The sequence below is a fragment of the Physella acuta genome, unplaced genomic scaffold (genome assembly GCF_028476545.2).
Source record: "Physella acuta isolate Inbredline_101_S28 unplaced genomic scaffold, ASM2847654v3 ptg000297l, whole genome shotgun sequence".
Taxonomy (NCBI): domain Eukaryota; kingdom Metazoa; phylum Mollusca; class Gastropoda; family Physidae; genus Physella; species Physella acuta.
Window position 1 is genome coordinate 1 of NW_026731816.1, and position 59,752 is coordinate 59,752.

The following is a 59,752-nucleotide window of genomic DNA, read 5'->3' on the forward strand; positions in this document are numbered from 1 at the left end:
CACAGCTCAGCGTGATATGTTAGGAAATGTTTCCCTGCTTAAAGACTCTCATATGAGAGTGAGGTAAAGCACGAAATTTGGAGGCGTATCCTTACAAAGGTAGTGTCCTTGGTAAGTTTTTTGTTAAGATAATTTATTCAATCAATGTTAATTTTTCTTTGCTTTTTTTTTACAGAAGCTGTGGTATGATGATTACGGGCTGGAGATGATTAATGTAGTTAAAACGGCTATCGAGAAGGGAACTCAGTTTGATCGCCTTTAAGGAAAGATGACCATCTATGGCGACGTACGCATCTACCGATGGGCCCTTGCACTACAGGAATTAGCCTGTACTGGGAAACATATCAAGGGAACTGAGAACTTTGTAGCAATCTATCAAGAGTGTTTTTACGACAACTAGTGTATATGATATTGAGAAATTTATTATTGTTGGAGATAGTATGATTATGTTAAGGAATTTACTATTGGGGCATTATAATATGATTATATTGAGAAATGTTTGAGAAGGTATTACTGATGCAGTATAGAATGATTATGCTGATCAATTTTTTTATTGCGGCTTCTCACATGTATCTTTATAGGTTGAGATAGTCCAGACCACGAGCTTGGTGCCCGGCCGGAGAAAAACCATAGTCCACTCTCAGGACCGAATTGTTCAAGCTGGATGCGAGCCACAATCTGGACCAAACTATCCAGGCTGGATACACGCCACACTCTGGACCAAACTGTCCAGGCTGGATACAAGCCACACTCTGGATCAAACTGTCCAGGCTGGATACACGCCACACGGTCAAAACGAGGCTTCCTAAGGACTAAAGAATAAATAGTCAAGCTCGGGCACCAACAGTGGCTAATGGAACAAGAAATATTTGATCTCTTTGAAGAAAAAGAGATCTGAAGGTGGAGGGGAGGGATGTTACGTCCCCTTACATGTCCCCTGCTTGTGTGTGTGTGTGTGTGTTGCGTGCTGGAACGACAGGTACCCTCCCTTTGGTGTATAGTTGTATCCCTTGGTTGAGTGTGTTTACATGGAGCGAGAGGTGTTCACGTGAGGTGTGTCAGGTGACGGGGTGTCAGAGCGTGTGCCAGTGTGTGAATCAGTTAGTTGTAGTGTGGCTGTGGACGTGGAACGTGGAACGTGGTGTTGAGTATTGTATTTATGTTGTAGACCCCTTTTGATCCTTTTATTATTTAGTACTGTATATATTATTAAATATCTTATTATTATTGTTATTATAGAGTGTTAGTGTTATTGTTGTATACGTCGTATTTGTCTGTTATTTATATACCCCCTAGATTCTAGAACCCAACACATGCTGATGGCTTCTGTCTCCGTTGTTGAATACCTAATCTATTATATCTGGCGACGAGGATAAATAATCCACTAGAAAGAGCACCTACTTACGCAAAAAAAAGAGGGTTTGCTAGAGCATTATTGGCTAAGTATTTCTAGAATAATGGCGCTGTATGGCCAAATAAAAGAATTTGATTGGAATGATGAAAGCATTCATGATTACCTAGATAGGTTAAGCTTTTACCTTGAAGCAAAAAACGTGGACGATAGAAGCCAAAAAGAGAGCTGTTTTGTTAACAGTCATAGGGCCTCAACAATTTAGGCTATTAAAGGACTTATGCGCACCAGCTAGTCTAACTACCAAGAGGCTTTAACGAGCTGAGCAAATTGCTAACAGACCACCATGCGCCGACCCCATCAAAGTTTCTATGTAGAGCTAGACTTGACGGTAGGACTCGTCAACCAAACGAGTCAATATCAGAATATGTTGCTGCTTTACGTCATTTAAGTGAATTTTGTGAATTCGGAGACACGCTGTCTGACAGACTATGTGAAAAGTTTGTGACAGGTGTAAACAGCCCTGATATTCAAAGAAAGTTGCTTCTCGAGTCAGATCTAACATTAGAAAAAGCAATACAACTTGCAACTTCATTCCAGCAGTCATCCGATGCGGCGAGATCTCTAGCACCTTCAGAGATCCATGCAGTAAACAGCAGGTTAGTCAATAAACACCAACCCCATCAGAGCATTCCAACTTATGCTAAACAGCCTGCTCGTTCAAATCCTAGATCTAAATCTAGTAATAATTATCAAAAATGTCATCGATGCAAAGGTCCCCATGCATCTCATCGGTGCAAGTTCAAGTCTGCAACTTGTTATAAGTGCAGTAAGCAAGGTCACATTGCCAAGGCCTGCTTTGCAAAGTCTTCGTCTGTTGCTAAATCTAGCCAGTCAAGACAGTACCGCAACCAAAGGCAGCACTATGTTAACTCTCACCAAGACTACCTAACCCAACCAATGAACCACTCTACCTGTAAAAATGCTCAAACTGATTCGCAGCCGGATTTCAACCTGTTCTCTGTGAAATCAATAAGTCATGCTCCCATCAATGTACTAGTTTATATCAACGGTAAGAGCATCAGCTTCCAACTTGACACTGGAGCATCTCTAATAGTCATCACAAAGAAGGACTTTGACGCTGTAACAGGAGGATCAGTGCCTCTACAACCATGTCACAAGTGTCTAACAACATACACTGGTGACAATGTTCCGGTAATAGGAGAGTGTATGGTTCATGTAAGTTATAATGGTCAAAGTGTTAAACTTCCTCTTCTTGTGGTTGAAGGAAATGGACCACCATTACTAGGTAGGAACTGGTTAGTTGATCTTAAGTTAAATTGGGAGAGTATATTGTAACATATTGGGATTTGTGAGGTCAGGGGAACTCACTCTTCTGTATTAGTATTATATTTATATTGTTATCTTGAGTGATGTCCCTTACATGTTTTGTAATTAGTGTCTCGTCACTTCCGCCTCTCTCTCTCTCTCTTGCCTCAAGGTGTGAATAAACTACTGTTAACAATCAAAGCGGCTTCTCGTCAGTGATTCCAATCTATCACATTGGCGACGAAGGATAAATAATCCACTAGAAAGAGCACCTACTTACGCAAAAAAGAGGTTTGCTAGAGCATATTGGCTAAGTATTTCTAGGATAATGGCGCTGTATGGCCAAATAAAAGAATTTGATTCGAATGATGAAATCATTCAGGATTACCTAGATAGGTTAAGCTTTTACCTTGAAGCAAACAACGTGACGATAGAAGCCAAAAAGAGAGCTGTTTTGTTAACAGTCATAGGGCCTCAACAATTTAGGCTATTAAAGGACTTATGCGCACCAGCTAGTCTAACTACCAAGAGCTTTAACGAGCTGAGCAAATTGCTAACAGACCACCATGCGCCTACCCCATCAAAGTTTCTATGTAGAGCTAGATTTGACAGTAGGACTCGTCAACCAAACGAGTCAATATTAGAATATGTTGCTGCTTTACGTCATTTAAGTAAATTTTGTGAATTTGGAGATACGCTGTCTGACAGACTATGTGAAAAGTTTGTGACAGGTGTAAACAGCCCTGATATTCAAAGAAAGTTGCTGCTCGAGTCAGATCTCACATTAGAAAAAGCAATACAACTTGCAACTTCATTCCAGCAGTCATCAGATGCGGCGAAATCTCTTACGCCTTCAGGGATCCATGCAGTAAACAGCAGGTTAGTCAACAAACACCAACCCCATCAGAGCATTTCAACTTATGCTAAACAGCCTGCACGTTCAAATCCTAGATCTAAATCTAGTAATAATTATCAAAAATGTCATCGATGCAAAGGTCCCCATGCATCTCATCGGTGCAAGTTCAAGTCTGCAACTTGTTATAAGTGCGGTAAGCAAGGTCACATTGCCAAGGCCTGCTTTGCAAAGTCTTCGTCTGTTGCTAAATCTAGCCAGTCAAGACAGTACCGCAACCAAAGGCAGCACTATGTTAACTCTCACCAAGACTACCTAACCCAACCAATGAACCACTCTACCTGTGAAAATGCTCAAACTGATTCGCAGCCGGATTTCAACCTGTTCTCTGTGAAATCAATAAGTCATGCTCCCATCAATGTACTAGTTAATATCAACGGTAAGAGCATCAGCTTCCAACTTGACACTGGAGCATCTCTAACAGTCATAACAAAGAAAGATTTTGACGCTGTCACAGGAGGATCAGTGCCTCTACAGCCATGTCACAAGTGTCTAACAACATACACTGGTGACAATGTTCCGGTAATAGGAGAGTGTATGGTTCATGTAAGTTATAATGGTCAAAGTGTTAAACTTCCTCTTCTTGTGGTTGAAGGAAATGGACCACCATTACTAGGTAGGAACTGGTTAAGTGATCTTAAGTTAAATTGGGAGAGTATATGTTCATTGAACAATGGAAAAGAATCTAGTCTTACTTCACTAGATAAAGTAATATCTGAAAATAAAAGTGTTTTTGGCAATTCAGGTTTACTAAATGATAGAACAGTGAAGTTAAGCATTAAAGACACAAATCCAAGATACTGCAAAGCTAGAGTTCCACCTTATGCAATGAGGAATAAGATAGAAAATGAGCTAAGTAGATTGGAATCTAATGGCATCATAAAGAAGGTAGACTATTCCGATTGGGCAACGCCCATTGTGCCAGTGTTAAAGAAGGATGGTTCTGTGAGAATTTGTGGAGAATACAAAGCTACACTGAATAAGCAAATAGAGCTAAATAGATACCCTATTCCCAACATTGAGGAAATTTCTTTGAATTTGGCAGGAGGAGACAAATTCACTGAATTAGACTTTAGTCATGCTTACACTCAACTAGAACTGCATCCAGATTCAAAAGTCTATACGACAATAAACACACATAAAGGACTCTACCAATATGAAAGACTATGTTTTGGCATATCATCCAGCCCTGGAATTTTCCAAGCTGTCATGGACAGTATTTTTAAGGATATTCCAAATGTTTGTGTGTACTTTGACAATGTGTACATAACTGGTAAGAATGACACTGAACATCTTAAAACACTTGATAAAGTCTTGAAAATAGTTGATGAAAAAGGTTTAAAGATAAACAAAGATAAATGTCAATTCATGCTGACAGAAATTAGTTTTCTTGGTTATATATTAAGCAAGCAAGGTATCAGACCTCAACCTGAGAAAACAAAAGCCATTAAAGAAGCACCCAAACCTGAAAATACCCAACAACTAAGAGCTTTTTTGGGCTTGATAAATTACTATGCAAAGTTCATAGGGAATCTGTCTGGTAAACTATCACCACTGTACAAGCTGCTACAGAAAAATGCAACTTGGCACTGGGGTAAACAACAAGATACTGCTTTTAATACAGCAAAAGAGGCTTTGTCTTCTGACACCTTACTAACTCACTATGACCCAGGGAAAAGACTTATATTAACATGTGATGCTTCACCAGATGGTGTAGGAGCAGTCTTGTCCCACATGGATGAGAAGGGTGACAGACCCATTGCTTTTGCCAGTAGATCTTTGAACCAGGCTGAGAAAAATTATTCTCAGTTAGATAGGGAAGGCTTAGGCATCAATTTTGGTGTTAAGAAATTTCATAAGTTTCTGTTTGGTAGGAAGTTCACCATCTTTACAGGTCATAAACCATTGCTAGGTTTATTTGGAGAAAACAAAACCCTACCTGAGCATGCCTCACCAAGAATTCAAAGATGGGCTATCACACTAACTGCATACAATTATGAATTGAAATACAAACCTGGATCTGAGAATAGTGCAGATAGTCTTAGTAGATTACCTTTAAAAAACCAAAGCCTTAATTATGTACCAGAAGATGTATTTGTTCTCTTCACTATCATGGATAACTCCAATATAAATGTGAATGATATTAAAAGAGAAACACAAAAAGATGAGTGCTTAATAAAAGTATATGAGTACTGTAAAAATGGTTGGCCTGAAGAGTCAGTGAATGAGGACTTAAAGCCATATAAAATAAGAAAAACAGAGTTAAGTCTAGAAGATGGATGTATACTATGGGGGTCAAGAGTAATTATCCCCAAAATGTTACAAAAAGAAGTTTTAAGAACTTTACATGATACTCATCTTGGTTCTTCCAAAATGAAGAGTCTAGCAAGATCATGGTTCTGGTGGCCACATATGGATGCTGATATTGAAAAATATGTAAAGCTTTGTTCAAGCTGTGCACAACATTCAAATCAACCAGCTACAGCACCTTTGCAAAACTGGGACTGGCCAATCGAGCCATGGAAACGTATACATATAGATTTCGCAGGACCTTTCATGAACAAAATGTTCTTAATTGTTATTGATTCACATTCTAAATGGTTAGAAGTTAAAATCATGAACACAATCACTGCAAATGATACCATTATAGAACTTAAGGAAATATTTTCAACTCATGGATTACCAGATCAAATTGTTTCAGATAATGGGCCTAGTTTCACAGCTCATGAGTTTAAACTGTTTTGTGTGGCAAATGGTATTGAGCATATAACCACATCCCCCTATCATCCTGCTGGGAATGGTTTAGCTGAAAGAGCGGTAGGCATATTCAAAACCGCTATGGTAAAAATGAGTACCGGTAACAAGTTTTCTCTTAGAGAAAGAGTAAACAGGTTCTTAACCAAATACCGCACAACTCCTCATATAACAACAGGTGTTGCACCATGTGAATTGTTATGTGGTAGGAAAATTAAAACCCACCTTGATCTACTACATCCAACTGTTCAAAGGTCTGTTTCCCAACATCAACATACACAAAAAGTAAATCATGACAAATCATCCATTGAAAGAGAATTTGCAGTTAATGATAATGTGTATCTAAGAAATTATGGGAGAAGTGAAAAATGGATACCAGGTCAAATTGTTCAATGTACAGGACCTGTGTCTTATAAAGTAAAAACAAATGATGGACTTATTGTCCGTAGACATGCAGACCAGTTAAAAATAACTTGTGCAGATAATAAGTGTGAATCTGTCAATCCCACCAAATCTGAACAGTTCACACCAACTCAGTTTGTTCCACAACCAAGTTCTGTTGATATGAGTGAACCAAGTTGTCTAGAGTCAGAAAATGTAAATTCTGGAGTTAATGATTTAAATCCGAGACCTCCTGAGATAGAGAATCCATATGGTCAGAATCTTGAGTCACCAAATCAAAAGCCACTGAGAAGGTCAAGCAGGACAATCAAAGTCCCAAATAAGTTAGACCTATGATTTTAAAGGTCAAAAAGACTTTGACATCATTGTTTTGTATTTTAATTATGTTGTAACATATTGTGCATTGTTTGTAAGGATGTAATCTACCATAGTGTTCATGTTACAATATAATTGGTGATTTTAGGATACTGTAAATTGTTCTATTGAGAGATGTGTTGTGTTTACTAAGGGTAAAGGGATGTAACATATTGGGATTTGTGAGGTCAAGGGAACTCACTCTTCTGTATTAGTATTATATTTATATTGTTATCTTGAGTGATGTCCCTTACATGTTTTGTAATTAGTGTCTCGTCACTTCCGCCTCTCTCTCTTGCCTCAAGGTGTGAATAAACTACTGTTAACAATCAAAGCGGCTTCTCGTCAGTGATTCCAATCTATCACATATATGTTCATTGAACAATGCAAGAGAATCTAGTCTTACTTCAATAGATAAAGTTATATCTGAAAATAAATGTGTTTTTGGTAATCCTGGATTACTAAATGATAGAACAGTGAAGATAAGCATTAAAGACACAAATCCAAGATACTGCAAAGCTAGAGTTCCACCTTATGCAATGAGGAATAAAAGTGAAAATGAGCTAAGTAGATTGGAATCTAATGGCATCATAAAGAAGGTAGACTATTCCGATTGGGAAACGCCCATTGTGCCAGTGTTAAAGAAGGATGGTTCTGTAAGAATTTGTGGAGATTATAAAACTACACTGAATAAGCAAATAGAGCTAATTAGGTACCCTATACCTAACATTGAGGACATTTCTTTGAATTTGGCAGGAGGAGACAAATTCACTGAATTAGACTTTAGTCATGCTTACACTCAACTAGAACTGCATCCAGATTCAAAAGTCTATACGACAATAAACACACATAAAGGACTCTACCAATATGAAAGACTATGTTTTGGTATATCATCTAGCCCTGGAATTTTCCAAGCTGTCATGGACAGTATTTTTAAGGATATTCCAAATGTTTGTGTTTACTTTGACAATGTGTACATAACTGGTAAGAATGACACTGAACATCTTAAAACACTTGATAAAGTATTGAAAGTAGTTGGTGAAAAAGGTTTAAAGATAAACAAAGATAAATGTCAATTCATGTTGACAGAAATTAGTTTTCTTGGTTATATATTGAGCAAACAAGGCATCAGACCTCAACCTGAGAAAACAAAAGCCATTAAAGAAGCACCCAAACCTGAAAATACCCAACAACTAAGAGCTTTTCTGGGCTTGATAAATTACTATGCAAAGTTCATAGGGAATCTGTCTGGTAAACTATCACCACTGTACAAGCTGCTACAGAAAAATGCAACTTGGCACTGGGGTAAACAACAAGAAGCTGCTTTTAATACAGCAAAAGAGGCTTTGTCTTCTGACACCTTACTAACTCACTATGGCCCAGGGAAAAGACTTATATTAACATGTGATGCTTCACCAGATGGTGTAGGAGCAGTCTTGTCCCACATGGATGAGAAGGGTGACAGACCCATTGCTTTTGCCAGTAGATCTTTGAACCAGGCTGAGAAAAATTATTCTCAGTTAGATAGGGAAGGCTTAGGCATCATTTTTGGTGTTAAGAAATTTCATAAGTTTCTGTTTGGTAGGAAGTTCACCATCTTTACAGATCATAAACCATTGCTAGGTTTATTTGGAGAAAACAAAACCCTACCTGAGCATGCCTCACCAAGAATTCAAAGATGGGCTATCACACTAACTGCATACAATTATGAATTGAAATACAAACCTGGATCTGAGAATAGTGCAGATAGTCTTAGTAGATTACCTTTAAAAAACCAAAGCCTTAGCTATGTACCAGAAGATGTATTTGTTCTCTTCACTATCATGGATAACTCCAATATAAATGTGAATGATATTAAAAGAGAAACACAAAAAGATGAGTGCTTAATAAAAGTATATGAGTACTGTAAGAATGGTTGGCCTGAAGAGTCTGTGAATGATGACTTAAGGCCATATAAAATAAGAAAAATGGAGTTAAGTCTAGAAGATGGATGTGTACTATGGGGGTCAAGAGTAATTATCCCCAAAATGTTATGTAAGCCCTGCTAGGGGGGGATACCTAAAATCTACCCTTCTAGGCTTAACTAACTAATCTGTCCGGTCAGTGCAACCGTGGTAGAACCCACAGTGGTTAAACCTAACCTTAGTCTAAATAATAAGCTACTAAAATAAACAAAAACTTTTACAGTTAATAAAATTTATTTATCAAGAATGACTAATATAGATTTATTCAACAAAATATGGAACCAAAAGTTATAAAAAAAGAATAGATAAAACTGACACAAAACAGAACCAAACGAAACAAACTTTTTACATCAAACAAAACAATTCATATATAACAAAACACCCAGCCAAGTTGCACAAGCAACCTCACTGGAAGGGGGGGGGGAAAGAGAAAAAGAAAAGGAAAACATAAGAAAAATGCATGGTAATGGCAGATATATACATAAATATATACACAAGTTCAAAATGCTACCTACTACTACTATCTAGCTAAAGCCTCGAGTAAAACTAATCCTTACTATACAATTCTAAAAGCAATTCTCAAAAACAACTAACCAAGAACTAATAACTTAAAAATAACGTGTAAACAAATTCATTGTAGAACCAATCTTTCCTACACAAGGAGCAGCCCGAAGCCATTGGTCTACATAAACAACATCCATATTGATAACATTAAAGTTAACACACTCCGCTAAGGCCCCAATGAAGGCAGACACAAAGCAAGCGATACTCAACATGACGTTGCACGAAACAGCACACACATTAATTTTAAACAACCTAAAACTCGAGGCAACTAAAATATACTAATCTAATTACTGTCTAAAACAACTGACTATTGACTAATCCAATCCTAGTCAATAACAACACATCATAAAACAATCAAGTAAATGCACACACGCATTCACACTAGTTTAGGAAACACTCCTAAACACACTGGCCTAAACCACGTGGTCCGAAACACACGCCACGGGTTTAGAAAACACCAAAAATACATTTTTAATTCAAAATAACACACCACGTGTATACCAGACATGCCGATGCTCACTATCTCGTTTTAGACGAAAATGAAAGAAAACGAGAAACATCGACAGTCGCATCCATACAAATCACATAAAGATAAAGTATAAAAAAACAAATACCTCCACGCGTGCGGAGCGCCACGCAGAAACCTGACCCGACCTACATCTCGCCGCGGGTCAAAAAAAGGAAGAAAATCACTCCGAGCGGTCAATTTATACTGACCGCTTCGGACGGAAGGGGACCCCGTGCTGTTCCCCATTGGACCACCATGCACTCCCAGATTCGCAACAAATAAAATAATACAAAATAATCCATTCACCCGCTCACATTCACCCCTTTTAAAAATCTTACAGTCCCTGTAAGACAAAAAAATGCATAAAACAATCTTAAAATAAAACATGCACCCATCTCTTACACCAAGCCTATAAGCTTGAATGCAAAAAAACAATTTCCATTAACATTAATCTTGCTCCTGTGCTCCCTAAAAAAACTCAAGGCACCAAGATAGTGCTCCCTTCACTGAAGGCTGATTCGCGCTACTAGTCCTGTCGGTCATTCATCCGGAAGGGCAAGGGGGGAGGGTCAGGCTAGACCCGCCCGCTACTAATGGCACACATTGCCTGTCCATCCCGTCCACCTGGGTCCACTACACAACACACCGTGTTCTGGTTCTGGCCTCAGCGTAAGACCACCGGTAAAACGTCCGCTTGTTTGGTCCGGAGATGATGCAACCGCCTTGACCCACTGGCTCTCCGACTGTTACCCGCCCCCAATGATCGTGCCTCCGCTTCGACACACCTGTGGGGCGGGTGTTCAGTAGCCCTCTTTGTGGGTCAAGGAATTGACGTCACTGGCCTCTCGTTGGTGGGGAGCGTCCGCTTGGTTGGGCCTGGTGGTGACGCAACCGCCTTGCCCCACTGGCTCTCCGACTGTTACCCGCCCCCAATGATCGTGCCTCCGCTTCAACACACCCGTGGGGCGGGTGTCCAGTAGCCCTCTTTGTGGGTCAAGGAATTGACGTCATAGGCCTCTCGTTGTTCACCGGTCTGCCGTACACACCAGATCCGCGCCACGCCCGTGTGTGTTGTCCAGTCTAGACCACACGAGTCCGCCATCTTCATCACACGCCTGGTCCAGTGCCACACACCGTGCCTTGTCCAGCCACGCACACTGAAGGCTCGTCGAGGCACGTCTCTCCGCCAACCTGACTGGGTGTTTAAACAACAAACAATTCCTACACTAAACAAACTAAACACACATGGTTCCAAAAAGGGCCTATCAAGAACAAAAATTTATCTAAGCTACACTAACCCTAACAGAAAAACCAAAATTTACCTAGACTAAAGCACTGACCCCACTCGTGCTACCAATTTGTAAGCCCTGCTAGGGGGGGATACCTAAAATCTACCCTTCTAGGCTTAACTAACTAATCTGTCCGGTCAGTGCAACCGTGGTAGAACCCACAGTGGTTAAACCTAACCTTAGTCTAAATAATAAGCTACTAAAATAAACAAAAACTTTTACAGTTAATAAAATTTATTTATCAAGAATGACTAATATAGATTTATTCAACAAAATATGGAACCAAAAGTTATAAAAAAAGAATAGATAAAACTGACACAAAACAGAACCAAACGAAACAAACTTTTTACATCAAACAAAACAATTCATATATAACAAAACACCCAGCCAAGTTGCACAAGCAACCTCACTGGAAGGGGGGGGGGGGAAGAGAAAAAGAAAAGGAAAACATAAGAAAAATGCATGGTAATGGCAGATATATACATAAATATATACACAAGTTCAAAATGCTACCTACTACTACTATCTAGCTAAAGCCTCGAGTAAAACTAATCCTTACTATACAATTCTAAAAGCAATTCTCAAAAACAACTAACCAAGAACTAATAACTTAAAAATAACGTGTAAACAAATTCATTGTAGAACCAATCTTTCCTACACAAGGAGCAGCCCGAAGCCATTGGTCTACATAAACAACATCCATATTGATAACATTAAAGTTAACACACTCCGCTAAGGCCCCAATGAAGGCAGACACAAAGCAAGCGATACTCAACATGACGTTGCACGAAACAGCACACACATTAATTTTAAACAACCTAAAACTCGAGGCAACTAAAATATACTAATCTAATTACTGTCTAAAACAACTGACTATTGACTAATCCAATCCTAGTCAATAACAACACATCATAAAACAATCAAGTAAATGCACACACGCATTCACACTAGTTTAGGAAACACTCCTAAACACACTGGCCTAAACCACGTGGTCCGAAACACACGCCACGGGTTTAGAAAACACCAAAAATACATTTTTAATTCAAAATAACACACCACGTGTATACCAGACATGCCGATGCTCACTATCTCGTTTTAGACGAAAATGAAAGAAAACGAGAAACATCGACAGTCGCATCCATACAAATCACATAAAGATAAAGTATAAAAAAACAAATACCTCCACGCGTGCGGAGCGCCACGCAGAAACCTGACCCGACCTACATCTCGCCGCGGGTCAAAAAAAGGAAGAAAATCACTCCGAGCGGTCAATTTATACTGACCGCTTCGGACGGAAGGGGACCCCGTGCTGTTCCCCATTGGACCACCATGCACTCCCAGATTCGCAACAAATAAAATAATACAAAATAATCCATTCACCTGCTCACAGTTACAAAAAGAAGTTTTAAGAACTTTACATGATACTCATCTTGGTTCTTCCAAAATGAAGAGTCTAGCAAGATCATGGTTCTGGTGGCCACATATGGATGCTGATATTGAAAAATATGTAAAGCTTTGTTCAAGCTGTGCACAACATTCAAAGCAACCAGCTACAGCACCCTTGCAAAACTGGGACTGGCCAATCGAACCATGGAAACGTATACATATAGATTTCGCAGGACCATTCATGAACAAAATGTTCTTAATTGTTATTGATTCACATTCTAAATGGTTAGAAGTTAAAATCATGAACACAATCACTGCAAATGATACCATTATAGAACTTAAGGAAATATTTTCAACTCATGGATTACCAGATCAAATTGTTTCAGATAATGGGCCTAGTTTCACAGCTCATGAGTTTAAACTGTTTTGTGTGGCAAATGGTATTGAGCATATAACCACATCCCCCTATCATCCTGCTGGGAATGGTTTAGCTGAAAGAGCGGTAGGCATATTCAAAACCGCTATGGTAAAAATGAGTACCGGTAACAAGTTTTCTCTTAGAGAAAGAGTAAACAGGTTCTTAACCAAATACCGCACAACTCCTCATATAACAACAGGTGTTGCACCATGTGAATTGTTATGTGGTAGGAAAATTAAAACCCACCTTGATCTACTACATCCAACTGTTCAAAGGTCTGTTTCCCAACATCAACATACACAAAAAGTAAATCATGACAAATCATCCATTGAAAGAGAATTTGGAGTTAATGATAATGTGTATCTAAGAAATTATGGGAAAAAGGAAAAATGGATACCAGGTCAAATTGTTCAATGTACAGGACCTGTGTCTTATAAAGTAAAAACAAATGATGGACTTATTGTCCGTAGACATGCAGACCAGTTAAAAATAACTTGTGCAGATAATAAGTGTGAATCTATCAATCCCACCAAATCTGATCAGTTCACACCAACTCAGTTTGTTCCACAACCAAGTTCTGTTGATATGAGTGAACCAAGTAGTCTGGAGTCAGAAAATGTAAATTCTGGAGTTAATGACTTAAATCCTAGACCTCCTGAGATAGAGAATCCAAATGGTCAGAATATTGAGTCACCAAATCAAAAGCCACTGAGAAGGTCAAACAGGACAATCAAAGTCCCAAGTAAGTTAGACCTATGATTTTAAAGGTCAAAAGGACTTTGACATCGTTGTTTGTATTTTAATTGTGTTGTAACATATTGTGCATTGTTTGTAAGGATGTAATCTACCATAGTGTTCATGTTACAATATAATTTCTCATTGGTGATTTTAGGATACTGTAAATTGTTCTATTGAGAGAAGTGTTGTGTTTACTAAGGGTAAAGGGATGTAATATAGTGAGACTTGTGAAGTCAAGGGAACTCACTCTTCTGTATTAGTATTATATTTATATTGTTATCTTGAGTGATGTCCCTTACATGTTTATGTATATAAGTGTCTCGTGACTTCCGCCCTCTCTCTCTCTTTCCTCATGGTGTGAATAAACTACTGTTAACAATCAATGTGGCTTCTCGTCAGTGATTCCAATCCATCACAACTACGACAGATCGTCGAAGGTTCGTGAATTGGTTAAATTGTGGTTAAATAGTCAAAGGTTCGTGAGTTGGTTAAATTATGGTTAAATAGTTGGCTCGATGTCTGGGGGACACTGACCACTACGACAAATCGTCGAAGGTTCGTGAATTGGTTAAATTATGGTTAAATGGTCAAAGGTTCGTGAATTGGTTAAATTATGGTTAAATAGTCAAAGGTTCGTAAAATCCATTGGTTAAATTATGGTTAAATCGTCGAAGGTTCGTGAATTGGTTAAATTATGGTTCAATCATCGAAGGCTCGTAAACTCCATTGGTTAAATTATGGTTAGATCGTCAAAGGTTCGTGAACTGCAATGGTTTAAGGTAAATTATGTTTTCAGTTATTCGTCGAAGGTTCACTAACTTCATTAGTTTGATTATTGTTTGATCGTCGGTTTTTTAACTTGTTTTACTTATAGTCGCGGAAGAAACTCCAAACTTGCTCTAGTTCAGTTGCCACATAATTTGGCCAGAAAATAATTGTTTTATCTGTAGAAAACAAGCATATGTCAATTTGGTGGCTTTAGCAATTGGTTAGAATATTTAAACTAAATATTATGTTTCAATGCATCCTATTGTGAGTTTGTGTGGGACGACGTGGTCGAATGGTAGAGCGTTGGAGGCCAGCCCCAAAGTCTCGAGTTCGGTCCTGGTTTTGATTAATCCACCAAGCTCTGATGGGTACCAGACAATACGTTGGGCATAGTGCTGACCACGCCATCCCTTCATATGCCGAAGTCAAGAAACATGAACCCTAGTTCATCTACACAATGGATCGCTATGTCTAAAGAAAGTATTTTTTACTTTCTTTATTGCTAGCTGGTGGCAAATCCCAATGCTGATTCACCTTGCTATGGCTTACATTATTAGGACTAGGACATTGATTCCTTTGTAGAATCTTCCAACTGTGTTTTATTCGTTTCAAGCATTAATTTTCATACTTCGTTTTAGATTCGAACCCGTTACCGTTAAAGCGGCGTAGGTGAAGTAGATTATAACAGAAGTGGTAGGTGAATGATAAATCTAGTTTAAAACAAGTGTTTTTCTAAACTTGACAGGGCCCACTGCCGGTTAGATGGTTGGCACCAGAAAGTTTGATTGACAGAACACACAGCACTAAATCTGATGTCTGGGCCTACGGTATTCTTCTGTGGGAGATTGTTACTGTAATATATTGGGATTTGTGAGGTCAGGGGAACTCACTCTTCTGTATTAGTATTATATTTATATTGTTATTGTGAGTGATGTCCCTTGTGCATTGTACTTCCTCTTCCGCCCTCTTTCCATCATGGCTGTAAATAAAGACTGTTAAGAATCAATGTGGCTTATCGTCAGTGATTACAATCTATCACATTGGCGACGAAGGATAAATAATCCACTAGAAAGAGCACCTAATTACGCAAAAAAGAGGTTTGCTAGAGCTTATTAGCTAAGTATTTCTAGAATAATGGCGCTGTATGGCCAAATAAAAGAATTTGATTCGAATGATGAAATCATTCATGATTATCTAGATAGGTTAAGCTTTTACCTTGAAGCAAACAACGTGACGATAGAAGCCAAAAAGAGAGCTGTTTTGTTAACAGTCATAGGGCCTCAACAATTTAGGCTATTAAAGGACTTATGCGCACCAGCTAGTCTAACTACCAAGAGCTTTAACGAGCTGAGCAAATTGCTAACAGACCACCATGCGCCTACCCCATCAAAGTTTCTATGTCGAGCTAGATTTGACAGTAGGACTCGTCAACCAAACGAGTCAATATCAGAATATGTTGCTGCTTTACGTCATCTAAGTAGATTTTGTGAATTCGGCGATACGCTGTCTGACAGACTATGTGAAAAGTTTGTGACAGGTGTAAACAGCCCTGATATTCAAAGAAAGATGCTGCTCGAGTCAGATCTAACATTAGAAAAAGCAATACAACTTGCAACTTCATTCCAGCAGTCATCTGATGCGGCGAGATCTTTAGCACCTTCAGAGATCCATGCAGTAAACAGCAGGTTAGTCAATAAACATCAACCCTATCAGAGCATTCCAACTTATGCTAAACAGCCTGCTCGTTCAAATCCTAGATCTAAATCTAGTAATAATTATCAAAAATGTCATCGATGCAAAGGTCCCCATGCATCTCATCGGTGCAAGTTCAAGTCTGCAACTTGTTATAAGTGCAGTAAGCAAGGTCACATTGCCAAGGCCTGCTTCGCAAAGTCTTCGTCTGTTGCTAAATCTAGCCAGTCAAGACAGTACCGCAACCAAAGGCAGCACTATGTTAACTCTCACCAAGACTACCTAACCCAACCAATGAACCACTCTACCTGTGAAAATGCTCAAACTGATTCGCAGCCGGATTTCAACCTGTTCTCTGTGAAATCAATAAGTCATGCTCCCATCAATGTACTAGTTAATATCAACGGTAAGAGCATCAGCTTCCAACTTGACACTGGAGCATCTCTAACAGTCATAACAAAGAAAGATTTTGACGCTGTCACAGGAGGATCAGTGCCTCTACAGCCATGTCACAAGTGTCTAACAACATACACTGGTGACAATGTTCCGGTGATAGGAGAGTGTATGGTTCATGTAAGTTATAATGGTCAAAGTGTTAAACTTCCTCTTCTTGTGGTTGAAGGAAATGGACCACCATTACTAGGTAGGAACTGGTTAAGTAATCTTAAATTAGATTGGAAGAGTATATGTTTATTGAACAATGCAAGAGAATCTAGTCTTACTTCAATACATAAAGTTATATCTGAAAATGAAAGTGTTTTTGGTAATCCTGGATTACTAAATGATAGATAAGTGAAGATAAGCATTAATGTGAGCGGGTGAATGGATTTTTTTGTATTATTTTACTTGTTGCGAATCTGGGAGTGCATGGTGGTCCAATTGGGAACAGCACGGGGACCCCCTTCCGCTCGAAGCGGTCAGTATAAATTGACCGCTCGGAGTGATTTTCTTCCTTTTTTTTGACCCGCGGCGAGATGTAGGTCGGGTCAGATTTCTGCGTGGCGCACCGCACGCGTGGAGGTATTTGTTTTTTTATACTTTATCTTTATGTGATTTGTATGAATGCGACTGACGATGTTTCTCGTTTTCTTTCATTTTCGTCTAAAACGAGATAGTGAGCATCGGCATGTCTGGTATGCACGTGGTGTGTTATTCTGTTATTTTGAATTAAAATGTATTTTTGATGTTTTCTAAACCCTTGGCGTGTGTTTCGGACCACGTGGTTTAGGCCAGTGTGTTTAGGAGTGTTTCCTAAACTGGTGTGAATGCGTGTGTGCATTTACCTGATTGTTTTATGATGTTGTTATTGACTAGGATTGGCTTAGTCAATAGTCAGTTGTTTAGACAGTAATTAGATTAGTATATTTTAGTTGCCTCGAGTTTTAGGTTGTTTAAAATTAATGTGTGTGCTGTTTCGTGCAACGTCATGTTGAGTATCGCTTGCTTTGTGTCTGCCTTCATTGGGGCCTTAGCGGAGTGTGTTAACGTCAATGTTATCAATATGGATATTGTTTATGTAGACCAATGGCTTCGGGCTTCCTTGTGTAGGAAAGATTGGTTCTACGATGAATTTGTTTACACGTTATTTTTAAGTTGCTAGTTCTTCTTTAGACAGTGGTTAGTTGTTTTTGAGAATTGCTTTTAGAATTGAATAGTAGGGATTAGTTTTACTCGAGGCTTTAGCTAGATAGTAGTAGTAGGTAGCATTTTGAACTTGTGTATATATTTATGTATATATCTGCCATTACCATGCATTTTTCTTATGTTTTCCTTTTCTTTTTCTCTTCCCCCCCCCCTTCCAGTGAGGTTGCTTGTGCAACTTGGCTGGGTGTTTTGTTATATATAAATTGTTTTGTTTGGTGTAAAAAGTTTGTTGTGTACGTATTGTTTTGTACGTAACGTATTGTAAGTAGTGGTTTTACGTAGTGTTTTGTTTGGTGTGTGACTTTTGGATGTCGAGAATGGATGAAGGGAGGTTTCTGTGTGTCAGGGCCTGGACCATCCTAGACATCATAAGTCGGTGCAACACCAGCAAATGGTCGAACGTAATGTTTTGTTTCGTTGAGTTCTGTTTGTTTTGTATGTCTTGAGTGTTTTATTTTGTCTAGATCTAGATTCTGGTTTTTTTTATAATAACTTTTGGTTCCATATTTATTATTTTGTGAAATAAATTTTATATTATTGTTAAAGTTTTTTTGTTTTTAATTTAGACTAAGGTTAGGTTATTAACCAGCCTGGGTTTAGCCGGGCTTGCACTGACCGGACAGTAGTTAGTTAGATAAGCCTAGGGAAGGGTGAAGGGTAGATAGATTTTAAGGTATCCCCCCCCTAGCAGGGCTTACAAATTGGTAGCACGAGTGGGGTCAGTGCTTTAGTCTAGTTAAATTTTTGTTTTTTTACTAGGGCTAGTGTAGCTTAGTTAAATTTTTTTGTTCTTGATAGGCCCTTTTTGGAACCATACGTGTTTAGTTTGTGTGTAGTGTAGGGATTGTTTGTTGTTTAAACACCCAGTCAGGTTGGCGGAGAGACGTGCCTCGATGAGCCTTCAGTGTGCGTGGCTGGACAAGGCACGGTGTGTGACACTGGACCTGGCGTGTGATGAAGATGGCGGCCTCGTGTGGTCTAGACTGGACAACACACACCGGCGTGGCGCGGATCTGGTGTGTACGGCAGACCGGTGAACAACGAGAGGCCTATGACTTCAATTCCTTGACCCACAAAGAGGGCTACTGGACACCGGCCCCACAGGTGTGTCGAAGCGGAGGCACGATCGTTGGGGGCGGGTAACAGTCGGAGAGCCAGTGGGGCAAGGCGGTTGCGTCACCACTTGGCCCAACCAAGCGGACGCTCCCCACCAACGAGAGGCCAATGAGGTCAATTCCTTGACCCACAAAGAGGGCTACTGGACACCCGCCCCACAGGTGTGTCGAAGCGGAGGCACGATCGTTGGGGCGGGTAACAGTCGGAGAGCCAGTGGTTCAAGGCGGTTGCGTCATCTCCGGACCAACTAAGAGGACGTTTTACCGGTGGTCTTACGATGAGGCCAGAACCAGTACACGGTGTGTTGTGTAGTGGACCCAGGTGGACGGGATGGACAGGCAACGTGTGCCATTAGTAGCGGGCGGGTCTAGGCTGACCCTCCCCCCTTGTCCTTCTGGGTGAACGACCGACAGGACTAGTAGCGCGGATCAGCCCTCAGTGAAGGGAACACTATCTTGGTGCCTTGAGTTTTTTTAGGGAGCACAGACGCAAGATTAATGTTAATGGAAATTGTTTTTTTCTTGCATTCAAGCTGATAGGCTTGGTGTAAGAGATGGGTGCATGTTTTATTTTAAGATTGTTATATGTATTTTTTTTGTCTTACAGGGACTGTAAGATTTTTAAAAGGGGTGAATGTGAGCGGGTGAATGGATTTTTTTGTATTATTTTATTTGTTGCGAATCTGGGAGTGCATGGTGGTCCAATGGGGAACAGCACGGGGTCCCCCTTCCGCTCGAAGCGGTCAGTATAAATTGACCGCTCGGAGTGATTTTCTTCCTTTTTTTTTGACCCGCGGCGAGATGTAGGTCGGGTCAGATTTCTGCGTGGCGCACCGCACGCGTGGAGGTATTTGTTTTTTTATACTTTATCTTTATGTGATTTGTATGAATGCGACTGACGATGTTTCTCGTTTTCTTTCATTTTCGTCTAAAACGAGATAGTGAGCATCGGCATGTCTGGTATGCACGTGGTGTGTTATTCTGTTATTTTGAATTAAAATGTATTTTTGATGTTTTCTAAACCCTTGGCGTGTGTTTCGGACCACGTGGTTTAGGCCAGTGTGTTTAGGAGTGTTTCCTAAACTGGTGTGAATGCGTGTGTGCGTTTACCTGATTGTTTTATGATGTTGTTATTGACTAGGATTGGCTTAATCAATAGTCAGTTGTTTAGACAGTAATTAGATTAGTATATTTTAGTTGCCTCGAGTTTTAGGTTGTTTAAAATTAATGTGTGTGCTGTTTCGTGCAACGTCATGTTGAGTATCGCTTGCTTTGTGTCTGCCTTCATTGGGGCCTTAGCGGAGTGTGTTAACGTCAATGTTATCAATATGGATATTGTTTATGTAGACCAATGGCTTCGGGCTTCCTTGTGTAGGAAAGATTGGTTCTACGATGAATTTGTTTACACGTTATTTTTAAGTTGCTAGTTCTTCTTTAGACAGTGGTTAGTTGTTTTTGAGAATTGCTTTTAGAATTGAATAGTAGGGATTAGTTTTACTCGAGGCTTTAGCTAGATAGTAGTAGTAGGTAGCATTTTGAACTTGTGTATATATTTATGTATATATCTGCCATTACCATGCATTTTTCTTATGTTTTCCTTTTCTTTTTCTCTTCCCCCCCCCCCCTTCCAGTGAGGTTGCTTGTGCAACTTGGCTGGGTGTTTTGTTATATATAAATTGTTTTGTTTGGTGTAAAAAGTTTGTTGTGTACGTATTGTTTTGTACGTAACGTATTGTAAGTAGTGGTTTTACGTAGTGTTTTGTTTGGTGTGTGACTTTTGGATGTCGAGAATGGATGAAGGGAGGTTTCTGTGTGTCAGGGCCTGGACCATCCTAGACATCATAAGTCGGTGCAACACCAGCAAATGGTCGAACGTAATGTTTTGTTTCGTTGAGTTCTGTTTGTTTTGTATGTCTTGAGTGTTTTATTTTGTCTAGATCTAGATTCTGGTTTTTTTTATAATAACTTTTGGTTCCATATTTATTATTTTGTGAAATAAATTTTATATTATTGTTAAAGTTTTTTTGTTTTTAATTTAGACTAAGGTTAGGTTATTAACCAGCCTGGGTTTAGCCGGGCTTGCACTGACCGGACAGTAGTTAGTTAGATAAGCCTAGGGAAGGGTGAAGGGTAGATAGATTTTAAGGTATCCCCCCCTAGCAGGGCTTACAAATTGGTAGCACGAGTGGGGTCAGTGCTTTAGTCTAGTTAAATTTTTGTTTTTTTACTAGGGCTAGTGTAGCTTAGTTAAATTTTTTTGTTCTTGATAGGCCCTTTTTGGAACCATACGTGTTTAGTTTGTGTGTAGTGTAGGGATTGTTTGTTGTTTAAACACCCAGTCAGGTTGGCGGAGAGACGTGCCTCGATGAGCCTTCAGTGTGCGTGGCTGGACAAGGCACGGTGTGTGACACTGGACCTGGCGTGTGATGAAGATGGCGGCCTCGTGTGGTCTAGACTGGACAACACACACGGGCGTGGCGCGGATCTGGTGTGTACGGCAGACCGGTGAACAACGAGAGGCCTATGACTTCAATTCCTTGACCCACAAAGAGGGCTACTGGACACCGGCTCCACAGGTGTGTCGAAGCGGAGGCACGATCGTTGGGGGCGGGTAACAGTCGGAGAGCCAGTGGGGCAAGGCGGTTGCGTCACCACTTGGCCCAACCAAGCGGACGCTCCCCACCAACGAGAGGCCAATGAGGTCAATTCCTTGACCCATAAAGAGGGCTACTGGACACCCGCCCCACAGGTGTGTCGAAGCGGAGGCACGATCGTTGGGGCGGGTAACAGTCGGAGAGCCAGTGGTTCAAGGCGGTTGCGTCATCTCCGGACCAACTAAGAGGACGTTTTACCGGTGGTCTTACGATGAGGCCAGAACCAGTACACGGTGTGTTGTGTAGTGGACCCAGGTGGACGGGATGGACAGGCAACGTGTGCCATTAGTAGCGGGCGGGTCTAGGCTGACCCTCCCCCCTTGTCCTTCTGGGTGAACGACCGACAGGACTAGTAGCGCGGATCAGCCCTCAGTGAAGGGAACACTATCTTGGTGCCTTGAGTTTTTTTAGGGAGCACAGACGCAAGATTAATGTTAATGGAAATTGTTTTTTTCTTGCATTCAAGCTGATAGGCTTGGTGTAAGAGATGGGTGCATGTTTTATTTTAAGATTGTTATATGTATTTTTTTTGTCTTACAGGGACTGTAAGATTTTTAAAAGGGGTGAATGTGAGCGGGTGAATGGATTTTTTTGTATTATTTTATTTGTTGCGAATCTGGGAGTGCATGGTGGTCCAATGGGGAACAGCACGGGGTCCCCCTTCCGCTCGAAGCGGTCAGTATAAATTGACCGCTCGGAGTGATTTTCTTCCTTTTTTTTTGACCCGCGGCGAGATGTAGGTCGGGTCAGATTTCTGCGTGGCGCACCGCACGCGTGGAGGTATTTGTTTTTTTATACTTTATCTTTATGTGATTTGTATGAATGCGACTGACGATGTTTCTCGTTTTCTTTCATTTTCGTCTAAAACGAGATAGTGAGCATCGGCATGTCTGGTATGCACGTGGTGTGTTATTCTGTTATTTTGAATTAAAATGTATTTTTGATGTTTTCTAAACCCTTGGCGTGTGTTTCGGACCACGTGGTTTAGGCCAGTGTGTTTAGGAGTGTTTCCTAAACTGGTGTGAATGCGTGTGTGCGTTTACCTGATTGTTTTATGATGTTGTTATTGACTAGGATTGGCTTAATCAATAGTCAGTTGTTTAGACAGTAATTAGATTAGTATATTTTAGTTGCCTCGAGTTTTAGGTTGTTTAAAATTAATGTGTGTGCTGTTTCGTGCAACGTCATGTTGAGTATCGCTTGCTTTGTGTCTGCCTTCATTGGGGCCTTAGCGGAGTGTGTTAACGTCAATGTTATCAATATGGATATTGTTTATGTAGACCAATGGCTTCGGGCTTCCTTGTGTAGGAAAGATTGGTTCTACGATGAATTTGTTTACACGTTATTTTTAAGTTGCTAGTTCTTCTTTAGACAGTGGTTAGTTGTTTTTGAGAATTGCTTTTAGAATTGAATAGTAGGGATTAGTTTTACTCGAGGCTTTAGCTAGATAGTAGTAGTAGGTAGCATTTTGAACTTGTGTATATATTTATGTATATATCTGCCATTACCATGCATTTTTCTTATGTTTTCCTTTTCTTTTTCTCTTCCCCCCCCCCCCTTCCAGTGAGGTTGCTTGTGCAACTTGGCTGGGTGTTTTGTTATATATAAATTGTTTTGTTTGGTGTAAAAAGTTTGTTGTGTACGTATTGTTTTGTACGTAACGTATTGTAAGTAGTGGTTTTACGTAGTGTTTTGTTTGGTGTGTGACTTTTGGATGTCGAGAATGGATGAAGGGAGGTTTCTGTGTGTCAGGGCCTGGACCATCCTAGACATCATAAGTCGGTGCAACACCAGCAAATGGTCGAACGTAATGTTTTGTTTCGTTGAGTTCTGTTTGTTTTGTATGTCTTGAGTGTTTTATTTTGTCTAGATCTAGATTCTGGTTTTTTTTATAATAACTTTTGGTTCCATATTTATTATTTTGTGAAATAAATTTTATATTATTGTTAAAGTTTTTTTGTTTTTAATTTAGACTAAGGTTAGGTTATTAACCAGCCTGGGTTTAGCCGGGCTTGCACTGACCGGACAGTAGTTAGTTAGATAAGCCTAGGGAAGGGTGAAGGGTAGATAGATTTTAAGGTATCCCCCCCTAGCAGGGCTTACAAATTGGTAGCACGAGTGGGGTCAGTGCTTTAGTCTAGTTAAATTTTTGTTTTTTTACTGGGGCTAGTGTAGCTTAGTTAAATTTTTTTGTTCTTGATAGGCCCTTTTTGGAACCATACGTGTTTAGTTTGTGTGTAGTGTAGGGATTGTTTGTTGTTTAAACACCCAGTCAGGTTGGCGGAGAGACGTGCCTCGATGAGCCTTCAGTGTGCGTGGCTGGACAAGGCACGGTGTGTGACACTGGACCTGGCGTGTGATGAAGATGGCGGCCTCGTGTGGTCTAGACTGGACAACACACACGGGCGTGGCGCGGATCTGGTGTGTACGGCAGACCGGTGAACAACGAGAGGCCTATGACTTCAATTCCTTGACCCACAAAGAGGGCTACTGGACACCGGCCCCACAGGTGTGTCGAAGCGGAGGCACGATCGTTGGGGGCGGGTAACAGTCGGAGAGCCAGTGGGGCAAGGCGGTTGCGTCACCACTTGGCCCAACCAAGCGGACGCTCCCCACCAACGAGAGGCCAATGAGGTCAATTCCTTGACCCACAAAGAGGGCTACTGGACACCCGCCCCACAGGTGTGTCGAAGCGGAGGCACGATCGTTGGGGCGGGTAACAGTCGGAGAGCCAGTGGTTCAAGGCGGTTGCGTCATCTCCGGACCAACTAAGAGGACGTTTTACCGGTGGTCTTACGATGAGGCCAGAACCAGTACACGGTGTGTTGTGTAGTGGACCCAGGTGGACGGGATGGACAGGCAACGTGTGCCATTAGTAGCGGGCGGGTCTAGGCTGACCCTCCCCCCTTGTCCTTCTGGGTGAACGACCGACAGGACTAGTAGCGCGGATCAGCCCTCAGTGAAGGGAACACTATCTTGGTGCCTTGAGTTTTTTTAGGGAGCACAGACGCAAGATTAATGTTAATGGAAATTGTTTTTTTCTTGCATTCAAGCTGATAGGCTTGGTGTAAGAGATGGGTGCATGTTTTATTTTAAGATTGTTATATGTATTTTTTTGTCTTACAGGGACTGTAAGATTTTTAAAAGGGGTGAATGTGAGCGGGTGAATGGATTTTTTTGTATTATTTTATTTGTTGCGAATCTGGGAGTGCATGGTGGTCCAATGGGGAACAGCACGGGGTCCCCCTTCCGCTCGAAGCGGTCAGTATAAATTGACCGCTCGGAGTGATTTTCTTCCTTTTTTTTTGACCCGCGGCGAGATGTAGGTCGGGTCAGATTTCTGCGTGGCGCACCGCACGCGTGGAGGTATTTGTTTTTTTGTACTTTATCTTTATGTGATTTGTATGAATGCGACTGACGATGTTTCTCGTTTTCTTTCATTTTCGTCTAAAACGAGATAGTGAGCATCGGCATGTCTGGTATGCACGTGGTGTGTTATTCTGTTATTTTGAATTAAAATGTATTTTTGATGTTTTCTAAACCCTTGGCGTGTGTTTCGGACCACGTGGTTTAGGCCAGTGTGTTTAGGAGTGTTTCCTAAACTGGTGTGAATGCGTGTGTGCGTTTACCTGATTGTTTTATGATGTTGTTATTGACTAGGATTGGCTTAGTCAATAGTCAGTTGTTTAGACAGTAATTAGATTAGTATATTTTAGTTGCCTCGAGTTTTAGGTTGTTTAAAATTAATGTGTGTGCTGTTTCGTGCAACGTCATGTTGAGTATCGCTTGCTTTGTGTCTGCCTTCATTGGGGCCTTAGCGGAGTGTGTTAACGTCAATGTTATCAATATGGATATTGTTTATGTAGACCAATGGCTTCGGGCTTCCTTGTGTAGGAAAGATTGGTTCTACGATGAATTTGTTTACACGTTATTTTTAAGTTGCTAGTTCTTCTTTAGACAGTGGTTAGTTGTTTTTGAGAATTGCTTTTAGAATTGAATAGTAGGGATTAGTTTTACTCGAGGCTTTAGCTAGATAGTAGTAGTAGGTAGCATTTTGAACTTGTGTATATATTTATGTATATATCTGCCATTACCATGCATTTTTCTTATGTTTTCCTTTTCTTTTTCTCTTCCCCCCCCCCCTTCCAGTGAGGTTGCTTGTGCAACTTGGCTGGGTGTTTTGTTATATATAAATTGTTTTGTTTGGTGTAAAAAGTTTGTTGTGTACGTATTGTTTTGTACGTAACGTATTGTAAGTAGTGGTTTTACGTAGTGTTTTGTTTGGTGTGTGACTTTTGGATGTCGAGAATGGATGAAGGGAGGTTTCTGTGTGTCAGGGCCTGGACCATCCTAGACATCATAAGTCGGTGCAACACCAGCAAATGGTCGAACGTAATGTTTTGTTTCGTTGAGTTCTGTTTGTTTTGTATGTCTTGAGTGTTTTATTTTGTCTAGATCTAGATTCTGGTTTTTTTTATAATAACTTTTGGTTCCATATTTATTATTTTGTGAAATAAATTTTATATTATTGTTAAAGTTTTTTTGTTTTTAATTTAGACTAAGGTTAGGTTATTAACCAGCCTGGGTTTAGCCGGGCTTGCACTGACCGGACAGTAGTTAGTTAGATAAGCCTAGGGAAGGGTGAAGGGTAGATAGATTTTAAGGTATCCCCCCTAGCAGGGCTTACATTAAAGACACAAATCCAAGATACTGCAAAGCTAGAGTTCCACCTTATGCAATGAGGAATAAGATTGAAAATGAGCTAAGTAGATTGGAATCTAATGGCATCATAAAGAAGGTAGACTATTCCAATTGGGCAACGCCCATTGTGCCAGTGTTAAAGAAGGATGGTTCTATAAGAATTTGTGGAGACTATAAAACTACACTGAATAAGCAAATAGAGCTAAATAGATACCCTATTCCTAACATTGAGGAGATTTCTTTGAATTTGGCAGGAGGAGACAAATTCACTGAATTAGACTTTAGTCATGCTTACACTCAACTAGAACTGCATCCAGATTCAAAAGTCTATACGACAATAAACACACATAAAGGACTCTACCAATATGAAAGACTATGTTTTGGCATATCATCTAGTCCTGGAATTTTCCAAGCTGTCATGGACAGTATTTTTAAGGATATTCCAAATGTTTGTGTCTATTTTGACAATGTGTACATAACTGGTAAGAATGACACTGAACATCTTAAAACACTTGATAAAGTATTGAAAATAGTTGGTGAAAAAGGGTTAAAGATAAACAAAGATAAATGTCAATTCATGCTGACAGAAATTAGTTTTCTTGGTTATATATTGAGCAAACAATGTATCAGACCCCAACCTGAGAAAACAAAAGCCATTAAAGAAGCACCCAAACCTGAAAATACCCAAACAACTAAGAGCTTTTTTTTTTGGGCTTGATAAATTACTATGCAAAGTTCATATGGAATCTGTCTGGTAAACTATCACCACTGTACAAGCTGCTACAGAAAAATGCAACTTGGCACTGGGGTAAACAACAAGATACTGCTTTTAATACAGCAAAAGAGGCTTTGTCTTCTGACACCTTACTAACTCACTATGACCCAGGGAAAAGACTTATATTAACATGTGATGCTTCACCAGATGGTGTAGGAGCAGTCTTGTCCCACATGGATGAGAAGGGTGACAGACCCATTGCTTTTGCCAGTAGATCTTTGAACCAGGCTGAGAAAAATTATTCTCAGTTAGATAGGGAAGGCTTAGGCATCAATTTTGGTGTTAAGAAATTTCATAAGTTTCTGTTTGGTAGGAAGTTCACCATCTTTACAGATCATAAACCATTGCTAGGTTTATTTGGAGAAAACAAAACCCTACCTGAGCATGCCTCACCAAGAATTCAAAGATGGGCTATCACACTAACTGCATACAATTATAAATTGAAATACAAACCTGGATCTGAGAATAGTGCAGATAGTCTTAGTAGATTACCTTTAAAAAACCAAAGCCTTAGCTATGTACCAGAAGATGTATTTGTTCTCTTCACTATCATGGATAACTCCAATATAAATGTGAATGATATTAAAAGAGAAACACAAAAAGATGAGTGCTTAATAAAAGTATATGAGTACTGTAAGAATGGTTGGCCTGAAGAGTCTGTGAATGATGACTTAAGGCCATATAAAATAACAAATAAAAACCTTTGTGAAGATAATATAAAAGATGGAGAAGATGCAGTCCATTATCAGTCAGAGTTGCCTAAATAAAGTATTTGTAACTTAATAAATGATTATGGTGATATGGCAATTTCAAAGGCTTTAAGTAAGAAAGAATGTGATCATCAAACAACTTTGCTAACATCATTAGCACTTACAGAAACTAAAAGAAACTAAAAGGGTAACATCAAAAGTAAATACCAAACAGAAGAAGCTAAATGTGACAATGAAAGAGTAAACAGGTTATTAGCCAAATACCGCACAACTCCTCATATAACAACAGGTGTTGCACCATGTGAATTGTTATGTGGTAGGAAAATTAAAACCCACCTTGATCTACTACATCCAACTGTTCAAAGGTCTGTTTCCCAACATCAACATACACAAAAAGTAAATCATGACAAATCATCCATTGAAAGAGAATTTGCAGTTAATGATAATGTGTATCTAAGAAATTATGGGAGAAAGGAAAAATGGATACCAGGTCAAATTGTTCAATGTACAGGACCTGTGTCTTATAAAGTAAAAACAAATGATGGACTTATTGTCCGTAGACATGCAGACCAGTTAAAAATAACTTGTGCAGATAATAAGTGTGAATCTGTCAATCCCACCAAATCTGAACAGTTCACACCAACTCAGTTTGTTCCACAACCAAGTTCTGTTGATATGAGTGAACCAAGTTGTCTAGAGTCAGAAAATGTAAATTCTGGAGTTAATGATTTAAATCCTAGACCTCCTGAGATAGAGAATCCAAATGGTCAGAATATTGAGTCACCAAATCAAAAGCCACTGAGAAGGTCAAACAGGACAATCAAAGTCCCAAATAAGTTAGACCTATGATTTTAAAGGTCAAAAGGACTTTGACATCATTGTTTTGTATTTAATTATGTTGTAACATATTGTGCATTGTTTGTAAGGATGTAATCTACCATAGTGTTCATGTTACAATATAATTGGTGATTTTAGGATACTATCAATTGTTCTATTGAGAGATGTGTTGTTGTGTTCTAAGGGTAAAGGGATGTAATATATTGGGATTTGTGAGGTCAGGGGAACTCACTCTTCTGTATTAGTATTATATTTATATTGTTATTGTGAGTGATGTCCCTTGTGCATTGTACTTCCTCTTCCGCCCTCTTTCCATCATGGCTGTAAATAAAGACTGTTAACAATCAATGTGGCTTATCGTCAGTGATTACAATCTATCACAGTTACGCTAGGTGAGTTCATAGGTTTACATTAGTAGGGGGGGGGGGCGGGGTTGGGGGGGGGGAGGTTTTATGTAGTGAAGGGGGTGAGTGTTGTTGTTACTTGGTACCCTATCCCGAAGTCCTTGTTCAGTTCTCGTGCTGTGAGTTGTAATACTCCGGTTTGTACCAGTTTATGAAAGGGTATGTAAGGTGTATGAAAACGTGTGTGATGGCCTCAGTTTTGTCCAGGTCTCCAAGGTTAGTACAGGTTAGGTTTATACTAGTTTTTAGCCACTGTATCTTAGTTTACTAGCTTGTGTATTTTCTGTTTAAACTAGACTGTGTTAGGTGTAGATAGTGTATATAAATTCTTTTAGTTTCAACGAGCCTTTGTTTCAGTCTTGTTTTGTAACCCGTTTGTGGTTATTTGTCTTATGTGTTGCGCTACGCATCGGATCTCCCGAATGGCATGTCCGTGTGTTCACAACAGTGTACTTTACGGTGTTGGAGGGGGGGGGGGGACTATCTTTGGATGAGTCTATTGTTTTACTTTAGTTTGGTAGTAGGGGGCTACTGTATGGGTTTGGAGGGGGGAGTGTAGATTGTAAATCTCGGCAAATTCATTAAGCAGGCGCATGTAACCTTCACCTTGAATGTCTTGCAACCAACAGTCTGATTGCAAACTATACACTTTTGTGTTGATAGATGGGGTCGGAGCGAACTTTCTAGATAGCAAACAAATACAACAAAATAGCATTAGCTTCCTACAACATTGTGTCATGAAGAAGGGCTTCACAAAATGTGTACATTAATACTATTATATTAATACACGGGATACCGTGATGGGTCTGAATAGATCCGCCTTCAAGATAAAACAAACAGTACCTGTGATGTAAAAGATACTGGGTGAACCTGGCAATAGGGCTGGTAAGTTGGTCACCAACCAGTTATATGGCTCATGCAGGTTTTATTGAGCCGTAGAACTGGTTGGTGACTACTTACCAGCCCTATTTTGTTCCAAATGTCCACTCTATATTTTATTTTCTTGTACCACACCCACCCCACGCACCCCAGACCAAGTTGACAAAATATCGATCTAAAGAGTTTGATTGATTGATTTCAGGTGCCAGTCCTTACCCCGGGTTGTCTGCCCATGACGCCTTCAAGTTTGTTAGTGCTGGCAAGAAAATGGAGAAACCTCAGCACTGCAGTTCTGACATGTACATAACTTTAATCCTAACCACACAATCGACAACACACACATCCACTTTGACAACTAAAAACCCACTCAGCTAGAGAAATTTTGATCATTCCACATCAATTACGACAGCAACAAAAGAGTTCCACACAATCACACACAAAAAATTCCACACAACCCCCACCCCCCACATAACTCACCCCAATGTATCTTCTTCTTCTTCTTCGTTCTTAATTATTAGTGTTGAAGGGGATCGAGATTTATCTGCCAGTGGGTTTGAACTCGAGACTTTGTTCGAATTTATCAACCATGAGCTTTTTGCCGACTCGACCACGCCTCCAACACAATTAAGCGTTACGTGTCAACTGGTTATGCGCCATTGAGGCCATTGACTCCGATTTCAGCCTGCTTTTCTTTTAGGATTTGCTTCCATAGCCTTTGTCCAACCAAGAACAAACTACAAGGCAGCAGTTGTTTGATTTTGGAGTTGTCTCTCCTAGAAGAGTGGCTGTCCCCAGCTAACGAGCCTCATCTGCCCGAGGGTTCGAACTCGAGACTTTTCGGTGTAGCAACCATGAGCTTTACCGACTCGACCACGCCGACCCCCACCCCAATGTATAATCCCACCCACTCACAACCCCACACAACTCAACTCCAACAATCCTACACAAAATCCCACCCCCATACAAACCCGCACAATTCAACTCCCACACAAAATCCCACCCCACACAATCCCATCAAAACAAACCCACCCCCACAATCCCACACAACTCACCCCCATACATAATCACAACCATTCACAACCCCACACAACTCAACTCCCACAATAAATCCCACCCCCACACAATCTCCCACCCCCACACAATCTCCTACCCCCACACAATCCTACAACTCAACTCCAACAATCCCACACAATCTCCCACCCCCACACAATCCTACAACTCACCTCCCACAATCCCACACAAAACGCCACCCCAACTCCCCCATAACCAACCAACTAACCCTAACCCTCCCTGTCCCCAGATACGAGCTCATGTGCAGCTGCTGGCCCTTCCTCCCAGAGAACCGTCCAACGTTTGATGCCCTGTAACGCAGGTTCGAGACTCTGCTGGAAAAAGAAAAAGATTACATCAATCTGGAACTATTCCAGAGCGAACAGTACGCTTGTCTGGATGCGGACATATTGGATGAGAAGATATAGGACATAAATGAGAAGATATAGGGCATAAAGCTGGTTGGATTAGAAGATATAGGACATAAAGCTGGTTGTATGAGAATATGACATAAATGAGAAGATATAGGGCATAAAGCTGGTTGGATTTGAAGATATAGGACATAAAGCTGGTTGGATTAGAAGATATAGGACATAAATGAGAAGTTATAGGACATAAAGCTGGTTGATTGAGAAGTTATAGGACATAAAGCTGGTTGATTGAAAAGTTATAGGATATAATTTATAAAGCTGGTTGGATGAGAAGTTATATGATATAAAGCTGGTTGATTGAGAAGTTATAGGATATAAAGCTGGTTGATTGAGAAGTTATAGGACATAAAGCTGGTTGGATGAAAAGATATCGGACATAAAGCTGGTTGATTGAGAAGTTATAGGATATAAAGCTGTTTGGATGAGAAGTTGTAGGACATAAAGCTGGTTGGATGAGAAGTTATAGGATATAAAGCTGGTTGCTTGAGAAGAAATAGGATATAAAGTTGGCTGGATGAGAAGAAATAAGATATAATGCTGGCTGAGTGCAGACATAATAGATAAGTTATAGTAGAATGACTGGGTTATATTAACTGACAGTTGAAGTCACCTAAGAGATCCCGGATGTTACATAACTTACTTGGATTTTGCAGATAACTTTTTTTTTTAAAACCCGAGAAAGTCGATTTAAAAACGAATCAAATCATTCTTCGCAGTGATCTCGTGCAAAATGTTTTTGTTGACACAAGTATTAGACATGCTGACAAGTATAGGGCTGGTAAGTAGGTCAATAAATAGTTCTATGGCTCATGCAGGTTTTATTGAGCTGTAGAACTGGTTGGTGACCTACTTACCAGCCCTATAGTAACGATCGTCCAGACGTGTATGTTTCATTACATACCTACAAGACATTTGAAACCTACCCCATACTCCACAGGACGTTACAGAACAAATATGTTCATAACCCCCCCCCCCCCCTCATCACGAACAAAATGTAAACTCAGTGCTTTGCAATTTATGTGACCATATAAATGAATGACAAGAATCCCATTATTTTTTAGGAAATATTTTATTAAAATAAGACTGTTTTGTAATAATATTCATTATACAACTGTCTGTTGATTTAAGCAAAAGAAACAATAACCTACATTAATAATTGTAATGCATTCAATGATAAAAATAGATAATAATAAATGCAATCTTTTGTAGTTTAGATATTAACGTCAATAAAACATTAAAATTTAATAACTATGAATATAAACACACCTAACTTTATATACAAACATCGTATTCAATAAAAACATTGCAACCATCCATTGTTTGCAGTTGTGTTGTCATGTTATAGTGATGCCTTGTATTCTATAGAACTGTTTTCATCGTTACTATGGACTTATAGTAACTACTTTTACAAATGCTGCCGAGTGTATGGCTTGTAAGACATGTTCTCTCTCACTGTTATTTGATATCTCGCTAGCCAGGGAGAGGTGTGAATTTTCGAACTGAATTTTCTCTTGTGATCATGGTTGCCATTATTAACAAAAAAAAAATGGGGTTATTTGTTTCTAGGTCTCGCCTCAAGATTTAAAAATACCAAGAGTGCATAAAAGAAAAAAGAATTGCGCAGCAAGTGAACGGAAAAAAATATTTAAATAATAGTGCGGAAAACTAGTACTTCATTAATTCATATGCGTTTTTTTAGAAATCGGAAATAGCGTAAAGTTTTACTTCCGGTCAATGAAAATTACTCAAAATTTGAAAGAAAGCAGAGAATTAGATCTTTTACGTTTAAGAGAAATTTCGTTTCTCTATGTGAAACAGTAGGCCTACTCAAGTTATGTTTGCGTTTTTGTTTGTGGTTAGGGTTAATTAAAAAGGTAATATATCTATTAAATCCGGGCTATGCCGGGTATATGCTGAACACAACACACAGGTCATAGGGGGGGGGGGGGGGCGGTAGATGCATGGAAAAAATTCTGGTGCCTGGCCGGCTAGTTTATAATTATTTATATATATATATAAATATAAATATATATGTTAGAGGGATTTAGTTGTTCGAGAAAGAGGGATCATCTGCGATCGCACTTCTGACACCAAAATGTAAGGGGAGGGTTGTTTTTGTCCGATTAAAAGAGAGACATGGTAAGATGGTATTGACCATTATTCTCTCAAATCCGTGCACCTTTGCGTGGTGACAAAGGAGTCTAATAGAGCTGAGCAAAACTAATTAACATCTAAACAAATACAACATTAATTTTACACTAAAAATAAAACTTGGTAAACACCCAGTTAATGCATTTATTTAACTTATCCTACTTCACAAAAATGTATTTTACAAGCAAAAAACAAAAGGATACAAATAAGACCTGGCCAGTTTTCATAATCAAGGAAACATCCCTCGAATTCTTAATACATGGTAAGATGGTATTGACCATTATTCTCTCAAATCCGTGCACCTTTGCGTGGTGACAAAGGAGTCTAATAGAGCTGAGAAAAACTAATTAACATCTAAACAAATACAACATTAATTTTACACTAAAAATAAAACCTGGTAAACACCCAGTTAATGCATTTATTTAACTTCATCCTACTTCACAAAAATGTATTTTACAAGCAAAAAACAAAAGGATACAAATAAGACCTGGCCAGTTTTCATAATCAAGGAAACATCCCTCGAATTCTTAATACATGGTAAGATGGTATTGACCATTATTCTCTCAAGTCCGTGCACCTTTGCGTGGTGACAAAGGAGTCTAATAGACCTGAGCAAAACTAATTAACATCTAAACAAATACAACATTAATTTTACACTAAAAATAAAACTTGGTAAACACCCAGTTAATGCATTTATTTTGTCTTGAGCACTTATATCGGGAGCCAATATGTCGGGAGCCGCTTTATTTTAGAAACATATTTATGGCAATCATCACATTCATCTGGCTTATCTCCAGTATGAACTGTTTTATTTTTTCTAGAAACATATTTATGGCAATAATCACATGATTCATGTGGCTTATCTCCAGTATGAACTTTTCTATGTTTCCTTAAATTAGAACTCAGAGAAAACTTTTTATGACAAACATCACATTCAAATAGTTTATCTTCTGAATGAACTCTTTTGTGTCTATATAAACTAGAACTCCAAGAAAACTTTTTATGACAAACATCACATTCAAATTGTTTATCTTCTGAATGAACTTGTTTGTGTGCATATAAATTAGCACCATGTGAAAACTTTTTATGACAAACATCACATTCAAAAGGTTTATCTTCTGAATGAACTCTTTTGTGTGTATATAAACTAGAACTCTGAGAAAACTTTTTATGACAAACATCACATTCAAATGGTTTATCTTCTGAATGAACTTGTTTGTGTTCATATAAATTAGCACTATATGAAAACTTTTTATGACAAACATCACATTCAAATAGTTTATCTTCTGAATGAACTCTTTTGTGTTTATATAAACTAGTACTCCAAGAAAACTTTTTATGACAAACATCACATTCAAATGGTTTATCTTCTGAATGAACTTGTTTGTGTTCATATAAATTAGCACTATATGAAAACTTTTTATGACAAACATCACATTCAAATGGTTTATCTTCTGAATGAACTTGTTTGTGTTCATATAAATTAGCACTATATGAAAACTTTTTATGACAAACATCACATTCAAATGGTTTATCTTCTGAATGAACTCTTTTGTGTGTATATAAACTATAACTCCAAGAAAACTTTTTATGACAAACATCACATTCAAATGGTTTATCTTCTGAATGAACTTGTTTGTGTGCATATAAATTAGTCATCTGAGAAAACTTTTTTTGACAAACATCACATTCAAATGGTTTATCTCCTGAATGAACTCTTTTGTGTATATATAAACTACTACTCCAAGAAAACTTTTTATGACAAACATCACATTTAAATGGTTTATCTCCTGAATGAACTCTTTTGTGTGCATATAAAATAGAACTCTTAGAAAACTTTTTATGACAAACATCACATTCAAATGGTTTATCTTCTGAATGAACTTGTTTGTGTGCATATAAATTAGAACTCTTAGAAAACTTTTTATGACAAACATCACATTCAAATGGTTTATCTTCTGAATGAACTCTTTTGTGTCTATATAAACTAGAAATATATGAAAACTTTTCATGACAAACATCACATTCAAATGGTTTATCTCCTGAATGAACTCTTTTGTGTGTATATAAATTAGAACTATATAAAAACTTTTTATGACAAACATCACATTCAAATTGTTTATCTTCTGAATGAACTCTTTTGTGTTTATATAAACTAGAACTCTGAGAAAACTTTTTATGACAAACATCACATTCAAATTGTTTATCTTCTGAATGAACTCTTTTGTGTTTATATAAACTAGAACTCTGAGAAAACTTTTTATGACAAACATCACATTCAAATTGTTTATCTTCTGCATGAACTCTTTTGTGTTTATATAAACTACAACTCTGAGAAAACTTTTTATGACAAACATCACATTCAAATTGTTTATCTTCTGAATGAACTTGTTTGTGTGCATATAAATTAGCACTATGTGAAAACTTTTTATGACAAACATCACATTCATATGGTTTATCTTCTGAATGAACGCTTTTGTGTTTATATAAAATAGAACTCTGAGAAAACTTTTTATGACAAACATCACATTCAAATGGTTTATCTCCTGAATGAACTCTTTTGTGTTTATATAAACTAGAACTATATGAAAACTTTTTATGACAAACATCACATTCAAATGGTTTATCTCCTGAATGAACTCTTTTGTGTTTATATAAACTAGAACTATATGGAAACCTTTTGTGACAAACATCACATTCATATGGCTTATCTCCTGAATGAACTTTTGTATGTTCATTTAACCTAGAACTATATGAAAACTTTTTATGACAAACATCACATTCATATGGCTTATCTCCTGAATGAACTTTTTTATGTTCATTTAACCTAGAACTATATGAAAACTTTTTATGACAAACATCACATTCATATGGCTTATCTCCTGAATGAACTTTTTTATGTTCATTTAACCTAGAACTATATGAAAACCTTTTATGGCAAGCATCACATTCAAGTGGCCTCTCCCCTACTTGAGCTTGTTTATTCAAGTTTTGAAAAAACTGTTCATGACAATTATGAGGATCAACAGACAGATATGTTTCATCTTCAGGGAGTTTTAGCTTTTCTTCAAGTCCATTTTGTTGTTTGTCCTCAGAATCTAAAAATTTTGTCCATAAATCTGGTTTTAAATCTTTGTTGGTTGATAAAGTTTCTAATTCTGGTATTATATCTTCGCTAGTTGATAAAGTTTCTAATTCTCGTTTTAGATCTTCACTAGTTGATTTATTTTCTAATTCTGGATTTATATCTTCAGTAGTTGATAAAATTTCTAATTCTGTGTTGGTTGATAAAGTTTCTAATTCTGGTTTTATATCTTCAGATCTTGTACATACTGCTGATACAGCAGGTTCCATATCTTTAAAAATTAAAAATCCTGTTGTTTTATCTTGAGATGTTAGAAATGTCATATGGTGTTTTACATCATCAAAAGAGGAAAATGTTGTACATTCTGACTTTGTGTCTGTAGAAGATGAAAAATCTGGCGTAACAACGGTTTTATCATCCTGTGAAGCTATAAATGTCAAGTTTGGTTTGATATCACGGAAAGTTAAAAATGATAATTCTGTTTTTATGTCAGAAGAAGATGAAAATACTGTAGATAGAAGTGGCTTCACATCTTCAGAATTTGAAAATTCTTTAAACTCATCAAACTGTAAATCTAAATCAGCAGTTGCCTCTCCCATGCTGCTTCTTATAAATAAACTGAGGATTAGATATTTAAATGTTAAAGTGGTGATTATATAGATCTAGAAACTATAGTCAAAACAATGATTTTTCAATAAAACTTCTCAGAAGCATATTAAAACATCTTAGAAATGAATTTAGATAGCTTAAAGTTAACACAATCAATAAACAATTTTAAAAATAAAATAATTAATGAATTGTATATGCCTAAGAGTGGCGGATTATGGTAGAAAATAAAATCAAACTTAATTTTTTTTTTGTTTTATACAATATTTGTACAAAATTAACATGCCATGCTTTTTAAATTGACAGAAGGTAAGTATACCATGTTACAAAAACTGCAATCATAACAATTCATATTGAAAAGAAAAAAAAACAATCATCAATGAGGAAAGCACAACGCTTTATGTTTTTAAAATATGGGGCGACATGACAAATAATAAATCTGGCCAAATGATTGGCTTTGGGCGCAGCACACATCTAAACGCGCCTTGTTTTTCACAAGATTATAATAAAATGGCATTAATGGGGAGGGGGGGGGGGGGTATATGACTGGCATAGTGACCACACCTAAGGACATGAGAATTATTCCCTAACCGTTGTTTAATCATACACGGCATAACATTAGAATCATAGTTTAGAGGTTTATTTGATTGTAAGATCATTTTAAAACAAGAATATACAAAGCTACTTTCACTAAAGTGTCGCTTGCGAGATAAATAAATTAGGTCAAAAGTACACCTTACTATTCTTAATTAACAGACTAAGGTAATCTATGGTTTTATGTACATAAAATCTGCAGAGGCTAGTAATGTTAAGAAGCCAGTAGTGATCTCCCCTAAGCTTTCTTGAATTTTCTTATATAACACTACGGGGGATTGGCAACTCGGGATATACAATATATAGACATGATTTTTAAATCCATGTTTAAGTACTTAAACTTTTTAAAATAGAATAGAATCTTGTAGAAAAAAGAATTGCGCACCAAGGAAACGCGAAACAAAATGTGTATAATAGTGCGGAATATTATTAGTACTTTATATATTCACATGCATTTTTGAGAAATTGGAAATAGCCTCCATTACTACTTCTGGTCAACGGAAATTACTCTAAATTTGAAAGAAGGTGGAAAATTAGATCTTTTACTTACATATGAAATTTTATTTGGCTATCTGAAACAAAACTCAAGTTATAGGCTTTTGAAAAATTTAAAGTAGAATAAGTTCCACTTCCGGTTAATCAGAAATCGCTGAAAAGTTGATACAGAACTAGAAATTTGATATACTATTATACTTATATATGAAATTTTATCAACTGTACTCAAGTTATCGTGATCACAGACACACATACACTGAAAGAATTGCAAAGCCCAGTTTTTCAGACTCGATTATGCATAAAACATCAAAAATTTGATAAATGTGGGTTTATAATTTTTGCCAGATTAAAGTAAGTCTTCTAGGTAATCCCTTAGTTTAGCGTCGGTTATTATTCCGGAATCGTATAGCAGTAAAAAACAGTAAAACAATGCCAAAGTCTGTCACACACTTCCGGAATTCACCGGAAGTACTGTAAACCATACTTTATTTGGCGTCATCTTTTATTTTTATACAGAATGTTTAAATTTTGGATAGATTTATTTTTGTAATCATTTTTACATTTTGTAATCATTTTTACTATTTTCGTAATCTAGATTTTTTTTACTTGGTCTAGCAGCTAGATATCTATCTAGATCTAATTAATTAATGGTCGCAAATCCGCTGCAAGCCAAAAACATTAAATTATTACATTTGACTTCATTATTTATATTAATATGTTTTTTTTTAATTTTTAGATCTACTAATTTAAATCTACTATTATATTTATTCTTGTTTCCTTTAGTCGATTAAACTTAAAAAATTAAAACATTAATTTACTACAATCGACTTTCAATTTATTTATATTTCAATGGTCAAATAAACCATGGTTTACCGTAACTCTAATTACCGAAACTCAACAAACATTACCCGATAATTTCCGACGCTAAACTAAGGGATTACCGTCTTCTATACTCCAAATGAAGGACTGAGGTGAAAAACTGATAAAACTAATAATGCTTTACGTTCTCGCTCATTTCTGTACCTACACTGTTGATATTTTTTAAATTCTATTAATTTTAATGAAACCAATTTTTGAATTTAGCCTCCGTTCTCCAAACCAAATTTTAAAATGCTTTTCTGGCATATCTAACCCTGCCTGCCACTTATGGTTTGTTGTTATGACACGGAAATCCCGCCATTTTGCGCGTGGTAAACATTTTTAAATGTAATTAGTTGAAGGTCTCTGGAATTTGGCCGAAAAATCACCGGAAATCAGACGTCCGGTCCGGGCGCCATATTGTTGTTAGCAACCGACCACGCATCCAAGTTAGAGAGAAATACTACTGTATAGTGTATACGAGAAAGAAAAAAAGGGTGACGTATCAAATTTTTGTAATTAGTTGGCATTTTTAGAAGGATTCACATTTTGAAAGCTACAAAAATGTTACAAACTTTTATTGATGTGCGTGTTTTAAAACATCAGTAGTAAAACTTTTCAGTAATAAATAAAGATTAACGATGTTTTTACTTGATGCAACCAAGCACATTTACTAAAGCAGCCATCTTGTTTAAGCTAGAGATTCAAGGGAAACCACCCTAATTTACAGTTGGCCGCTGTTTATATAGCAAATCTTGCTCGCAAAATAGGCTGTTTAAAGTTAATTTCTGGCTTATATTGATAATATATTTGGACACTGATTTTGGTTTATTATTCAATTATCTATTACTATTATATTTGACACAAAACTATTAGTATTAATCGCTACCTTGGAGGTGTGTATCGTTGCTAACATCAATATGATGTCCACACCAGATGCATGACTTTCAAAGATTTTTCATCTTAGCTCCAGTGACCTTCTTACAATTAGTTTTTAAAACGTTTACCAAGAGCAAAAATGTTGGTTTTTCACGGTATACAAACAAGCTATAGGTGGCAGGGCAAAATATGCCAGAAAAACATTTTAAAATTTGCTTTGGAGAAGGAAGGTATATTTAAAAGTTGGTACCATTAAAAATGATAGAACTTTTAAAATATTAGCCCGGGAAGTAGAAAAATGAATTGAAGATTGAAGAACTATTAGGTTTATCAGTCTATTAAAAAATATATCCAATATATATATATATATATATATATATATATATATATATATATATATATATATATATATATATATATATATATATATATCCAATATATAATACAACATAATTAGTTTAAAATGTTAGTACAATCTCTAGGCCTACCCCCATGCATGTAAACCACAATACAAACAACTCTGTAGTGGCAGTGGTCACTTTTTCTACTGTTGGTAATACAGAAATGTGTAGAAATATCTAAGAATTTTTTTTAGCAGGCCTGAACTATAACAAGTGGTAGGCGTACAACACAAATGTACACTGTCGTATGCCTGCTTTTACAACATACCCAGGTATATGGCTAATTTCCACATCAAAATCTAAAACCTTATGTTGCACCATTTCACCACCAATGTCCCCCACCTTGATATGCGCGATGACGTAAAAAAAATATTGTGGAAATTCGTAAGTAACATCGCAGGATTACAGAAACGTTATTTTTACTAAGAAATCACTTCAGAAGTGGGGTTGGTGTGGTCGAGTCGGTAAAGTTCATGGTTGCTAAACCGATATGTCTCGAGTTTGAACACTCGGGCAGATGAGGCTCGTTAGCAGAGGACAGCCACTCTTCTCGAGTACAAACCCACTGGCAGATAAATCTCGATCCCCTTCAACACTAATAATTAAGGACGAAGAAGAAGAAAAATGTGTTATAGCTTAATTAATTTTTGTTAATTCTTATTGATTTCATAGATTTTAATTAGTGTAAGTTTAATATAATATTATTCTCACTGTTCTTTGTTGATATACTTTTATTAGGCTAAATAATGTTTATATTATTAAGATTTAAGAGGTCTGAAAAATTAAATGATTTTAGTGTTGGGTCTAGGCTTACATTACTAATTAGTACTTAGTAATTAGAATTATTAATTAGAACTTGGGCTAACAAAGTACTTGGACTAGATTTGGAACACGCTCATACTGTGCTTTGAGTTTTCTCTCACCAGTTTACAAAAGAACTCAGGTGGGCTGCAATGTTTGTAATTTGCCTATATCTTTCGGTCACAGGCGATCATTTTAATGTGATAGGCCTCTTAATTTTATAGGCCTGATGAATTGTATTTGATAGGTTAACTTTTCTAGTTGACAAAACTACTTGAGTGAGCATCTGTCTGTCACTACGCAAGCGAGATGCATGTCATGGGCACTGCCAGTGATGCTGTTTAGAATGCGTTTCTCGATAACTTGATCAATTTTAATGTGATTACAGTTAAAAAAAATAGATAAAAATCTTAACAATATTTTAAACTCAGCATGGACAAAGCTTTGTGAATAACACACAGGTTTCAAGTCGAGTAAGGGAGGAGGGATAGATTCATTTTACAATGACATAGCTATCATTTATAAATTGCCCTGATTAAACATTACTAAAACACACTAATTAAGCCTAATCAAAACTGAAATAAACATGCATATGAATATCTTTTAAAAGTTTAGATCTAGATCTATATTATATATTCTTAAACATTTAAAACGTGATTATTTTTGGATCATTCATTAGCCTATATTAAAAAAATAGTAAATATGTTACATGACAAAACCAAGTTACGAGCATCCTTTCAATTATGTTTTATTGACACATACCGACACTCCACCCTCCCCTCACTTGATCCTTACTAACTTCCAAGGTCCCTCTCCTGTCAATTTTGTGGACCAGATCTAAGAATGATTGTCACGGGAAAAGCTGTCCCAGCTAAGCTAAAAAGCACCAATAATTAAAATCCTGTATTTTAGCCCCAAATTTACAAATTAGCTAAAACCATCAAATGTAGTTAGTAGTTAGAGATAGGGTAAAGGAGGGCGTTAAGAGCCGTGTGGTATTAAGCCCCAAACAACACCCCACCCCCACAAAACCCCCAATCACACTGCTAATCTACTTCTGAGGTAACAACCACTGCTGTTCTTTGATAACAGAGAAGCAGAGGATTCATTTTATGTAATTTATGACCCACTTGGTCCAATAGGGAGAGGATGAGACAGGATTTAATCCCACTGCTCTTTCCCTAAAATTTCTCATCTCCATAAAACCATTTTGTGAACTTTTTTTTTCCAAATAGACATAACTTGGGAAACTTCACTTTGTAATAAACCAAATGAATTTTTCAAGCCCATTTTTTGTTCCTGTATTAGAGCATTGGTTGTTGTACATTTTAACACTATTTTTATAGCTATGGCTAGAATAGTTTTATTTTGGTGAATTTTTTTTGCACAGTGATTATTGGTGCCAAAACAAAATGGCCGACATTTGTCCCATTTTACCATGCTATAAAGTTTTTATCATTATCAGAGTAAAACTTGACTGATCATTACCATAATGGTTTTATTTGTTAGATAATAACTAAATCTACATGAATACATTAATTTTGTCCACTAGCTTGCCTGTTCAGAAAAGTTATAACAGATACTGTTATGTGGCTCTTGATACCCTATGTGCAAGTTTCTCATTGATTAGACCACTGAATAAGACACTGGTTTAGGACCACGCCTCCAACACAATTAAGCGTTACGTGTCAACTGGTTATGCGCCATTGAGTAGGTAGTCCAAACTGGCGAAAAAGTGCGTTTTAGGGTCAGTTTTTGCGGTTTTCAAAAAAAAAAAATTCACTACTTCTAGTTGTCCTATAAGAATAAAAATTATATGTCAATAAAGTTTAAGTCTTTATCTGTCGTAATCTGGTATTTTTATATCTGTAACACATGTCTGAATGTGTTTTATATTTGTTTGAAAAGTATCAGTTACGTCAACAAATTTCACCGTTTTGCGTGTACCGATCGACCCCACACTGTTTTATTTGGTCGCGGCTTCGCGACGAAGCATCGTAGAAGCATAATCTTAATGTCATTTTAAAGATCGAATTCTAGGCTATCGTTTGATGTATAAATTGAAAAAATAACTTGTTTATTTCATTTAAAAAATACAGATTTTAAACTTTAAATGACGATATATACACGGAAACAAACTAATTCTGTTTCAATTTTTACACCGATGTAAAGTTCAGTTTTATAACTACTTTGTGTTGTAAATTCAAGTATTTCTGATTTACGGTCGCGAAGCCGTACCCCCAATAAACATATAACCCTCGAGTCGACTTTCAGCCCCGAGTAAGTTGCTCGCCGAACGGTTTTAAAGGTTGACGACCGATGATGCTAAACGGATTTTACCCTTGCTAGAGCCTTCAAACAAGTTGTAAGTATCATTTTTAAAGTTTCATTTCCATTTTAATAAATGAATTTTAAGTTTGAATGTCAGTTTGGTTTAATTAGTACACGTTATTAATGTAAATTTGAACGCTTCAAGTCCACGGTTTTAGCGTGTGAACTACGCTTGTACACAGGGTGTGTTTAGACGTGAAGCTATTTAATTCAGGACATTCTAGGGACTTAAAATATGGATGCACTTAACTATTAGATGCTAGTGTTTACTAATTCTTTAAAATCTATTGACTGGGATCAATGATAGGGTAGTATTACTACAGTTTATCTGGACTATCACGTCAAAACTATGAATCGACAAATTCAAAATGGCCACCAGACTATCCTGGTTACTATGTGGACGAACTCAATTATTTACAGGGAACGAAGGTTAAATACTTATAAAATATTAATGAAACACAAAAGAAATGTATAATTATAATAACTATACATTTTTATCGATTTATTTAAAACAAAAGACACTAAATTTTAAGGACTAATGTGATTAATTTTTTTTTATTTTCTGTTGTGTGCTCTGATTCTGATTCCCCTGCTAAATAATGTGAAATGGTCTGCGCCAGTCTCCGTAATAAAATGTACCAGATCAATTTTTAGATGGTGGTGCAATTTATTAAGATTCTACATGTTGTGACTTAGTTTTAAATGTTATATTAGTTGTAAGTGTAAGTAGTACTAGTAGTATTTCTCATTATTTATTTATTTTATATGCATATAATAGTAACAATGAAGGACAGTTAAGTTGTCCTATAGGATGTTGAGAACCACAGTATGGCATCTTCATTATTGGATATCTCAACCAGTGTGGCACAAGCAACGAATATTTCAAATTTCATTCAGTAGAATTACTCTTAAAAATATATATAAAGTATAAAGTTCTTTTAACAAAAAGGTGTTTTCAGGCTTTTTCATATGTTTCCAGTTATAGTCATAGGACAAATAGTAGGCCTACACAATAGGCTGGTAGTAAATTTAATTCTATTTTATTAATCACTAAATCAATTGTTTATTCTATAGCTGGAGACATTTACAGTGGCCTATCCAGAACTTTCCTTACAAGGGAAGGGAAGAAGGCCAAGACCCCACTCCCCCCTACAATTCCCAAAACATATTACTTACTCTTGATGCTCCACAAGATCAAGGTTGAGGGAAACAAGACGTACAAAGATGTGGAGTTGTAGTTTTAAAAACTGTTCCCCCAAAGCAGTTATCAACCGTATAGGTTTGAAAAGAAACCAAAGCATGTGGCATCAACTGCTGCATCACTTGTAGGCATCACGTCTTTATTAAACTACATTACATTACATTTACTCTACTAAATTTTGATTCTGTTTCTCCTGCACTAGATAACTGTGGTATTTTTTAAAATAATATTTTAACTCATGTGATTTTTGAAAATAATTAACACATTTTTCCACGTCGATGTTACCAACACAATAGTTTTAGAGTTATTCCAAAGCAAAAAAAAAAAAAATTGAATTTTTTTTTTTAAATGAAAATAAAAGTGACCAAAACGCATTTTTGTCATTTTCAATTATTTTTTTACCTTAGAAAGACTCATTTTAGATGACTGAAAAAAATTGGGCATATATATTACAAACTTTGCAGCAACTTTACCAATTTCTACACTTCTATGTTATTTAGTTTAAAAAATATGGGTTCTCAAAAATGGCACTTTTTGAAAATCAGTTTTTTACCAAATTTTACTTTTTTAAAAATCGCATAACTTTTTTATTTATTGAGATATTTTTATAAAATTTGTGGCATAGACCTTACAATTAAAAGTTCTTTCATGACATACTCACTCCAGAAGTCTGCAATCAATAGTTAATTTCAGTTTGGACTACCTACATTGAGGCCATTGACTCCAATTTCAGCCTGCTTTTGTTTTTGGATTTGCTTCCATAGCCTTTGTCCAACCAAGAACAAACTACAAGGCAGCAGTTGTTTAATTTTGGAGTTGTCTCTCCTAGAAGAGTGGCTGTCCCCAGCTAACGAGCCTCATCTGCCCGGGGGTTCGAACTAGACCATTTGTACATGTTTTTTGGGGTTAGGATGAATAGGATGGTCTATCTATAGAATGTGCACTTGCAATCGCGGATTTTTCGAGTTCGCTATTCGGCACCCTGGACCGAACTGCCGCTCATAACGAACCAGGTGCATCTGAGAAGTAGGCAAAAGACTGGCAAAACCCACGGACCATGCGGGTTACAATACAAGATACGAGATTCTTCAAAGTTTTTCCAGACTGCCTAGCTTAAGAATGATGCAGGAGTAGGCGATGGCCGTGCTAGAAATAGATAATTTGTCGTGAAAGCGAGATGGCTAGTTGAAGATACTTTTTTTCTAAAATGGTGAAATAGCTTATTTATTTTTTAATTTAATTTTTTTTGTAAAAATTGCCTTGAGCTTTAACCGTCTTAAGATATTTGAATTGATACTATGAAAAACAATAACTTTTTTTCTTGATAAAAAAAATATGCTGCGTTCCCTTCAAAATACAAGTAAAATGAATTGTTCTTATGTTATTACTTTTTAAATAAACCGAGAGTGATCTCCCCTAAACTTTCTCGAATATTCTTATGTAAAATAAACCGGGAGTGATCTCCCCTAAACTTTCTCGAATATTCTTATATAAAAAACAAGGGATGGGAACTCGGGATATAGACATGAATTTTAATCCATTTTAAAAATTAAAACTTTTTAAAAATAGAATAAAATCTCGTAGAAAAAAGAATTGCACACCAGTGAACGCCAAATAAAATGTGCTTAATATGCGGAATATTATTAGTACTTTATAAATTTACATTAATTTTTGAGAAATCGGAGATATCGCAAATTAGTACTTCCGGTCAACGGAAATTACTCAAGATTTGACAGAAGGTAGAGAATTAGATCTTTTACTTACATGTTTAATTTCATTTATCTATCTAAAATAGTACTCAAGTTATAGGCTTTTGAAAAATTCAAAGTAAAAAAAGTACCACTTCCTGTTATCGGAAATCGCTCAAAAGTTGATACGGATCTACGATTTTGATAACATACTTATATATGAAATTTCATCAATCTAGCTGTAACGGTTCTCAAGTTATCGTGTTTACAGACACACAGACACACATACACACGAACAAGATTGCAAAATTATGTTTTTCCGTATCAGTGAGGTGTAAAATGTCGAGATTTTTGCACGATTACAAGCCAATCTTTTATTTAATGAATTCAGCTGCCCTACGCCGTCGCCGGTAAAACAACAGCGGAAACAGTCTTACGTCACTTCAGACAGGAAACCGGCCTACGTCACATCCGACACGATTTCTCTGAGCAGCCGATCGAGGCAGACGGCGCGGCGGGGCAGCATGTCCAGCCAGTGCAGCAGTGTGGCCACGGAGAGCTGCTTTGGTCGCATCACCAGCATAGACGAGGTGGAGGAGGAGCGGATCTCGTCCAGCGATCTCTTCGCTTTCTGCCTACAGGTGGCGCGGGGTATGGGGCATCTGGCTGAGAACAAGGTGATAACAGGTGGGGACAGGTACAGGTGGTGGTGGTGGGGACAGGTGGTGGTGGGGACAGGTACAGGTGGTGGAGGGGCTAGGGGTGGGTGGTAAATACAGGTGGCGCGGGGTATGGGGCATCTGGCTGAGAACAAGGTGATAACAGGTGGGGACAGGTACAGGTGGGGACAGGTGGTGGTGGGGACAGGTACAGGTGGTGGTGGGGCTAGGGGTGGGTTGGTAGATACAAGTGGGGCGGGGTATGGGGCATCTGGCTGAGAACAGGTGGGTACAGGTACAGGTGGTGGTGGGGACAGGTACAGGTGGTGGTGGGGCTAGGGGTGGGTTGGTAGATACAAGTGGGGCGGGGTATGGGGCATCTGGCTGAGAACAAGGTGAGAACAGGTGGGGACAAGTGGTGGTGGTGGGGACAGGTACAGGTGGTGGTGGTGGGGACAGGTGGTGGTGGGGACAGGTGGGGCAAGGGGTGGGGAGATAGGTACAGTTGGGGATAGGGGTGGGGACAGATGAGGCAAGGGGTGCGATGGTACATGGGGACAGGTGGGGGCTGGCGGTTGTGTGGTTCGTAGGGGTATAGGAGCATTCAGCGTAGACCATTTAATAGGGCATCTAGGCTAGACATTAAAACGATAATACGTAGGGATCGAAAAGGACATTGATGGAATTTATTTAAGACGCAAAAGGACAATTAGTTGTGAAAAAAATGGAAATTTTATTAAGACAGTAAAAGGACAATTATTTGCGTCTAAGAAACCAAATCAAGACAACAAAAGGACAAATATTTTTGAGAAAAACTGTTTATAAAAATGGGAAATAACTCCAGTTGACTTTTTTCTTTGACCAGATTGTCCACAGAGATCTGGCAGCTCGCAATGTGTTGGTCACTGACAGGGGCGTGTGCAAGATCACAGACTTCGGGCTGGCTCGATGTCTGGGGGACACTGACCACTACGACAGGTCGTCGAAGGTTCGTGAATTGGTTAAATTATGGTTAAATAGTCAAAGGTTCGTGAGTTGGTTAAATTATGGTTAAATAGTCAAAGGTTCGTGAGTTGGTTAAATTATGGTTAAATAGTCAAAGGTTCGTGAGTTGGTTAAATTATGGTTAAATAGTTGGCTCGATGTCTGGGGGACACTGACCACTACGACAAATCGTCGAAGGTTCGTGAATTGGTTAAATTATGGTTAAATGGTCAAAGGTTCGTGAATTGGTTAAATTATGGTTAAATAGTCAAAGGTTCGTGAGTTGGTTAAATTATGGTTAAATAGTCAAAGGTTCGTGAGTTGGTTAAATTATGGTTAAATAGTTGGCTTGATGTCTGGGGGACACTGACCACTACGACAGATCGCCGAAGGTTCGTGAATTGGTTAAATTATGGTTAAATAGTCAAAGGTTCGTGAGTTGGTTAAATTATGGTTAAATAGTTGGCTCGATGTCTGGGGGACACTGACCACTACGACAGATCGTCGAAGGTTCGTGAATTGGTTAAATTATGGTTAAATGGTCAAAGGTTCGTGAATTGGTTAAATTATGGTTAAATAGTCAAAGGTTCGTAAAATCCATTGGTTAAATTATGGTTAAATCGTCGAAGGTTCGTGAATTGGTTAAATTATGGTTCAATCGTCGAAGGCTCGTAAACTCCATTGGTTAAATTATGGTTAGATCGTCAAAGGTTCGTGAACTGCAATGGTTTAAGGTAAATTATGTTTTCAGTTATTCGTCGAAGGTTCACTAACTTCATTAGTTTGATTATTGTTTGATCGTCGGTTTTTTAACTTGTTTTACTTATAGTCGCGGAAGAAACTCCAAACTTGCTCTAGTTCAGTTGCCACATAATTTGGCCAGAAAATAATTGTTTTATCTGTAGAAAACAAGCATATGTCAATTTGGTGGCTTTAGCATTTGGTTAGAATATTTAAACTAAATATTATGTTTCAATGCATCCTATTGTGAGTTTGTGTGGCGACGTGGTCGAATGGTAGAGCGTTGGAGGCCAGCCCCAAAGTCTCGAGTTCGGTCCTGGTTTTGATTAATCCACCAAGCTCTGATGGGTACCAGACAATACGTTGGGCATAGTGCTGACCACGCCATCCCTTCATATGCCGAAGTCAAGAAACATGAACCCTAGTTCATCTACACAATGGATCGCTACGTCTAAAGAAACAGGGTTCGTGCGGCCTCCTGAAATTCCAGGAGGTCCAGGAAAACTCCTGGAATCTTAAAAAAACGTAAAAATCTCCTGGAATTCTCCTGGAATTTGAAAAAATATGAAAACCTCCTGGAATTCTCCTGAAATTTTAAAAATTCTTCTGAAATCTCATGAAATTTTATTAACCCGCGGCGCAAAACCCGACCGAAATTATTTGATTTTGTTCCGCCAATAATTGAATAGTAGTTTTTAAATGGAACGAAAATAAAAATAAACGCATCGGCCGTCGTCCGACTGAATCGCACTGCCGTGATCTACACATCGTGTGGCACAGCCTAGTGTGTGGTCACGTGACGCTAGGCGATTGACCCGATTGGATGATACTATAAACAATTTCTAAAGATAGATAGGCCTACATGTGTTCCCGTGTTTGACTTGTCGGCTTTTGGATTTTTAAAGTAGACAGGCATGTTTCATAACTTTGTCTTAAACTATTGAAACAGCAAAAACAAATTGTAGTAGTATTTACGGCTCAAAATTAATCTTCTTTAGAACACCCGGATAGCTGCGACCCGATCAAACAATGCTGATTCGCGTAACGTTTCATTATTTTATTTTATACTTCTACATTAATTTTTCGTAAAAATGGCTATAGAAAATAAATTAAATTTTTCCAGTGGCTCTTTTTTTCGGTTGTAATAGATTGGGATTTGTGAGGTCAGGGGAACTCACTCTTCTTGTATTAGTTATATTTATAATGTTGTTATTGAGTGATGTCCCTTGTATTTATCTATTGTTACTTCCTGTTCCGGCCTCCATCATGTTAGCAGAGGTCCAATAAATGTATATACAAACAGCATGGCTTCTCGTCAGTGTGTTATAATAGAACCACTCCAATCTACCTCATCGGTTGACTAAAAATTGTTAATACGCTTAATACTAGCTTGCCAAATCGACCAAAATGGGCTGGGGTGGGTGGGGGAAGACACTGACCATCCTACACGGTATGTAACACCCAACGTAACATCCATAGCTCAACCCGCCCCCACTACTCCGTGACGCGACAAGCCGACGATTGTCGCCTTTAATGTTGTGTAACACTCGTACGGTGGTTTCATACTCCACCTCCCTTCCCCCTTCATTTTGTGGAGTTGATGTTACTAATCTTTGGGCATAGATCAAGAAATCTTGCCAGACTTTTGTCTCTGAAATTACATAATATTCGTCTGACACGATCATCGGGTCGGCCGACTAGCCTAGCATCATTGGATTTGGCATCCAAAAATCAATAAAATATCACGAAATGATATTAATTGGTGAAGACTGCTTGCATTTATACCTCTTTTATAGTGAAAAACTCTTTAAAATTTGGTCCATACCCTCCCAGTATTTTTCCTCTTTCAGGGTCTACCCCGGTTGTCTGAAAAATCTGCTATTTTTTTAATGACAAAAAAAATCATAACTTTTTTGTTTATGGTCAGATTTTGAAAATTCAAATTCTGTAGTCAGATTGATAGCCTCTATCCTAATATGTAACTAATATATTGTTTTACTTTTACTGAAATTAAATTTTTGCATTGGCTTAGATAATTAAATGTATTATTAAGTACGCTTTTTAAAAAAAAATGTACAAATTGGGTTCTTTTTTGTTTTTAAAATCTCCTTGAATTTTTTTTTTTAAACTCCTGGAAAAGTCCTGGAAAACTCCTGGAATTTTATTTGAACTTTTGAGCATGAACCCTGAAGAAAGTATTTTTTACTTTCTTTATTGCTAGCTGGTGGCAAATACCAATGCTGATTCACCTTGCTATGGCTTACATTATTAGGACTAGGACATTGATTCCTTTGTAGAATCTTCCAACTGTGTTTTATTCGTTTCAAGCATTAATTTTCATACTTCGTTTTAGATTCGAACCCGTTACCGTTAAAGCGGCGTAGGTGAAGTAGATTATAACAGAAGTGGTAGGTGAATGATAAATCTAGTTTAAAACAAGTGTTTTTCTAAACTTGACAGGGCCCACTGCCGGTTAGATGGTTGGCACCAGAAAGTTTGATTGACAGAACACACAGCACCAAATCTGATGTCTGGGCCTGCGGCTTTCTTCTGTGGGAGATCGTTACGCTAGGTGAGTTCATAGGTTTACATTAGTAGGGGGGGGGCGGGGTTGGGGGGAGGTTTTATGTAGGGAAGGGGGTGAATGTTGTTGTTACTTGGTACCCTATCCCGTTCGTCCTTGTTCAGTTCTCGTGCTCTGAGTTGTAATATTCCGGTTTGTACCAGTTTATGAGGTAAACGGAAAAAAAGTCACAGGAAAAAAAAACACAGAAAAAAAGTCACAGTTTTTGCTAGGAAAAAAAGTCACAGAAAAAAAGTCACAGTGGAAAAAAAATTTTGGAAAAAAAGTCACAGAAATAAAGTCACAGAAAAAAAGTCACAAAGATATTTTTAGAAATATTTTTTTAATTTGTTTAGAATTGTAAAATTTTGTATGTTTCTTGTTGTGGGTTGTATTTTTTTTATAGCATAAATTATTTATAGACGTTAAAAGCATTATGGTTTATAACAATTGTAAGTTAAAATACTCTAATATAATTTACACAACAATCTCAACTTTTGTTACGTATTTAGTTAAAAACGCGGTAGAAAATTTAACTATAAAAAAAATTTAGGCACATTTTGCCGTAGGCTATTCTCTGGTCGGCCTCTCCTCAGTAGGCATTGTCCGAACATATTTTGTGTAGTTGACGTCATGCGTCAATGACAGCATTTGAACCTTGTCGGCTTTCTTTTTTGATCCTAAGTGTTTTAAGTAATGAGCTTGATAAATGTGGGCAGTAAAGGTGGTTGAACTAAACATCTAAACATAACTATTGTGGCCATGAGTTGAGGGCAGCAAGTCAGACGAACTTACCATTTCACGGTAATTTAATGTTGGTATTTTAAAAAAAACAGGATTAAAACCGTCACATTTATATTGGAGTTATCCATGACAGTGAAGAGAACAAATACATCTTCTGGTACATAGCTCAGGCTTTGGTTTTTTAAAGGTAATCTACTAAGACTATCTGCACTATTCTCAGATCCAGGTTTGTATTTCAATTCATAATTGTATGCAGTTAATGTGATAGCCCATCTTTGAATTCTTGGTGAGGCATGCTCAGGTAGGGTTTTGTTTTCTCCAAATAAACCTAGCAATGGTTTATGATCTGTAAAGATGGTGAACTTCCTACCAAACAGAAACTTATGAAATTTCTTAACACCAAAAATGATGCCTAAGCCTTCCCTATCTAACTGAGAATAATTTTTCTCAGCCTGGTTCAAAGATCTACTGGCAAAAGCAATGGGTCTGTCACCCTTCTCATCCATGTGGGACAAGACTGCTCCTACACCATCTGGTGAAGCATCACATGTTAATATAAGTCTTTTCCCTGGGTCATAGTGAGTTAGTAAGGTGTCAGAAGACAAAGCCTCTTTTGCTGTATTAAAAGCAGTATCTTGTTGTTTACCCCAGTGCCAAGTTGCATTTTTCTGTAGCAGCTTGTACAGTGGTGATAGTTTACCAGACAGATTCCCTATGAACTTTGCATAGTAATTTATTAAGCCCAAAAAAGCTCTTAGTTGTTGGGTATTTTCAGGTTTGGGTGCTTCTTTAATGGCTTTTGTTTTCTCAGGTTGAGGTCTAATGCCTTGTTTGCTCAATATATAACCAAGAAAACTAATTTCTGTCAACATGAATTGACATTTATCTTTGTTTATCTTTAAACCTTTTTCACCAACAATTTTCAATACTTTATCAAGTGTTTTAAGATGTTCAGTGTCATTCTTACCAGTTATGTACACATTGTCAAAGTACACACAAACATTTGGAATGTCCTTAAAAATACTGTCCATGACAGCTTGGAAAATTCCAGGGCTAGATGATATGCCAAAACATAGTCTTTCATATTGGTAGAGTCCTTTATGTGTGTTTATTGTCGTATAGACTTTTGAATCTGGATGCAGTTCTAGTTGAGTGTAAGCATGACTAAAGTCTAATTCAGTGAATTTGTCTCCTCCTGCCAAATTCAAAGAGATTTCCTCAATGTTAGGTATAGGATACCTATTTAGCTCTATTTGCTTATTCAGTGTAGTTTTATAATCTCCACAAATTCTTATAGAACCATCCTTCTTTAACACTGGCAAAATGGGCGACGCCCAATCGGAATAGTCTACCTTCTTTATGATGCCATTAGATTCCAATCTACTTAGCTCATTTTCAATTTTATTCCTCATTGCATAAGGTGGGACTCTAGCTTTGCAGTATCTTGGATTTGTGTCTTTAATGCTTAACTTCACTGTTCTATCATTTAGTAATCCTGGATTACCAAAAACACATTTATTTTCAGATATAACTCTATCTAGTGAAGTAAGACTAGATTCTTTTACATTCTTCAATGAACAAATACTCTCCCAATTTAACTTAAGATCACTTAACCAGTTCCTACCTAGTAATGGCGGTCCATTTCCTTCAACCACAAGAAGAGGAAGTTTAACACTTTGACCATTATAACTTACATGAACCATACACTCTCCTATTACCGGAACATTGTCACCAGTGTATGTTGTTAGACACTTGTGACATGGCTGTAGAGGCACTGATCCTCCTGTGACAGCGTCAAAATCTTTCTTTGTTATGACTGTTAGAGATGCTCCAGTGTCAAGTTGGAAGCTGATGCTCTTACCGTTGATATAAACTGGTACATTGATGGGAGCATGACTTATTGATTTCACAGAGAACAGGTTGAAATCCGGCTGCGAATCAGTTTGAGCATTTTCACAGGTAGAGTGGTTCATTGGTTGGGTTAGGTAGTCTTGGTGAGAGTTAACATAGTGCTGCCTTTGGTTGCGGTACTGTCTTGACTGGCTAGATTTAGCAACAGACGAAGACTTTGCAAAGCAGGCCTTGGCAATGTGACCTTGCTTACTGCACTTATAACAAGTTGCAGACTTGAACTTGCACCGATGAGATGCATGGGGACCCTTGCATCGATGACATTTTTGATAATTATTACTAGATTTAGATCTAGGATTTGAACGAGCAGGCTGTTTAGCATAAGTTGGAATGCTCTGATGGGGTTGATGTTTATTGACTAACCTGCTGTTTACTGCATGGATCTCTGAAGGTGCTAAAGATCTCGCCGCATCTGATGACTGCTGGAATGACATTGCAAGTTGTATTGCTTTTTCCAATTTTAGATCTGACTCGAGCAGCAACTTTCTTTGAATATCAGGGCTGTTTACACCTGTCACAAACTTTTCACATAGTCTGCCAGACAGCGTGTCTCCGAATTCACAGAATCTACTTAAATGACGTAAAGCAGCAACATATTCTGATATTGACTCGTTTGGTTGACGAGTCCTACTGTCAAATCTAGCTCTACATAGAAACTTTGATGGTACAGGCGCATGGTGGTCTGTTAGCAATTTGCTCAGCTCGTTAAAGCTCTTGGTAGTTAGACTAGCTGGTGCGCATAAGTCCTTTAGTAGCCTAAATTGTTGAGGCCCTATGACTGTTAACAAAACAGCTCTCTTTTTGGCTTCTATCGTCACGTTGTTAGCTTCAAGGTAAAAGCTTAACCTATCTAGGTAATCTTGAATGATTTCATCATTCGCATCAAATTCTTTTATTTGGCCATACAGCGCCATTATTCTAGAAATAATTAGCTAATAAGCTCTAGCAAACCTCTTTTTTGCGTAAGTAGGTGCTCTTTCTAGTCGATGTTTATCCTTCAATGGATACCAGGTCAAATTGTTCAATGTACAGGACCTGTGCCTTATAAAGTTAAAAATAACTTGTGCAGATAATAAGTGTGAATCTGTCAATCCCACCAAGTCTGATCAGTTCACACCAACTCAGTTGGTTCCACAACCAAGTTCTGTTGATATGAGTGAACCAAGTTGTCTGGAGTCAGAAAATGTAAATTCTGGAGTTAATGATTTAAATCCTAGACCTCCTGAGATAGAGAATCCAAATGGTCAGAATATTGAGTCACCAAATCAAAAGCCACTGAGAAGGTCAAGCAGGACAATCAAAGTCCCAAATAAGTTAGACCTATGATTTTAAAGGTCAAAAGGACTTTGACATCATTGTTTTGTATCTTGATTATGTTGTAGCATATTGTGCATTGTTTGTAAGGATGTAATCTACCATAGTGTTCATGTTACAATATAATTGGTGATTTTAGGATACTATCAATTGTTCTATTGAGAGATGTGTTGTTGTGTTCTAAGGGTAAAGGGATGTAATATAGTGAGATAATTGTGAGGTCAGGGGAACTCACTCTTCTGTATTAGTATTATATTTATATTGTTATCTTGAGTGATGTCCCTTACATGTTGTTATCTATATATAGTTGTCTCTCGCCACTTCCTGCCTCTCTTTGCATCATGGCTGTCTGTAAATAAAAGGCTGTTAACACCAATGTGGCTCCTCGTCAATCTATTACAAAACGCTACTAATCTTAAGTTTAAAAAAATTACAATCTACATACTTCATACTAAATATTTTTAGATGAATTATAACAATTCCTATGCCTACACACATTACATTACATTTAATTAATCCTAAGTTAATTTGCACTCTCTGAATATTTAATACATACAAGTATTAACAAGTATCATGCAAATATATATTTGTGACTTTTTTTCCTGTGACTTTTTTTCCTGTGACTTTTTTTCTGTGTTTTTTTTTCCTGTGTTATTTTTTCCTGTGACTTTTTTTTCCTACAATCGTTTATGAAAGGGTATGTAAGGTGTATGAAAACGTGTGTGATGGCCTCAGTTTTGTCCAGGTCTCCAAGGTTAGTACAGGTTAGGTTTATACTAGTTTTTAGCCACTGTATCTTAGTTTACTAGCTTGTGTATTTTCTGTTTAAACTAGACTGTGTTAGGTGTAGATAGTGTATATAAATTCTTTTAGTTTCAACGAGCCTTTGTTTCAGTCTTGTTTTGTAACCCGTTTGTGGTTGTTTGTCTTATGTGTTGCGCTACGCATCGGATCTCCCGAATGGCATGTCCGTGTGTTCACAACAGTGTACTTTACGGTGTTGGAAGGGGGGGGGACTATCTTTGGGTGAGTCTATTGTTTTACTTTAGTTTGGTAGTAGGGGGCTACTGTATGGGTTTGGAGGGGGGGGGTGTAGATTGTAAATCTCGGCAAATTCATTAAGCAGGCGCATGTAACCTTCACCTTGAACGTCTTGCAACCAACAGTCTGATTGCAAACTATACACTTTTGTGTTGATAGATGGGGTCGGAGCGAACTTTCTAGATAGCAAACAAATACAACAAAATAACATTAGCTTCCTACAACATTGTGTCATGAAGAAGGGCTTCACAAAATGTGTACATTAATACTATTATATTAATACACGGGATACCGTGATGGGTCTGAATAGATCCGCCTTCAAGATAAAATAAACAGTACCTGTGATGTAAAAGATACTGGGTGAACCTGGCAATAGGGCTGGTAAGTAGGTCACCAACCAGTTATATGGCTCATGCAGGTTTTATTGAGCCGTAGAACTGGTTGGTGACCTACTTACCAGCCCTATTTTGTTCCAAATGTCCACTCTATATTTTATTTTCTTGTACCACACCCACCCCACGCACCCCAGACCAAGTTGACAAAATATCGATCTAAAGAGTTTGATTGATTGATTTCAGGTGCCAGTCCTTACCCCGGGTTGTCTGCCCATGACGCCTTCAAGTTTGTTAGCGCTGGCAAGAAAATGGAGAAACCTCAGCACTGCAGTTCTGACATGTACATAACTTTAATCCTAACCACACAATCGACAACACACACATCCACTTTGACAACTAAAAACCCACTCAGCTAGAGAAATTTTGACAATTCCACATCAATTACGACAGCAACAAAAGAGTTCAACACAATCACACACAAAAAATTCCACACAACCCCCACCCCCCACATAACTCACCCCAATGTATCTTCTTCTTCTTCTTCGTTCTTAATTATTAGTGTTGAAGGGGATCGAGATTTATCTGCCAGTGGGTTTGAACTCGAGACTTTGTTCGAATTTATCAACCATGAGCTTTTTGCCGACTCGACCACGCCTCCAACACAATTAAGCGTTACGTGTCAACTGGTTATGCGCCATTGAGGCCATTGACTCCGATTTCAGCCTGCTTTTCTTTTAGGATTTGCTTCCATAGCCTTTGTCCAACCAAGAACAAACTACAAGGCAGCAGTTGTTTGATTTTGGAGTTGTCTCTCCTAGAAGAGTGGCTGTCCCCAGCTAACGAGCCTCATCTGCCCGAGGGTTCGAACTCGAGACTTTTCGGTGTAGCAACCATGAGCTTTACCGACTCGACCACGCCGACCCCCACCCCAATGTATAATCCCACCCACTCACAACCCCACACAACTCAACTCCAACAATCCTACACAAAATCCCACCCCCATACAAACCCGCACAACTCAACTCCCACACAAAATCCCACCCCACACAATTCCATCAAAACAAACCCACCCCCACAATCCCACACAACTCACCCCCATACATAATCACAACCATTCACAACCCCACACAACTCAACTCCCACAATAAATCCCACCCCCACACAATCTCCCACCCCCACACAATCTCCTACCCCCACACAATCCTACAACTCAACTCCAACAATCCCACACAATCTCCCACCCCCACACAATCCTACAACTCACCTCCCACAATCCCACACAAAACGCCACCCCAACTCCCCCATAACCAACCAACTAACCCTAACCCTCCCTGTCCCCAGATACGAGCTCATGTGCAGCTGCTGGTCCTTCCTCCCAGAGAACCGTCCAACGTTTGATGCCCTGTAACGCAGGTTCGAGACTCTGCTGGAAAAAGAAAAAGATTACATCAATCTGGAACTATTCCAGAGCGAACAGTACGCTTGTCTGGATGCGGATCTATTGGATGAGAAGATATAGGACATAAATGAGAAGATATAGGGCATAAAGCTGGTTGGATTAGAAGATATAGGACATAAAGCTGGTTGTATGAGAAGATATGACATAAATGAGAAGATATAGGGCATAAAGCTGGTTGGATTTGAAGATATAGGACATAAAGCTGGTTGGATTAGAAGATATAGGACATAAATGAGAAGTTATAGGACATAAAGCAGGTTGATTGAGAAGTTATAGGACATAAAGCTGGTTGATTGAAAAGTTATAGGATATAATTTATAAAGCTGGTTGGATGAGAAGTTATAGGATATAAAGCTGGTTTATTGAGAAGTTATAGGATATAAAGCTGGTTGATTGAGAAGTTATAGGACATAAAGCTGGTTGGATGAAAAGATATCGGACATAAAGCTGGTTGATTGAGAAGTTATAGGATATAAAGCTGTTTGGATGAGAAGTTGTAGGACATAAAGCTGGTTGGATGAGAAGTTATAGGATATAAAGCTGGTTGCTTGAGAAGAAATAGGATATTAAGTTGGCTGGATGAGAAGAAATAAGATATAATGCTGGCTGAGTGCAGACATAATAGAAAAGTTATAGTAGAATGACTGGGTTATATTAACTGACAGTTGAAGTCACCTAAGAGATCCCGGATGTTACATAACTTACTTGGATTTTGCAGATAACTTTTTTTTTTAAAACCCGAGAAAGTCGATTTAAAAACGAATCAAATCATTCTTCGCAGTGATCTCGTGCAAAATGTTTTTGTTGACACAAGTATTAGACATGCTGACAAGTATAGGGCTGGTAAGTAGGTCAATAAATAGTTCTATGGCTCATGCAGGTTTTATTGAGCTGTAGAACTGGTTGGTGACCTACTTACCAGCCCTATAGTAACGATCGTCCAGACGTGTATGTTTCATTACATACCTACAAGACATTTGAAACCTACCCCATACTCCACAGGACGTTACAGAACAAATATGTTCATAACCCCCCCCCCCCCCCCCCTCATCACGAACAAAATGTAAACTCAGTGCTTTGCAATTTATGTGACCATATAAATGAATGACAAGAATCACATTATTTTTTAGGAAATATTTTATTAAAATAAGACTGTTTTGTAATAATATTCATTATACAACTGTCTGTTGATTTAAGCAAAAGAAACAATAACCTACATTAATAATTGTAATGCATTCAATGATAAAAATAGATAATAATAAATGCAATCTTTTGTAGTTT

General features: G+C 37.9%; 2 protein-coding genes and 2 long non-coding RNA genes across 5 annotated transcripts; 3 read left to right on the forward strand and 1 right to left on the reverse strand.

Annotated features, from left to right (window-relative positions):
- The first annotated feature begins 29,169 nt into the window (after positions 1-29,169).
- Positions 29,170-31,893, forward strand: LOC131939856 (uncharacterized). The gene is made up of 3 exons (XR_009386486.1): positions 29,170-29,258; positions 30,352-30,448; positions 31,450-31,893. It is a non-coding gene; the product is annotated as an uncharacterized LOC131939856 (long non-coding RNA).
- A 2,286-nt stretch (positions 31,894-34,179) lies between these two features.
- On the reverse strand, positions 34,180-40,336 carry LOC131939858 (zinc finger protein 271-like). 2 transcript variants are annotated; one of them, XM_059298367.1, is made up of 2 exons: positions 40,071-40,336; positions 34,180-37,484 (listed from the first exon to the last, which is right to left on the reverse strand). In XM_059298367.1, the coding sequence occupies exons 1-2, from the start codon at positions 40,103-40,105 to the stop codon at positions 34,493-34,495; spliced, it is 3,027 nt and encodes a 1,008-aa protein (XP_059154350.1). In that variant the 5' UTR covers positions 40,106-40,336; the 3' UTR covers positions 34,180-34,492. The 2 variants fall into 2 exon arrangements, with proteins under 2 accessions (XP_059154350.1, XP_059154351.1); XM_059298368.1 differs by having other exon boundaries at positions 39,995-40,336.
- A 102-nt stretch (positions 40,337-40,438) lies between these two features.
- Positions 40,439-58,703, forward strand: LOC131939864 (fibroblast growth factor receptor 2-like). Its single transcript, XM_059298384.1, has 6 exons — positions 40,439-40,528; positions 47,112-47,397; positions 48,245-48,367; positions 51,565-51,676; positions 57,256-57,352; positions 58,354-58,703. The coding sequence occupies exons 1-6, from the start codon at positions 40,488-40,490 to the stop codon at positions 58,418-58,420; spliced, it is 726 nt and encodes a 241-aa protein (XP_059154367.1). The 5' UTR covers positions 40,439-40,487; the 3' UTR covers positions 58,421-58,703.
- Positions 42,799-45,161, forward strand: LOC131939865 (uncharacterized). Its single transcript, XR_009386487.1, has 2 exons — positions 42,799-43,865; positions 44,906-45,161. It is a non-coding gene; the product is annotated as an uncharacterized LOC131939865 (long non-coding RNA).
- Positions 58,704-59,752: the final 1,049 nt, after the last annotated feature.

Bases quoted from the DNA above. Each gene is read 5' to 3' on its own strand.
- LOC131939858 (XM_059298367.1), bottom strand. From the start codon at position 40,105: ATGGCTGCTTTAGTAAATGTGCTTGGTTGCATCAA. The intron at 37,485-40,070 runs GTAAAAACATCG...TCTAATCCTCAG, and splicing joins AATGTGCTTGGTTGCATCAA to TTTATTTATAAGAAGCAGCA.
- LOC131939864 (XM_059298384.1), top strand. From the start codon at position 40,488: ATGCCAGAAAAACATTTTAAAATTTGCTTTGGAGAAGGAAG. The intron at 47,398-48,244 runs GTGATAACAGGT...TTCTTTGACCAG, and splicing joins GGCATCTGGCTGAGAACAAG to ATTGTCCACAGAGATCTGGC. The intron at 48,368-51,564 runs GTTCGTGAATTG...TAAACTTGACAG, and splicing joins ACTACGACAGGTCGTCGAAG to GGCCCACTGCCGGTTAGATG.